The sequence below is a fragment of the Gymnoscopelus microlampas genome, assembly GCF_963454915.1.
Source record: "Gymnoscopelus microlampas genome assembly, chromosome: 23".
Lineage (NCBI taxonomy): Eukaryota > Metazoa > Chordata > Actinopteri > Myctophiformes > Myctophidae > Gymnoscopelus > Gymnoscopelus microlampas.
The window spans coordinates 35,944,679-36,016,767 of NC_139960.1; the positions used below are offsets into that span (position 1 = coordinate 35,944,679).

Here is a 72,089-nt window from a genome sequence, read left to right on the forward strand (position 1 = left end):
TCAGTATATTTTGATGCCAACACTGTTGTACTTTTACTCAAGTAAATTTTTATTTCCAGACTTTTACTTGTACAGAGCATTTCTGCATTGCAATATTGATACTTTTACTTAAGTAAAAAATGAGATAACATTTTCTACCCCTGGTTACCCTGACCACTGACCAGCAATCTCCAACTGCTGCTGAACTGCCAAGTCGGTTTGGGATCATGCTGTCTCTCGATTTGATGATGGCAGTGGCAGGACATTGCAACTCCTTGTCTTATTGTTAGGTGTTGTTTTGTGTGTCCATATACTTTGTAGAGCTATTGTTGTCCAACAGGCTGAAGGGTGTGTGGCAAGAAAAACTATAATCAGTGTTTTGTTTGTTTGTTTTATTTTACAGTGTGAATCTGAACAGTGTGTGAAACAAGTCCATTCCGCACTCTTTACTGTGCAATATCGCCATCTAGTGGATACAATGTTTTCTTGTTCTCTTCCCCTTTCACAAGTTTCAGGATAGGGACAGTGGTGGAAGTACATTTACTTAAGTACTGTATTTAAGTACAATTTTGAGGAACTTTTACTTTACTGGAGTATTTCCAATGTTCAATACTTTTACTTCTACTCCACTACATCTCAGAGGTAAATATTGTACTTTTACTCCATGGAAGACATCAGGTTGCTCCAGTCTGTCTTGCAGGTGCCTTTGATGACCTTTAGGAGTCACTGTGGAGCTGGTGGTGAGTCCATTTGGACAGGGTAAAACATATTGGGAGTTTATGGCTGTCAAGGACCCCCAAATTGATATTTATTTGACCGAGGACCCCCATCTGATTTTTTTTTTGTGCCAGGGACCCCCAGCAGAGAGTATTTATGTAAAAAAAAAAGAAAAAAACTAAATGGTTGAAAATCCTTTTATTAAATATATTTTTCAAAAATAGCAGATATACAAGCTTGCAGTGCGGCACAAAGTGACGCGCTGTGAGCTTGTAGATCTGCTTTTTTTTAATAACCAACATATTAATGGATAAAGTGGTTGAAATGGTTGTGATGATCTAACCAAAGGTTGAGGGTTGTGCAAGTTGGTGGTAAAAAATGGAGCTAACAGCTCTGTGTGCGGGGGTGTAGAAACAGCACTTGAGGAGAGGATGTGGTCACAGAGTAGGCTGTAGATCACTGGTTCCGAAACAGTGGGTCAGGTGTGTGGGTCGCGGACCAATTTATATGGGTCGCTGGTAAACATGTTTCATAAGTTAAAAACTAATTCCAACGTTTTTCAAAAGAATTCCATGAAAAAAAAAATCCATTAATTAGAGGGGGGAAATACTTCAGAGAAGTAGTGAAAATAACAGATCTACAAGCTCACAACATGTCGCATCGAGATCATGTGTGTAGCACCAATACTGTACATGGCAGATGTGCTAATTTCAACATATACTACAAGCTTATATGCCTTGCAAAGAACACCTGCCTCTCTGCAGCCACCATCTCTGTAGGTCTCTGTAAAAGAAAACACAGAATGAACAGAGAAAAGGTTGTGTTTCAGTGGCGTGCACAGACATTTTGAGGGGCAGGTGCTCAAGTAAATTATACTTTTTTTTGTTTACTTGGTCTGCTCTTTTTTCCCTCTACACCTATACCTCTTTACAAGCCCACAACGCCTCGCAGCGCTTGTAGATCTGCTATTTTTGGCTAAAGTTCTCCTCAGAAAAGGGATGCTAGGTTTCGAGTGGTTATGGTAAAAAGAAAAATCCTATCACATAAAGATTTGGCGGACCCCCTGTAGTAACTCTGAGGACCCCCTAGGGGTCCCGGACCCCCTGTTGAAGACCCCTGCTGTGCCCTTTTTTCAAAAGGGCACTTCTGGTCAAGAGGGCAAAGGGCAGGTGCTCTAGCACCACCTAGAGTCTATCTGTGCACGTCCCTGTTGTGTTTTATGTCAAATGTATCACAGTACGATGAGCATATATGTAAGGTGTCATATTATATTATCACCATCTCATTATAATCTGGTGAATACATTATGTGTTTTAGTTAGTCCACTGGCTGCAATGCAAGAAACGGATGCAAAACACACCACAACATCTGGTTGTGAGATGGGTTTTTTGATCAGTGAGATACAGCGGTTGCTTTGTGCACACGCATCACATTGCAGCCAGGCTCTACTACAGCAGTGGTTCCCCAAAGAGAAATGAGTTGTTTGCCCGGGACTAGAACTAGTGAAAATAGCAGATCTACAAGCTCACAACGTGTCGCTTCGCGCCACGTTATGAGCTCCTAGATTTGCTATCTTCACGATTTTTTTCAAATGTATTTATGGAAATTATTAGATTTTTTTGTTTTATTTATGTTAGAATTGTTTTTAATTGATGATAAGTTGTGTTTTTTTGTTTAAACTTTTTTTAAATCTTTTGAAATAATATATGTTTTTTAAATGTAGGTTATAAACAGAAAAAAAGGAGATATTTACTCGCGACCCGTAAAAAAACGGTCGGCACCCCAAAGATTGCCAAAGATGGGTCTCGACCCACTGTTTGGGAAACAATGGATTACTCTATTACATTCTCTACAAATAAAGAGTAACTTGATTTGATCAGTTCAGACCTCACCTCCGTGATCCTATTCTTCTGCCTACACATACGTCATGTCCTAGTATGAGCGAATAGGGGAAGGGGATCAACGTCACGTGGTTCTCTTGTTTGGCCCGGCAAGAACCTGGATGTGTGTGTCAAAGAAAATGATTATTTGCAGAATCGCTGAAAGTTTAGAATAGATAAACATACACAATACTTTACCATATGTTGCGCTATGACGAAATAAACCCACTAAATGTAAAAAAGTGTGCGTTCCTTAATGCAATTCCACTGGTGAAAGCTGTGTTGTTTCACCCGATGAAAGAATGGCGGATTCGGCCACGCCCCGAAATATGTGTGTCTCAAAGAATAGGATTCTGACAAAAGGGCTTATTGTACATAGATACTAGACTCACATGAGATGACGCAGTGGCTCAAGGGTAGAGTGGCCGGGTAGAGTGAACTGGAAAACCGCAAGGTTCCCAGTTTGATCCCGGGCTGGGGCGCTCCCCTAGAGATAGTGTCGAAGTGTCCTTGAGCAAGACGCTGAACCCCTAATTGCTCCCGATGAGCAGGTTGGTGCCTTGCATGGTTTCCTCCGCCATGTGTGTGTGAATGGGTTAATGGCACAATCAATGTAAAGCGCTTTGGATAAAAGTGCTATATAAATGCACCATTTACACTGGGAGCTTTTCTTATGTATTGTTTTTGTTAATGTTCATATTTGAGTGTTTTCAAAGTCATAACATGCATCAGTGAATTGATAGATGTTGATTTTAAAGTGATTCTGCTCTACTATACCCTCAAAGTAGAACATCTGTCATATATTTAGGCTTATTTTGTTGTCTGTCATGTCTCTGTCTAGTTACATGACAGCTACATGTACCTGACAGGAACAGATTCCAGGTCAGCAAACATATGAGCAGATCTTAAAATCACTCTGTAGAAACTAACCTCTCTCTAAATTCCTGTTAGACTGCAGTTGCACGTAAACCACGGAAAGCCCCCTGAACAGGGTATGAGGGGGCTTGATCACCTGCCCCTTTTCTCCTGATGCCCAAAGTAGTGTTGATTTTGACAGCAAACTTTTATTCAGTTTTAGTCATATTTTAGTCATCTGAAATGTTTTACTGTTAGTATAGTTTTTGTCGTCTAAATATCATAAGATTATTAGTCGACTAAATCTACAGTTGATTTAGTCGACTAAAATGGATTTCGGCAGGCCTTGATGGCCTCGTAATGGCTGATTTTATACTTGGTTGCATGCTGAACATAGCCGATCTACAAGCTCACAACGCGTCGAGCGCAACTACTTGTGAGCTTTTCTTGCAGATGCAAAATCACCACAATAGCTTGGAGTGTCTCCCACGGTGACCAATAAACATGCGCACGCACCCCCATACATTACTGTACATTAATACCTTAAAGCATACGTCCACACGCCGGCTACATACATGTTTACATGCGTGCATACGTACCGTACATGCATACATATAGTACACTGTTTCCTAAACACTGGGTCGGGACCCATTTGTGGGTCGTGGACACATTTATGTGGGTTGCGAGAAAATGTCCCTTTGTTTGGTCATTAGCTTGGGTCCTGGGGAAACTTCTCTTTTGGGTCTCAAGCTAGGCAGTTTGGGAACCACTAGAGTAATACCCAGGGCCCACAAACTTTTGAAGGCAGTCAAAGGCCAAATGGAATGGAATCTGAAGTGTGATACAGTACATCTACGGTTCAGGAGTTATAGGCCAAAACGTGAAGCGGCCTGTTATTGCACCATCATGAGGCCCAGTGGTGGAAAAAGTACTCAAATGTTTTACTTAAGTAAAAGTATCAATAATGTAATGTAGAAGTACTCTGTTACAAGTAAAAGTCCGGAATAAAACATTTACTTGAGTTAAAGTACAAAAGTATTGGTATCAAAATGTACTTAAAGTACCAAAAGTAAAAGTACAAACATTTTGAAAATAGCAGATCTACAAGCTCACAACGCGCCACGTTGTGATCTCGTAGAATAGCTATTTTCACATGTGAGTAAAACTACTAGTACAAGTAGAAGTCCGGAATTCAAAATGTACTTGAGTAAAAGGGTTACGCTTTTTTTCAAAAGATTCTGCACGTCATGTATATAGTGTAACACGGTAGAACAAACCACTGAAACTAACACTCTCTCTAATTTCCTGTTAGACTGCAGTTGCACGTAAACCATGGAAAGCCCCCTGAGCAGGGTTTGAGGGGGCTTGAGCACCTGTCCCTTTTCCCCTGATGCCTAAAGTGCCCTTATTTATTTGTATTTATTTATCAGGGAGGGACAGTGCACATTAATCAACATGTCAGTTTTTCACATCCACGTAAATGAGCCAGAGTTCCCCAGAAGTACTGCAAATTGGAAATACTCCAGTAAAGTAAAAAATACCTCAAAATTGTACTTAAGTACAGTACTTGAGTAAATGTACTTGGTTACTTTACACCACTGATGGTTAGTAGACGGCTATGTTTTTTTTTCAAAAGATTCTGCACGTCATACTATGTAGAACACACCACTCACACCACCACACCACACACCTCTCTCTAATTTCCTGTTAGACTGCAGTTGCACGTAAACCATGGAAAGCCCCCTGAGCAGGGTTTGAGGGGGCTTGAGCACCTGTCCCTTTTCTCCTGATGCCTAAAGGGCCCTTATTTATTTGTATGTATTTATCAGGGACAGTGCACATTAATCAACATGTCAGTTTTTCACATCCACGTAAATGAGCCAGAGTAGGCTACTTTTCTTCTGTAGTCTTTAATGTGGACCTGCTTAATCCACATGGAAAGAGAAAAATAACTGATTTTGTCGATTCAATGTTCAGCAACAGTCTATACCCTGTCATCACAAAACCTACCAGAATCACAACAGACACAGCCATGTTAATTGATAATATTTTTATAAATACAGTGGAAAGCCAAGTAACAGCTGGACTGTTAATTAATGACACCAGTGACCATCTCCCAGTCTTTGCCATTTTCCACCATCACCTTAAGAAGGAAAATAAATGCAAAAACAACACCTACAGGCTAACCCGACATAGAACACCTGTGCCGTTACTGCCCTCAAGGTGGACCTTAGAAGACAGACCTGGAATGAGGTACATGAAACTGATGACCCAAATAAATCTTATGAAGCATTCTTGTTAAAACTGCTTGAATTATATTTTTTGTTGTGAAACATGTACATTTTGAACTTTTGTTACTCTTTAAACAGTGTACTGTATGTAAAAGCTATGTATTTTGCTCTGATTTGTCCTAGTTTTGTTAAAACCAATGTTTGCTTAGATTCTTCTTTTCTATTCTATCAATTTATCTGATGAAATTAGTTTAGTTAAACCAATGTGTTACTACATTTTCTTTTCTTTTCTAACCAAAGATGTTTCAAAAAGGGTAGGCAAAATAAGCCTCGGCTGCAGCCTATACCTTTTCGGTGCTACTTGTACAAGTGGACTGTAATGTATGTTTGTATTTTTTTTTTCTTTTTAGCGGTGCCAACCGCTCTACACTTGACTTTGTCCGTATGTCCGTCCGTCCGTCCGTCCGGATGAGCACGGGATGAGCACGGCAAAGAAGCAACACATACAAACACACGCACACACACACACACACACACACACACACACACACACACACACACACACACGGACTTGGAGATTGCCTATGCCATCTCTCCTCTCATTGGCCACACGTGCCACTGGTTGTCCGTCCGTCCGTCCGTCCGTCCGTCCGTCCGGATGAGCATGGGATGAGCACGGGATTTTAAACAGCTATAACTCCAGTTCACAGCATGCCACCAAGTCCACATTTGGTATGTGGACTTAGACCACCAATAGGCACGAGCATGAATTGATGAAGTTATCAAAGAGGGGTCCAGGGACCCCCAGCGCCCTTATTAGCACGGGATTTTAAAAAGCTATAACTCCAGTTTGCAGCATGGCACCAAGTCCAGGTATAGTTATCCATACAAAAACTGACATCATCAATACAGTACAAGACAAGTATACATAATACAGAAGACAGAACAAATACAGTAAAATATGAGAAGAGACACCAGTGATTAATGGAGCTGATGATTACCCATAATTAGAAATTTGGTTAGCTTTAAGCCATCTCTTACGGTTGAATTTGAAGGTGAGATAGTTGGTGGTCTCTCTTACTTCGTCATTGACGTCACAGATGTTGTTTTAGTTGAGCTTGAGGAAGTGACACCTTCAGATGAACTCAGACACGCAGGATCGATGAAGCTGTTTTCTATCAGCGTCTTCTCTGCAGATGAAGGTAAAATATCTCTTTGATATAATCTGGATGTGTATTCGCCACAGGATCCTTATAGACATTATTACAAATGTTTCATATAGGCTATGTTAGTGCATTGCACAATATGACTGTATAAATGCATGAAATACTCATACGATATACTTTTACAATTCCTATTTAATACTTACAGACCAGAAGAACAAGTTAGATTAAGCTAGGGATAATGAACAGTGAGCACATCATCGTTGAGAAATAAACCCCTTTAGGGTGATAAAGACCCGACCCAAAGCGGAGAGGTCTTTATCTCAACAATGACCATCTCACCATTCATTATCCTGCTTATTACATAATAAGCAGGATAATCTTCTCTTCTACTCTCGCCTCTTTGTTACATCTCGTATGGCTGTATATTAGTAAAAGTATTTAGTTCTGGTTCCTCAGTCATTTCTATGTTTTTATAGGTGTTTCTGCAGGCTTTTAGCGGTCATCAAATGATTGGCTTAGGAATGCGACAAAAAAAAAATATATATATATATATATATCCATGAATTCAAGTGTCCATGGGGTGACTAACTAAAAAAGGTCATTTTTGGGGGTGAACTATCACCTTTAAGATAATTATCCTGGGGACCCCCCATTTGGGTACGCCCTGGGGGTCTCAACACCCAGTTTGAGATCCACAACTGCTATAGCCTACCTGCGCACGCACGCACGCACACACACACACACACACACACACACACACACACACACACACACACACACACACACACACACACACACAGACAGACAGACAGACAGACACACACACACACACACACACACACACACACACACACACACACACACACACACACACACACACACACACACACACACACACACACACACACACACACACACACACACACACACACACACACACACCTCTTCCCTCTACTATAGGGGATGGAGAGGGGTGGTGATGGCAGGTTAACCCATTAAAACAGGGAAAGCATCCTGGTCATTTTAGATGTTAGTGTTGGCAATTCAATATTCGTGCCGTGCTGCGTGCTTGTACATCTGCTATTTCTGATTTCTTTTTAAAAACATCTTGAAAGTGTTTAATATTTTTGATTTTTTAAAACACAAACCTTCTCTTCTAGGGGTCCCTGGCACAAAACATTTTCAGATAGGGGTCCACGGCCAAATATATATCAATTTGTCTCTGTGTGTGCTTTGTGGGTCATGTGGAAAACTCACATGTCCAAAACCGTTACTTTTCAAGATTCAAAAAATAGCAAAAGTAGCAGATCTACAAGCTCGAAACGTGTCGCTTTGCGGCACGTTTCGAGCTTGTGGATCTGCTACTTTTGATGCTTTTGTGTGACGCTGTATTATGATCAAGTAGGGCGTTAATTAATGAAAAAACACAAAAAGTAAAAATATGGAGGATGTAAGAGGTTTCTGCCCGACAGCTACGATGTGTACGTGGGTTGTTATGTGTGTGGGAAATAAACGATTATCAAGACCAAAAAGGGCAAGACTGCATAGATGCTATTCCAATCAGGTATAATTATCCTGCTTATTACATAGTAATAAGCAGGATAATGAATGGTGAGATGGTCATTGTTGAGATAAAGACCTCTCCGCTTTGGGTCGGGTCTTTATCACCCTAAAGGGGTTTATTTCTCAACGATGATGTACTTACATTTATCGTGACTTTAAACTGTATAATTTGATTTTCTATATAGTTTACGTTACACTGTTGTTTGTCCAGATGTTTGACTAGTGCTGAATGTTTAATGGAACAAGCCTCTGACTTTTTGTGTCATCCATTTGGCATGTTTTTAACCCGTTGTACTGCCTGTATTTTTGATTGATTGCTTGAACCATTTTGTCTATTGGAGTGAACGGAGAGGTCGTCACTCTCTATTCAAACCGCTTTGTCTGGTTTTTGTCTTGTTTTTACCACCCACTCCCAGTCGCTGTGAAGTTAAAACAGTTTTGCTCCTTTAAGATTTGTCAGGGAGGTCAGAGGCACACAGGAACACAAGCAGCATCACCAGCCCTGCAAATTTGTCAGTGGTTGAAAAAGTACTCTTTTGTACTTTTTCTGTTACAAGTACAAGTCTGGAATTCAAAATGTACTTGAGTAAAAGTACAAAAGTATTGCCATCAAAATGTACTTAAAGTACCAAAAGTAAAAGTATGCATTATGCAGAATGTTCCATTTACATTATTTTATTATAATATTTTGAAAATAGCAGATCTACAAGCTCACAATGCATCGCAACACATTGTGAGCTTATAGATCGGCTATTTTCAAATGGCAGAAATGTATAGGGTTGAAGTGGTATGTTTTGTATCTACAAAGTCACCAGTAACTAAAGTTTACAAATACATTTAGTGGAGTAAAAGTATAATATTTGCCTGAGATGTAGTGGAGATGAAGTAAAAGCATTGGAAATTGGAAATACTCAAGTAAAGTACAAATACCTCAAAACTATACTTAAGTAACAGTACATAAGTACATGTACTTAGTTACTTTCCACCACTGGAGTGTGTGGCCATAAGAACACAATAAAGAAAAGCAGGGCAGATTGGGGGGGGGGGGGCATTGGCCCAAACCACCCTGTTAACCCAGTCAATCCAGGAAAGCATCAGTGTCATTTTAGATATAGCACATTGGTTCTCAAAGTGGGGTCCACGGGGCCTTTGGGGGGGGGGGGGGGTCCTTAAATTGTCACTGTGTGCCGCGCTCTGAGCTCGTAGATGTGCTATTTTTGACTAATCGTGAAAATGTGTGCAAATCTTTAAATTTAAAGCGAACATTTTTTACTCAGATCTTTGCTTCTGGCGGTGCCTGGAACAAAATATTTTGAGATGGGGATCCGCAGACAAATACATATTTTGGGCGTCCTTGACATAAAAAAGTTTGAGCACGCAACATATATGTTTTTCAGAAAACTGTTAGGATTTAGAAGGCATTTGTAGAATCAGCCAGTAATTCAAAAATCACTGTATGCTCATAAAAAAAACTTTAAATATGTATATATATTTTAATGGCTATACTTCATTCAATATCCAAATAATAATTATAATAATTACTATTATTATTATTATTATTATTATTATTATGTTTTTTTTGTACAGTACCTGTCGTACTTTACTCTGTTACCACCATTCTTACTTTTTTGTTATTTTTTGTTATATAATTGCTTGATTTTTTTTCTTATTTGCATGAGTTCACTAATCTATTCTACTCCCCCCGGGGCAGGGGTGGGAGGGTGGGTGAGGGTGGGAGGGTTTGTATTTTAAAATGAAAAAGGCTAATAAAAAAAAAATATATATATATATATATATATATATATATATATATTTTACTGTTCAGTGAGAAAACAATGTTGCACATTAAGCTAATCATCTGGGGACCCCCCAAAATAATTTGGGGACCCCCTCTGGGAACCCCCAGTTTGGGAACCACTGCTAAAATGAAGCATCTATGATAATTCCAAAAATCTTTATTTATCCAGAAGGTGGCAGTAACACCATGCAGTTTAATTTACAATCATTGGTAAATTAAGGTGTAAGAATAAAAGCACTGATAACAGAAGTGTGAATTAACATAAAGTGTAATAAAGTCTATAATTGTTGCTGTCGGGTGGAAACCTCATACTGCACATGTCCAAAAGTGTTCACAATTCAAATTCAAAAATAGCAAAAATAGCAGCTCTAGCTCAAAACGAGTTGTGATGCAGTTTTGAGCTTGTAGAGCTGCTATTTTTGTGTATGAAGAAGTAGGGCATTAATTTACAAGAATCCAATACAAATTTGGAGATAAGAGGTTTCTGTCTAACAGCAAAGATATATACTATCATCACTGCTGTTGGGTGGAAACCTCACATGTCCAAAATTGTTACTTTTCAGCAATCAAATTCAAGAGGTAGAGGTAGATCTGCTATGTTTGATACTTTTGTGTGACACTGTGTGAGGATGAGCCCTTCTCACACACCTAAAAAAAGGTGTGTTTATTCACCGACATCAAACAAGACAATACAGGCGCTCCAACACAGGTGACAGACATGGTTTGCCTGGCTCTCATTCTACCTCTAACTGATTACTGGCAGCCTTTTTATACTCAGCTGGAGCAGCTCAGCTGGAGCAGCTGAGGCAATTAGGACTCCACCATGTCAAGGGGTAAATCAACAGATATACAAATACAGACATATATAAATACAAAAATACATATAACATTAACTCATAAAATATCTTAAAACTCCATGAACTACACCACTAATGATTCTCATACTACAACTTTACACAAGGTCCCTCACAATTCCAAATACACATTACAACCCCCCTCTGCCCTTCTGACTTGGTCCAGCCCAATTACACTGGCAAACAGAACCATAGATATATATAAAGGCTAGATGACTCATCCGCGCTGCTGGCCAATGGAGTACGACGTTGCCACATGGCGGCCATCTTGGGACGGTCATTCATAACATTATGTCTAGTGCATGTACTTTGAAATAACCATAGCGTGCTCAATTTTCATCCGATTTTCAAACAGTTTGGTGTGTTGTAAACACCAAAGATGTAGTTATGATACTGCATACTTAATTTTATTTAAAAAAAAAACATGATTATAATTATAAGTATGCAGTATCATAACTACATCTTTGGTGTTTACAAAACACCAAACCGTTTGAAAATCGGATGAAAATTGAGCACGCTATGGTTATTTCAATCATATATGGCCATAGACATAATGTTATCAATGACTGTTGCAAGATGGCCGCGGTTGAGCTGCGCTTGCAACGCCCCCTTGAGCCTTCTAGCCTTTATATATATATCTATGAACAGAACAGCCCACTTTGGTACATTCAATCATCACTCAGCATTACCCATATTGCACCTCTCACACATTCCACTTAGTCTCTATTGCGCTCATATTACACCAATTGCACTTGCCAGATATCACCAAACATGTTGTCGCCATAGGTGGACTAATTAGCTGATTGGCCAGCTCAGCTGGACAGGACACAACTCAAATGTTCAGTTAAATGTAATCAACAATAAAATGACTGCCTTTCTGTGCAAACTACAATGTGCAAATTATGCCGTGCAAATACTAAAGTGATAGTAACAGAGAGGTCCTCTCTGTTACACACTGTATGATCGAGTAGCATTAATTTACGGAGAAAAAAAACATAAAAACACAAAGGATAGACACTTGTCAGGTGACACCATAGCGATTGGTCAAAATGTTAGTAATAAAAGTTTTTTTCAGTACCACCACCGATGGATCATTTTCAGACACGTTTGTCCTCTGTGTCTTATTGTGACGTACAGTAATTACAGGAACACAAGTAAATGATCATTGAACACTGAAGCTTTCTTGGAACTGGAGTGTGCCAATGCCTCGAGGCACACTGGCACACCCAGTGTGATAGCATTTTATCTAGACAGATGCCAGGTTCATTTGGTGACCTGGCATCCTATAGTTTGTATAGTTTCAATGTACATATTATGTATTTGTTGATACTATTATAATATTTAGATTACTGGCACTATGCATTTGATGTATTACCTTGTGTTTACCTTGCTTTATTGTAAAACGCTCTGGATTAAGCGATTTACTAAATTCCTACGTTGTCAATTGTAGTGTTGTGTATGACACATGTAGTCAAACTTCGTTTGAGCCGTTTTGTTGTGAAAGCTAAAACAATATCAAATGTAAGCATTTAGCAGACACTCTTATCCAGAGTGACTTACAATACACCCATACAAGCAAGCAAATCCACAATTCAAATGCTGAGAGACAGTGTGGTGTCTCAGTAAACTACAGTAGGATCACAGGTAAACCAAGAACCTAGCATCAGTCTAAACAATATACTATAAAACAATAATGTGTACATTGAAAATAAAGGATGTAGGTAAACAATGAACCTAGCATTATGTCTAAATAACATGCTATCTAAATTCAATTTGTAACATTGTGGTCAAGAAAAACAAGCATAAGTAACAAAAAACATGCAAACAAAAAGTGGTGGAAAGTACCTACTGTAAGTACATGTACTCAAGTACTGTACTTAAGTACAATGTTGAGGTATTTTTACTTTACTGGAGTACTTCCAATTTTCAGTACATCTACTTACTCCACTACATCTAAGAGGCAAATATTGTACTTTTACTCCACTACAATTATTTGAGAACTTTACTAGTTACTTTGTAGATTTTGATTATTATTACAAAATATACATTACCCACTTCAGCCCTATATACATTTTGGCCATTTGAAAATAGCCGATGTGTCACGATGCAACACATTGTGAGCTTGTAGATCTGCTATTTTCAAAAGAGTTTTATACATCTACAGTATAAATTAGAAAATGTGTTAAATGGGACATTCTGCATGATGAGTACTTTCTACTTTTGGTACTTTAAGTACATTTTGATACCAATACTTTTGTACTTTTAGTACATTTTGAATTCCGGACTCTTACTTGTAACAGAGTATTAATATAATGTATTTCTACATTGCAGTATTGATACTTAAAAAATGTGATAACTTTTTCCACCACTGCAAACAAATGATCAAGGTGTGTCTGTGGTCGTCATACAGTATAGTGCCTGCAGGGCTGAGGTGGAGTCTGATGAGCTGAGAACTCAAGATTACGGGATAAGATTAGGAGTGAGTCTGCAGTTAAATTAAACCTGCTTCCTCTATCAAGATGTTGTGATGTCAATTCCAGGAACATGGGATGAACAGTGGTGTAAAGTGACTAAGTACATTTGCTCAAGTACTGTACTTAAGTACAATTTGAGGTACCTTTACTTTACTGGAGTATTTCCAATTGTCTATACTTTTACTACTCCACTACATCTCAGAGGCAAATATTGTACTTTTACTCCACTACAATTATTTGAAAACTTTAGTTACTACTAGTTATAACTTTGCAGATATACATTATTACGTTATAAAACATACATGAACCACTTTAGCCCTAGTTTATACCACTATTTGCAAATAGCAGATCTATAAGCTCACAACGCATCGCATCGTGACGCGTTGTGAGCTTGTAGATCTGCTATTTTCAAACATTTTTGTACTTTTACTAAGTACATTTTAATACCAATACTTTTGTATTTTTATTCAAGTAAGTTTTGAATTCCGGACTTTTACTTGTAACAGAGCACTTCTACATTGCAGTATTGATACTTTTACTTAAGTAAAACATTTGAGTGCGTTTTCCACCGCTGGTGACGCACCACCAGACACAAACCCTTCAAGACTCACAAGCTCACTGGCTTAAGTAATCTCTCCTGCAGTAATCAGTGTGTTGTCTTGTACAGTACTACGTACAGTAGGTCACTGCCGCCTGGTTCTCAAAGTGGGACCTGGAGACCCCCAGGGGTCCTTCAGGGGGTCTAACATTTAAACCTTTATTTTCCGGTAATTTAAAAATAGCAGATTAAATATAGTGCTGGTATCTGTGGTGTCTGTGGTCTGTTTGGATTTGGCATTGTCGAATTCACATAAATTCATATATTTTCTTTCTTTCTTTCTTTTAAAGCCATAAAAGTATCAATACTGCAATGTAGAAGTACTCTAAGCAAAAGTCCGGAATTAAAATTTTACTTGAGTAAAAGTACAAAGGTATTGGTATCAAAATGTACTTAAAGTATCAAAAGTAGAAAGTACTCATTATCCAGAATGTTCCGTTTCACAAGTTTTCAAATGTATAAAATGTATACAAATCTTTTGAAAACAGCAGATCTACAAGCTCACAATGCGTCGCATCGCGACGCATTGTGAGCTTGTAGATCGGATATTTTCAAATGGCCAACATGTATAGGGCTGAAGTGTTTTGTAATAATAATCAAAATCTACAAAGTAACTAGTAACTAAAGATTTCAAATAATTGTAGTGGAGTAAAAGTACATTATATGCCTCTGAGGTGTAGTGGAGTAGAAGTGAAAGTATTGAAAATTGGAAATACTCCAGTAAAGTAAAAGTACCTCAAAATTTTACTTAAGTACTTGAGTAAATGTACTTAGTTACTTTACACCACTGGTCATCATGACAGTGTGTGTGTGTGTGTGTGTGTGTGTGTGTGTGTGTGTGTGTGTGTGTGTGTGTGTGTGTGTGTGTGTGTGTGTGTGTGTGTGTGTGTGAGAGTGAGTGTGAGTGTGTGTGTGTGTGTGTGTGTGTGTGTGTGTGTGTGTGTGTGTGTGTGTGTGTGTGTGTGTGTGTGTGTGTGTGTGTGTGTGAGTGTGTGTGTGTGTGTGTGTGTGTGTGTGTGTGTGTGTGTGTGTGTGTGTGTGTGAGAGGATGATTGATTTATCCTGTGTGCATTCATTGATAAGATTAATGCACAACTGGTATGCATTCACACCCAGCTCCACCCAAGTCCACTTGGTTTGGAATCAGGCCAGTTGTGACTGATAAAATCATAGCCATCATCACCCACACCCCAGTCACCATTGTCAGAATGTGAGTTATGTGCCAACTTTTCATCTTTATTTGTTTTGTTTGTCACTTACTATATACAAGTACAAGCAGCGTAATGTTGGTGGAACTTGTTCTGCAGAATTGTGCTAACTTGATAATACAAGAAAAAAGAAATAAATCAGAGGCCGTTTGAAGCTAAAGAGACCAGGTGCTGGTTGAGGGAAACAAATATGCTTAAAGTAACTAAGGCCAGAACAAATATAAAAAAACAATGTGTATCTGCAAACGCGATACAAATATGGAATAGTTGTGAAAATTACTTAAAAATTTGTAATTCTATCTGCAAATTTAAGAACATTTATAAAATGTATATGGTAATGCAATTTATTAATAATATATGATATGATAATTATATACGTTGCTATAGCAAATACAATGATGTGTCATTATTAATTATGTAATTATTTAAAGTGTAGAAATATCGTCTTTGTTTCAATGATTGATTATTATGCAATCATTTCTCTGTTTTATATAGCTTATTTAAAGCAGGGAAGAAGGGTAGGCACTATAAGCTAAAGCTTCAGCCTAAATCTTTTCGGTCCAGCAGTCTTGTGCTGCTTTGTTTTTGTTTTTAATTGTTTTGTTTTTATTGTACAAAATGTCATATGTGTGTATGGCTTATGACCGAAATGAACTTAAACTATAACTAACGAGACAGATACAATAGCTTACAATAGCTTTCAAAGTGCGCATGTGTTGTTGATAATATCTGGAATTTGTAATAATAATATCTGATATATATATATATATGTATATATATATATATATATATATATATATATATATATATATATATATATATATATATATATATATATATATATATATATATAGTACTCAAAGATGCTTTACATGTGTGTGGGGGGGCCAGGGGAGAGGACAAAAAAAGATAACTAAAACTTTATTGATGTATGGCTTTTATGTTCTGTGGAACTTCTGTGGAACACCTTCTGTGAAGTCCAGAACAAATGGACATTAAAATCTAGGCAGGGTATATGTTAGCTATCTTACCTATGTTGGTGTGTGTGTGTGTGTGTGTGTGTGTGTGTGTGTGTGTGTGTGTGTGTGTGTGTGTGTGTGCGTGTGCGTGTGCGTGTGCGTGTGTGTGTGTGTGTGTGTGTGTGTGTGTGTGTGTGAAGGTTTGCAGTGGTTTAAAGGAGCTACACCATGAATTTAAAAAATAATAATAATATTTAATATTGTTTATGTCCCTCAAACGTTTTTCAAAAGGTTTGAACCTAAATCAAGCCTCAGATATACTCATTCCAACTAACTTCTCTCTGGCTTATAAAGCACTTTCACCTGCAATACCACATTGTCCTGTTTGGCACGGGGCGCTATTGAGCCAGTTTGTATGCATGTTAAGTCCTGGTTCTGTGTGGAAAAAGTAAAAAAAAGAAGAAAAATTAAAAAAAAAAAAAAAAAAAAAAAAAAAAAAAAAAACTTTTTTTTTTCTTTTTTGATTTTTTTTTTTTTGTTAGAACTGAAAAACGGGAGGAATTGATCCCAGACGTGACGTAGGCAGGGGGAACAAATCTGACGGACTATTTTCAGACCAATTTACATAAAAAACACAGATAGCCTATGAAAGCCTGCATGCTCGAAGTCGGGTATTTGTTGGAACAGAAGAGAGGTGGGGAAGACCAAAAACACACAAAAATGAAGAAAAAGTAAAAATTCATGGTGTAGCCCCTTTAAAGTAACTAAGTACATTTACTCAAGTACTGTAGGGGAGAGCCGCTTTGATTGTAACGCGTCATGGTTGCAACAAGCATGTTTTCTCTTGAACGGTAACTTTTCTCATAACGTCATCACATCAGTATGTGCCCAGTGACGTAATGAACGTGCCCAGGAAGTAGGAAGTATTTTCATCCAGACTAGAGAAAGTTATCGCAGAAAAACTGATTTATCTTAAAGTTAGTAAAAAAAATCACCTTGAGTATCTTTGGTCTACAAATCTTTCCTTTAATGTTGTCGAGCTAAAATCCACATGGTTGTCTACATGTATCTGTTCTTCAACAGTTTACATCGTTTTATTACTCTTTGCACGTTAGTTCTGTTCTGTAAACAAAGCCAAAGCAGTGGAGCACAGAGCGACCCGATTGTAACACCCATCTGTTTAGGTGTAATCAATGGATTTTCCCATGGAATTTGAATTTGGAGTTTGATACATTATCTTATCACATCCTTGGTATGAAAACAATGTAAAACAGTTGCTTGAAATGAATATAATTGATTTAAGCTGAAAACGATTTGTTTAATGCCGTTTTTAGCCGTGTTACTTTTGTAACTATGGCTGTTACAATTAGTCTGATAAGCGCTTAAAATGTAACGTCGGAACAGCGTCCACTTTCGGTTTAATCACTCACGATCTGTTTTATCAATTGAAAAACTTTAAGTGGTTTATGATAGCAGACATGGGTAGGTTAATTGCTTGAAAATATTACATATGTAGGTAAAACGATCGCCGAGTAAAAGACCGAAAAGTGAAAAATGTTACAATCAAAGCGGCTCTCCCCTACTTAAATACAATTTTGAGGTATATTTTACTTTACTGGAGTATTTCCAATTTTCAGTACCTTGTTACAACTTGTTACACATTGTGTGTAATGAGTTCTTTCTACTTTTGGTACTCTAAGTACATTTTGATACCAATACTTTTGTACTTTTACTTGTAACAGTGCATTTCTACATTGCAGTATTGATACTTTTACCTAAGTAAAAATGTTTAAAACTTTTTCCACCACTGAAGGTTTGCCCAACCATGTGTAGTAGTGTAGTGTGTTTCATTGACTTTTTGATCATATAAAGGAACTACAGGGAAATGAATAAGTTACAATACTGACTTAGTTAGTCACCAGAAAACTCTGGGATTTCCATTTAGCAGTGTATGTACACATTCTGGACTTTCACTCTGTGTGCGAGTCCAGATATAATGGTCTCACTTCCTCTTCAAGGACGTGACACATCAGTTCATCTGTCCAAAGGGTTCAATTTGTAAAAAACAAACAAAACAAGAAATGACAAAGTCATTATATACCAGCTTGCGGCAGGCTTTTTTTTGCCCCAATCTGCAGCACAAAATGTAAAAGTTGTCTTTAAAATAAAATCTCAGCCATTCCGAGGCGCAGAGAGAGAGAGAGAGAGAGAGAGAGAGAGAGATGCGCAAGTTGCCTCCTTAACATTCCATTCAATCTCGCTGCGGGGGGGGGGGGGGGGGGGGGGCGTTCAGAGTATGGGAAAGGGGAAAGTATCCCCATTGGCTTAAAGGACAGCCAATCACGCAAATGTGTCGCAAATCTGTCGAATGCAAATCTGTAATGTGTTGAAAGTAGGTCTGTCTCTTCTTAGACCAGCTTTGCAAGCTGGTAAAAAAAGTCCAGTTGGGTGTGGGGGGATAGCAGAAACAACTCATCTACAGTACTGTGAATAGAGCCTACAATTGAACCAATTGACAGTTTTAGGTAGGTCCAGCTGCAATTCTGCCAGCTCTTTATGGAGGTCTTGAGGTTTCTAGGCTAATCGTTATACAGATTATACAAAACATAACTATTTGTTGATTAAATACAGATGTGGAAATGGATGAGTAATCTCTTAAGTGTTTCGAGCAGATGTTTCATTTCCCTCATGCAGACCAAAGTGTGGGATACTATTACTTCAGCGTTTAGTTTACTCCTCCAAACAGCCCAAAGCATGTAGAAAACAGGATAAATACATTACAGTGGCCCAACAGTAGAGCCTGGCTCAGCCAGCCAACACTTTCGTGTTGGTTCCTCTTTAAGAGGAAAGGGGAATGCATCCCTATTACTGGAACTAGAAAAAAAGCCCCCTTTTTGTGGTTTGGTCACTTCCTACGTGAAAGTCCCCTGTACTCCCAGCAGTGGTGGAAATGTTCCAGGGACCCCCAATATAAAAATACTCTGTTACAAGTAAAGGTTTGGAAATTCTAAATTTACTTGAGTAAAAGTACTAAAGTATTGGTATTAAAATGTACTTAAAGTACCAAAAGTAAAAGTATTCATTATGCAGAATGTCCCGTTTCAGAAGTTTTCAAATGTATACAAATCTTTTGAAAATAGCAGATCTACAAGCTCACAATGTGTCGCATTGTGACGCATTGTAAGCTTGTAGATCTGCTATTTTCAAATGGCCGAAATGTATATAAGGCTGAAGTGGTTAATGTTTTGTTTTGTCATAATAATACAAATCTACAAAGTAACTAGTAACTAAAGTTGTGAAATAATTGTAGTGGAGTAAAAGTACAATATTTGCCCCTGAAATGAGTAGCAAAATTACTGAAAATTGGAAGTACTCCAGTAAAGTAAAATTACCTCTAAATTGGACTTAAGTACAGTACTTGAGTAAATGTACTTAGTTACTTTCCACCACTGCCCCCCAGATGTCCCAACAACATGGGACGTTCAGAGTCATAAAAATACATAGCAGATATACAAGCTCATAGCGCGGCATTCATTCGTATTCTTCTCCGTCCTAAGAAGTATTCGGCATCAGTAGCCATTTCTTTTAGAGAAAGCCCCCCCCCCCCCCCCCCCCCACACCAGCAAAAAAAAAAAAAAAACATCATTCGTTTGCCCAGTGAGCAGCTAAACATTGTGGGCAGCTCAACGTTAAATGGGCAGTTTTTCCCCGAAATGTAAAAACAATGAAGTATGATAAGGAAAATAGTGTGAAATAATATAAAAGTATACATGATTTTAACATGCTTGGTACATCATTATCAGACCTAAATGTATCCTTCAAGTTCTAGTTTAGGCCCAAAATGCCGTACAGGCTTTGCAGCAATTTGTAGCACTGTAAAACATACGCGCCTTATGTACTGTAATTAATAAATAAAAAGCATGTATTTTCAAAAAGGTTATATAAAAAAGCAGATCTACAAGCTTACAATGCTTCTGTTTTGAAAGCATGAAATTATTAAATATGTCAATAATTTCTTTGTACAGTATATTTATATTTAAGGTATTTGTCATATCTGCCCTGCACAACGTTTTATAACGAACCCTAAAAGGCAAACAGAAATAGAATTTTTATTCATGTTTCAATGCCAAAAACACAATTAAACTAGAAAATGTGCTCCTCGGAGCACAGGTCTCCGCCAGTACTGTTCCTGATTAATCCTGTCTTACCTATTTATATTACATATTGTCACGTGTCACTTGACCAATGTTTAGCTTGGCTGAGACGGACACACACACGGAGGGTAAAACTCTCCTGGCGGAGACAAAAAATCACATCCCATTCATATTTAGAAACAACAGTGGTCATCACAGTGTATGGAGTCAGAACAGTCTCATAATGAGTGAATGCACAAGTCTTGGTTTGTATTCACACACTCTTGGTTTGTATTCACACACTAGATTTTTGAATGAACAAGTTCTGGTTTGCATGTGTTTTTTTGGTTCAGCACTACAAATGCGATGCTTTGCGTTCGTGTTTCAAGTCCACAGGTTCGTGTTTCAAGTCCACATGCTTTAAATCCACAGTCTGTGTATTAAAGTCACGTTTGTGTTTTGTGTTTGAAAAACACAGTTTAAAATTCACAGTTTGTATTTTGTGTTTCTAATCCACAGCTCTAAATCCACAGTTTGTATATTAAAGTCACATTTATATTTTGTGTTTGAATTCCACAGTTTAAAATTCACAGTTTGTATTTTAAAGTCACATTCCAGATGCTCTGCTTCACAAATATAATTCTCCATTTATCTCCAAAACACTCAATTTACAAATGCACATTGAATTAACTACAACACAAATCGGTTGGTGTGCATTTGCACACTGCTTCTCTGTGGTGGATCTCCTCTGTGCACGCACAAATCTTTTTGAGACTGACCTGACGGTGGGCGTAGACGAACGTCGCCATTGGCTGATAAATCTGATTGACAGGGTCATCAGCCAATCAGATGGGTTCACTTTCAGCCAATCTAACGTCTCCTTCCCTTTCAACCCGGAAGTACATGCTCTCTCTCTCTGTTGCCATGTCTGCTTATTATAAGCGACTTTGTGCTTGTTTTTCTATGGTGTCTTTCTATGAAGACACATTGTGAGCTTGTAGATTTCAAGTTGGATGCAGCTCAAAGTGAACATTCCTCAGGTATCTAGTTTGTTGCCATACAACCTTCCTACAGTAGCCCGTGTTATTAAAAAAAAACGGGCTACAATGTTTTGGCCATTATCTCTGGAACAGAAGGTCCAATCTGCCCAGTTCAAAGCTTGTTGGGTGCGTGAAATGTTTTGGCCATTATCTCTGGAACAGAAGGTCCAATCTGCCCAGTTCAAAGCTTGTTGGGTGCGTGACTTTGAGGACATTAAGCACACAATGTTACATTTTTGGATTTTTTGTATTTCTTATAATTTTAGGCTATATTTCAGTATGGTTTATGGTATTGTGTTTGTCATTATAGCCATATTTGTAATGTTTGTCCTGTTTTCCCATCTTCTTGGATTAAATATTCTAAAATCATCAGTTTGAGAGACCATCCTTAATCAGCCGGGGTTGCTTACAGGACAGGTACAGCGGCAACACTATATAGAAAGTTATGATCAACCCATGGTCACTCTTTGTATGTATTCTACATGGTTTCAGTGCAGGTACGTTTGTTTTCATCCCCTTTTTTCATTTAACTTTGTCATGACTTTTCAGACAGAGCTAAAGTTACCTTAATACTATTCAATGCATTGCACAGCAACACAACAATGCTAAGCCTTCAGTCTTCAGAGCAGCTAATCATAATGGACATGAACTGACCTAATATTTAACTAATATAAATCATTGTTCATGGCTATTTAGCCTAATTGTTGGTCCATATTTGAGGTCTTTAAAGGATACATGACAAAGCATTATTAACCAAAAGGTGATTTAGTAGGTGGTGGTAATATATAATAAATATATGGTAATATATTTGGTTACATATATCTAACAATATTAAACATATTTAATATTACATTAATTATTATAATTATTATAATACATATAATAATTATTACAATACATATTATATTATATTATTATAAACACAATTATTACCATAATATATGGTAATATATTAATATGGTAATATAAATAATTTAAACATTTTTTTAAAGTTAAAAAATGAAAACAAGTATTTTTTTATTTTTTTTTAAGTGTGTTCTAATTATTATTCTTAATTATTCTATTATAGCTAGATAACATCATTATCCATTGCCTTCATTATAGGAAATTTAAAGAGTGAATTTTAACATTTTTATAATAGAAAACGAGATATATTGAAAGATGAAACTCTAGCCCTAACCCAACATAATATTAAAAGGTGTTTACATGGATATGAATGCATTACAAGTCAGCTATGAGGTGGGAGGAAAAAAATAATGAAAATACTTATTTTTGAGTATTTTGGGCTGATTTAAATCACGGGTCAAATTTGACCCGCTAACACCACAAGTGGATGCAGTGCAAGGGTTAAGGGCCTCATAAATTATAATTTGAGGTCCATATCATAATGACCCACAGACTGTATTCTGCAGCTCCTTGTAGGCTTCTAGGCTTCTTTATAATAGAAAAAAACAAAAAGAAGCATTGGCTGGCAAACTTTTCATCTTTTGTCTCACCCCATTCCCTGCATTCTGAACCTGTGTACATTCCTGTGTAAAAGAGGCTATCTCCAGGATCTAGGATACTATTGTCAGAGCATACATTTGACAAATGCCATTACTTCACACTCTTTTGCTGTATATTGAAAATAACCCTGAAGTTAGATATGTTTGTGTTGTTGCCTCCAAAGAAATGCATTCATTCAATAGTATGAAATGGTTATCAACTCTTTATGCTATAAAGAGTTGATAATCGCCTCACAGCTAGAAGGTCCTGGGTTCGATTCCCGCCGGGGACGCTGTGGGCGCTGGGGGCGCGTCATCAGCGCCCATACCCTTGGTGGGGTTGGCGAAAGGGCCTACTCTGTGTGGAGTTTGCATGTTCTCCCCGTGTCTCCTAGGGTAGTTAATACCCTCACAAAAACATGTAGTAATCCTGGTCACTATACTGCCTCCCCCTGGTCAGCCAGGGCGCCTGATGGAGGGGAAGGGAACTGGTTGGAATAATGTGTTCCTTCCACGCGCTACGTCCAACCAGGGAAACTCCCCCCTGTCAGGTGAAAAGAAGGTCAGTTGGCTCTCATGCATTGAAGGATGAGCATGAGCTCGGCCCTGGCCTCCCTAGGCTGGTGGGGGGAGTGTAGTGCCCAGGATCACTTAGCAAATTGGCACCGGGTGAAAAAAAAAGGGTTACAAAAATCGAGGGATAAAAAATATAAAAAAAGAGTTGATAATTAATAAAGGACATTAAAGTTAATGTCCTTTATGATTAAAATATGATTAGCTGCTCTGAAGACTGGCTTAGCATTGCTGTGTTACTGTGCGGTGCATTGATTAGCATTAAGGTAACTTTAAGTCATGACAAAGTTAAATTAAAAAAGGGAATTAAAACAAACGTACCTGTACTGAAACCATGTAGAATACATAAAGATGTGACCATGGGTTGATCATAATTTTCTATATTCTTTTTCAATAAGTGTTGCCGCTGTACCTGTCCTGTAAGAAACCCTGGCTGATTAAGGATGGTCTCTCAAACTGATGATTTTAGAATATCTTATCACTCAAACAGAGAGCGTCTCCTTTCAAACCCCAATGGTTCTAATCAGCCCCCCGCCCACAGGAGTGGCCCAATTCTCTCACAACTTGCTACAAAAATCCCTCATGAAAAACTATATAATCTCCTACCTTTCATTTTCAACCTTCACATGTGTCTCCTTCTCTAATAATCAAAAAGTGCTATATATTTCATCTCGCAATTTACTTCCGGATGGTTCGTCTTGCACTTTTTTTGCCACATCGGTCACGGGAAAGAAATAAGCGCTGCCGTGGTCTATGGAAACGAGCCCAAAAGTGCACCCAAATAAGCCCAAAATCGCTTATACAAACAGTCAGACCTGGCAACGCAGCCTACGCCAATCATGCGTGAGAGATCTACAAGCTATGGGGCAGAGACGCCACCGTATCTTAGCAACAACTACAGCGCTCACTCTCATTGGTCGTGTCACGCTAAGAGCAGTCTCCAGACAATGGCATCGCAGACAGCTTGCTGTTACTGCTGTAGCCATCACAGTTAGTCCCAGCGACGACGGACCAAGCCCCCAGAGCCGCTGAGAAATCTTGAAGCTGCCACCCCAGTGGGCAAAGCTGGAACTGCAGGCGGGGAGAAATACATGCGCGAGCAAAACATACTGATATATATTTATATATAGAGATATAAATATGTAAACATATTATACATAAATACATATGCATTTACATATACATAGGCATCTCCAGTGAATTTCATAAATATCTCGCGTTCAATCCTTGACACACGGGCTGCCGTAGAACGCAAAAATGACACTAGTGCGCATGCTCATAACTTTACGCCAACCCAAAACCGTCTCAATAATTCTACTTCCGGCAGGCTTCCGGGTGCTTCAAAACGCCAGTGAGCACATTCATTGAAATGATAGCTGGGGGCGGGGCAATCCTCCCTCTAGTTATATTATACCTCTATGCGACGGACAGGGCGCTGTGATAGCTGCCATGTCGCTAACGCTAACGTGGTTGTCATGCCTGCAGCGGCTGTGCAATCACTTTGTAAACAATGCACGTTCGTGTGGTGAATGTCAATATTGCTGCTCAGTTAGTACATTGTAGATGGTGTATGTTTGTGTGTGTCTTCTGGAGAACTATGTAGCTCCACAGCAACTACAGTAACTAAAGTAATGGCAGGACCGCCCCGTGCAACGCATGTTAGGCTGCATTATGGTCATGTAGTAATTTCAGATAATTTCGCTCCGATTACAGCAGTGCTTATCAACCCTTTCACGCCGCCCCCCCCCCAAATAAACGTACTTGATCTGGGGACCCCCCCATTCTGTTTGACTCCGTTCCACAAGTACATATTGTGAAAATAGCCGATCTACAAGCTCAAAACGCCTCACGTTGAGAGGCTTTGTAAGCTTGTAGATCGGCTATTTTCTACATGACTGCCTCTTTCTTACATTCTTTGACAATGTGGCCCATGTTTTCATAGTATAGTTTGTTGACTACTTTTGTTGCAGAAATGCTCATTTCCTTTACTTTCCTTTTTTTATTGTCTCCGCCAGGCCGAAAGGCATGGCGCAAGACTATGTTTCACCCCCTGTCCGTCCGTCTGTGATAGATAATCTCTCACATCGTTGACTTGATCGCAGCAAAATAACAGCCCGATGAGTCAGTGAGAGCTGGATAAACGAGGTAAAATGTGTCAAAAGGAGTCTGTACGGCTGTCGATAAATGAACACATGACGTCGGTGGGAGAGGAGATATTGTGTCTTTTGGACAAACAGCAGCGTCGTGCTGATGTTTGTTGTGTGAAGCAGCTTAATGTCAGAGTGTTTGTGTTGGAGCGCCTCAGTGCGGCTGCAGAGTTCATGTGCAACCTCTTCCAGAGAGAGACACAGACACTAGAAACTCTGCTGGGGAAAAAAAACACTGCTGGGCATTGACTTTCATATGGACATTGATCTACACACTGCAGGTATATCTGCTACACACACAACATCAAACTACACACTGCAGGTATGATGCAGCGTTTGCATTACAGCCAGCATGCCAGCGTAGTTCCCATATGGTTTCAAGGTGGGCTAAACCATATGGACCCCATGTCAGCAATGTCAGCGGCATCCACTTCAGTCCCAACTGCGATGCCCATGCAGGCTATAAGTAGCTTCTACCTGGCCCTTAGGTGGGCCCCAACTACCCATGTTTATGTGGGACCAAGGCGGGTCCTACCTGGGTTTGCCCATGCAGGCTTTAACTGGGTTCTACCTGGGCCCTAGGTGTACCCTAACCAACCACAGTGCAGTGCCCATCGCTCCAATTGTTGTGACGTCAGGGCTCTCAATACTGCACATTGGTGGAGGAGGAGGGGCCGCAGGGCGACCGCACACATCGCTGAACCAATGGTAGCCCACGGATGTTTCCTCTGGGGATTTACAATCTGCCCCTCTATGCCACATATCATCCGCACTACAGGGTCTTCACTGACCGAGCCACGGCCCCACTGACCCTCATGACGCTACGCCACTTATATGAGTTGCCAAGTGGCCGCGGGCGCTACGTGGGCGTGGCCGCGGGCTAGACGCGAGCCCCCGCGTAGCGGGGGCGAGCTTCTAGTTTAATACAAGAACCACCGTAAGAACTATAGGTGGGAAATCAGAAAAAAAGGACAAACATTACAAATGTAACTGCCCCTCAGCTTGGTAAGTATGATAATGATGAGACAGTGGAGTTTCAAACAGATGCTGGTTTATTCCTGAAGCACCGTGAAAACTATAGGAAAATAAGACTGCATGATATGTCAAGTCTACAGTATCACAAAATACAATAAAGTAATTCAACAAACAGTTGACCAAAAATAAGCTTGAACGTGACAATAAACAAATAACGTACTTCTTAACGGTACAAAAAAGCCATCTTGGGACACTAAACAACATTAGACATAAACCCTTGTAAACAAAGGCTATGTCTTAGGAAGACATAATACATCTGTTGCATTCATCATGAGCTACATTAGAGCAGTAAAAAAACGGTATTTTTAACTGAAAGTATAAACTATAGCTTACAAACCTAATTCCGGGGGTGTTAAAACATGAATTAAAACGTATACACTATTTATCTCCCCTGTGGATGTACATTTTTCAGAACTCTCGCGATATTCCCACAATGTGACTATGTATTGACTGAATGTACAGAAAAAAATGGGGAAACACTGCCACCCAGTGGACCTTTTTGTAAACCACACATAGGCCTACACAACTCAAAACGTAGCAATAAAACACAACAATAAAACAACTATCAATCAATAAAGATGAACAACTATAACTGTATAGCCAGTATCAAAAACCCTTTGGTTGGTGGTCATTTACAACAAATATGACAACAAACACAATTTATCATAAACCATACTGAAATATAGCCTAAAGCTATAAAAAAAATACAAAACCCTGAAAAATCCGAAAATGTAACATTGTGTGCTTAATGTCCTCAAAGTCACGCACCCAACACGCTTTGAACTGAGCAGATTGGACCTTCTGTTCCAGAGATAATGGCCAAAACAGTTTTGGCCATTGTCGTTTTGTCGTTTTTCTTTAATAACACAGGCTAGGAAGGCCGTATGGCAACAAACTAGATACCTGAGGAATGTGCACTTTGAGCTGCATCCAACTTGAAATCTACAAGCTCACAATGTGTCTTCATAGAAAGACATCATAGAAAAACAAGCACAAAGTCGCTTATAATAAGCAGACATGGCAACACAGAGAGAGAGCATGTACTTCCGGGTTGAAAGGGAAGGAGACGTTAGATTGGCTGAAAGTGAACCCATCTGATTGGCTGATGACCCTGTCAATCAGATTCATCAGCCAATGATTACGTTCGTCTACGCCCCCAGTCTCAATAAGCGTCAGATCAGTCTCAAAAAGATTCGTGCGTGCACAGAGGAGATCCACCACAGAGAAGCAGTGTGTAAATGCACACCAATCGATTTGTGTTGTAGTTAATTTAATGTGCATTTGTAAATTGAGTGTTTTGGAGATAAATAGAGAATTATATTTGTGAAGCAGAGCATCTGGAATGTGACTTTAAAATACAAACTGTGAATTTTAAACTGTGGATTTCAAACACAAAATATAAATGTGACTTTAATACACAAACTGTGGATTTAAAGCTGTGGATTTGAAACACAAAATACAAACTGTGAATTTTAAACTGTGGATTTCAAACACAAAACACAAACGTGACTTTAATACACAGACTGTGGATTTAAAGCTGTGGACTTGAAACACGAACACGAACTTGAAACACGAACGCACGAAACACGAAAGCTGTGGACTTGAAACACGAACGTGGACTTGAAACACGAACACAAACACGAAACACATGCAAACCAGAACTTGTTCATTCAAAAATCAAATGTGTGAATACAAACCAAGACTTGTGCATTTACTCATTATGAGACTGTTCTGACTCCATAACAGTGATGGAAGCTCACTTCAAAAAATATAAAAGATTTTTGTGGTGATATTTATAGGTTTTTATTTCAGCATGCGTCTCGCTAGCCAATCAAAGCATTGGTGACAACATATTGTCACGTGTCACGTGAAGCTTGACCAATGTTAGCTTGGCTGAGACGGACACACACACGGACGGACGGAGACGAAAACATACTCTCCACCATACTGGCGGAGACAATCATTAATCGCAATTATTTGTGCGACAATTAATCGTCAATTTACATTAACAAAAATTACATTTCTTAGTGAGTGATGAAACAACAGGCGATACGACGAAGTCTGAACACAAAAGGAAGAAGGGGAAAAGGAAAACGGACGACAGAAAACAAGCCGGCGTAAGAGGAGAAGAGCGAAGAGCAACCAAAGAAGAAGAAGAGGAAAAAGAAAACCGCAGAAGGAAACCGCAGAACAAAGTGTGCTTATGGATCCCACCGCTTTTCTGGGAGACCTGCTGTGATCGGCCAGTAGTCGCTGTGATTGACAGTTCTTCCTTCCTAGCGTTTTTGCAACTATGCCTGAACCTAACCTTAACCCTAACCCTAACCCTAACATCAGTAAAACTATGCCTAAACCTAACCTTAACCCTAACCCTAACACTAACATCAGTAAAACTATGCCTAAACCTAACCTTAACTCTAACCCTAACATCAGTAAAACTATGCCTATACCTAACCTTAACCCTAACCCTAACCCTAACCCTAACATCAGTAAAACTATGCCTATACCTAACCTTAACCCTAACCCTAACTAACATCAGTAAAACTATGCCTGAACCTAACCTTAACCCTAACCCTAACATCAGTAAAACTATGCCTATACCTAACCTTAACCCTAACCCTAACATCAGTAAAACTATGCCTGAACCTAACCTTAACCCTAACATCAGTAAAACTATGCCTGAACCTAACCTTAACCCTAACCCTATAACATCAGTAAAACTATGCCTGAACCTAACTCTAACCCTAACCCTAACATCAGTAAAACTATGCCTGAACCTAACCTTAACCCTAACCCTAACATCAGTAAAACTATGCCTGAACCTAACCTTAACCCTAATCCTATCATCAGTAAAACTATGCCTGAACCTAACTCTAACCCTAAACCTGACCTCAGTAAAACTATGCCTGCCAAGAAGCCAATCAGACACAGGCAAGGCGGGTCTATCCTATAACGCTGGTGGAATCCATAATAACGCGTCAATGAACCGCTGAAGGAGGAGAAGAAGAAGGTAAAGGAGACGGAGGGGTCGAAGGTCGACGGAGAAAAGACTAACCTGAAGACGAAACGACAAAAGAGAAGAAGAGGAAAGTGGGCCCCTGAGAACCCTCGACTGATGATTTGATTGAATACTCAATTTAGTGACTGCTAGCTACCTCACTCTCTGGAAGAAAAGAAAGAAAACAGAACAAAATTAAAATAAACCCACTTAAACTCATTTCAACTCACGATGAAAGCAGTGGCTCTGCGGCTGGGAAACTCCCACAGAGGCAGAAGCATATTCTCTGCATTACACCCTGAGAAGCTTCATGTGGAGCCTAAACTGGTATCAGATTCATTCTGGGCCTCACTTCCATATTCGCCTCACGTGGTTCTTATTCCTCCACTAATGTGGTACACACACTGTAGCCACTTGAACCCCAGCGTCCCTATTCTGGGGCTAACATTCTGTGAAATAGCCAATCTGCAAGCTCACAATGCGTTGCGCTGTGATGTAATATGGCTTAGATTGGCTGCCTTCTGCAAAGACATTTAGTGTAGAGTGAAAACAGGAGGGGCCTAGTAGTATAGAGAGCCCTCGAGAAACCGTCAACTACAGTAAGTATACGATTTAAGTGCCTAATGCACTTAATTAGCCTCACAAGCACAAACTACTACACTCACTCACACACGTGTACGCATGCACGCACGCACGTACGCACGCGCACACACACACACACACACACACACACACACACACACACACACACACACACACACACACACACACACACACACACACACACACACACACACACACACACACACACACACACACTGCAACCTTGAAATCAGCTCATCTTTTGTTTTCAGTTCTGGCAACAGTTTTGGCGTTCATGAGAAAACATCTCACGTCTCAGGTCCTTTTTAATAAAGGACTTGTACTTTGGCCAGACATCTGGATGTGGGATTGTTCAGATACAAACAGTGCGTATTTATTTTAGGTTGTAGAGGGGTCGTGTTGCATACATTTCTGTGGAACCAACTCCCCCTGCAAATTAGACGGGCCACTTCGGTGACCACTTTTTAAAATCTTTTAAAAACTCATTACTTTAGAATGGCCTTCACTTCAGCTAGATTGAATAGTCACCTAGTTCTCTGGTTTCACTCTTATTTTTGGTCTTATTATTTTTGTATGGTTTCCTTTTGTTTTTAAATTTTCCATTATTGTATTGCCTTTATATTTCCAGTGTATGTATTGTATTTGTATTGTTAAGCACTTTGTAAACCAGTTTTTGAAAAGTGCTATATAAATAAAGTTATTATTATTATATTATTATATTATTATATCTCTACAACACGATAGCATTGTGAAGACTGTACATGAACTGTCCTCTGACAGGACCAGTGGTGTTAAAGTAACTAAGCACACGTTGTGAGCTTGTCTGCTATTTTCAAAAGATTTTGAACACTTTGTGAGATGGGACATTCGGTACAATGATTACTTTTACTTTTGGTACTAAATATATTTTTATGCCGATACTTTTGCACTTTCACTCAAGCACATTTTGAATGCGGAACTTCTACTTGTAACAGCGTATATCTAACTGCTCAAAAAAAGTTCGGAAACTTAACTTCGGTCAATTATATCTCCCCCTTAATAATACCAATTGGTTTTGTGTTTTATATCATTTTTATCGTTGATTAGTCACCTTTACAAAGAGGTACAGCTTGTAAGGATCGGGCATTCGCGGAATGAGCAACACAGCTAAACGTGTAGGTAGCGCCTCCCAAACATTTGCCAAAATCACCCAATATGCTTCTGTTGGTAATCGCTCTCGTTTTGAGCGACCTGCCAGCACACACCTGCTGAGAGGTGTGTGCCAGTAGTCACAGGTGTGTGACTGCATCACAGGTGAGTGACTGGCACCTGAACATGGGTTGTTCAACTTTGTTGAGTTTGTGTATGCTCCAAGCAGTAACACTGCCCTCATGGAAAGATGCCACGTTTGTCCCTTCAGGATAAGGGACAATAGGGCAAGTGAAGCTGGTGTTCCATTACACAGATTACACATTATTTGGTCTTAGCCCTGGTACCATTTCCAAACTTAGGACCAAGTTCTGTGAGACTGATGAAGTCAACAAGAAAGAGAAGACAACAACCCAATACCCCTTGCTTCACTGAGGAACCATAGACTTACAGGCAAGATTTACACAACGGTAGCCTACCAAAGACAGATGTCAAAGTTGCAGGGCCCATGCTCAGGTGCCAGTCAAACACCTGCGACTGGCACACATCTGCCTGCAAATGGTACCAGGGCCGACACCAAATAATGCGTAATCTGTGTAACGGAACACCAGCTTCCACTTGCCCTATTGTCCCTTATCCCGAAGGGACAAACATGGCATCTTTCCATGGGGGCACAAGTTGCACAACCCATGTTCAGGTGCCAGTCACTCACCTGTGAGGCAGTCACACACCAGTCACACAACTGGCACACACCTCTCAGCAGGTGTGTGCTGGCAGGTCGCTCAAAACGAGAGCGATTACCAACAGAAGCATATTGGGTGATTTTGGCAAATCTTTGGGAGGCGCTACCCACACGTTTAGCTGTGTTGCTCATTCCACGAATGCCCGATCCTTACAAGCTGTACCTCGTTGTAAAGGTGACTAATCAACGATATAAAACATAAAACCAATTGGTATTATTAAGGGGGAGATATAATTGACCGAAGTTAAGTTTCCGAACTTTTTTTTAGCAGTTTACATTGCAGTATTGATACTTTTACTTAAGTAAAACATGTCAGTACGTCTTCCATCAGCTCTAGGAGCATCGTGTTGCATAATCTCTGCAACAAAATAGCCCTGTGAAACCTCTCAGACTGACCCACAACTGTCCTCTGACAGGACCCATGCTCTTCTCTGACTGGGCTCAAACCAGTGTTGCCAGATTTTGCGAGATAAACAATCAACTAGCAAGCAACTTCACAGAAAAACAAGCCCAAACCCACCAGGGTTACTATAGCTAACTAAAGCCTATAGTCTCACAAGCCAGCCTCTATTTCAGTCTCACTAAAACTAAGACTTAAACTATCAAATGAAAACATATATGAAACTGAAACAAAAGCAAAAGTTATAAACACCTGAAAACTAAAATAAAACGAACACAGCAAAATTACTGCTGAGTTCAATTAACACTGAGGATTTTTAGTGCAGATTGGGGTCCCAGAGTTAAACATTGTATCAACTGGGGGTCCATGGCCTAATGGTCCTTGAAATGAAAAAAAAAGTTGCGGGCCAGTGGTCTACTGTGGGTCCAGATGACACACCGGAGAAGGAGGGGGACACACTCCACACACAGGGACAGACTGACCCCATACCGAGGGGTTTCTAATCCCCCCTCCATACCGTGGATGGTTTCCATCTCGCCTCCATACTGTGGATGGTTTCCATCTCGCCTCCATACTGTGGATGGTTTCCATCTCGCCTCCATACTGTGGATGGTTTCCATCTCCCCTCAGAGCCCTTCAAGCACCGCTGTCCTCTGCTCAAAGGCCTGAGCTCTGTGCCCTCTCCCCTTCCACAGGACCCCTGTGCCCCAAAGCCCACCTACTATGTCCCCACCATAGACTGTAAAAAATATGGACGAAGGGAGCCCCATTGTTTTACTGTTGAGTGACCCCCCCCAGTCCCGAGGCTCCTGACCCACAGGTTGAGAATACATAGGCCAGTGGTTCTAAACCTGTGGGTCAGGACCCCCAGGGCGGTTGAGGTGTGTCAATGAGGTATGAAAATAGCCGATCTACATGCTTGTAGATCGGCTATTTTTTCACAATGTTTATCTGTGGAACCGAGTCAAACAAAATGCAATGACTCAACTAATTCCAAGTGCTTATTAGGGTGGGGGGCGGGGGGTCCCCAGTTCAAATATGATTATTTTGGGGGGTCACGGCTGTCCAAGGCTACTGCAGCATGATGGTTACAAGCTGGGGACGTATGTTTCGACCACACAGCTGCATTAGTCAGGGGACCTTGAATCCTTGAAGCCTTGAATCGGACACTCCTACCATCATCAAATTATTGGTTTAGGAATGCGACAAAAACAAAAAATCTCCATGAATTCAAGGCTTCATGGGGCGTGTGTAATTGACAGAACATAAGTCATTTGTTGGGTGAAGTACTTTAAATGGTGTTTTCTACAGTAGCCTTGCCTATGTATACTCAGTTCAGAGGAATTTGTTGGGGGAGTCATTATAGGCTACTATTTGAGGGAGAGACACTGACAGTAGCATTTGCTTGCGCTTAAGCTGCAGCAGCATGATTTCCTGTTGTCATGTCATGTCCTGACATGACCCTCGCCAGGAAATCAGATGTTAGCAAAACCAAAATCAATTTGTTGAATTTTTATTTCTGTCTTAATTTACGCAAGTTATTATATTTTGTATTATTAGCCTTACTATTATTGTTATGATTATGATTATGATTATTATGATGATTATTATTATTATTATTATTATTGTGATTATTATGGTTATTATTATTATTATTATTATTATTATTATTATTATTATTATTATTATTATTATTACCCTTATTCATAATAATAATATAAATCGATCAACTCAGTCGCTCACTGGTGTTTCAAAACAATGGTTTTCAAAGTGGGATCCATGGCAGGGACCCTCAGAGTTCCTTGAGGGGGTTCCAAATAGACCTGTGAGGGTGTACAATATGGAACCTAATGGACCCTTTAGTTTATGGGGTCCAATATATTGAAATTAAAAAGTTTGAGAAGCACTGTTCTAAAACATCACCTCAAGGAGGCACACACGACGTTTGATGTCAGAGCCAGCGAGAGGATAAACACCTAAAAGTAAACTGTCTGGGGAAATCCCACGGTTAACCATGGATCCAAGACGGTCATCTGTCACGACCGTCATGGATAAACTTCAACCTGGTGTTTGCACTTTTGCCATTTATGGCCCATGCATCTACATTGACGTTCAAATTTAAAATATAAAGTACTTAATCTATGGCCACAAATGTTACTGTTATGTACGGGCCCTCAGAAATACCTGTATTTTCCGTATTCTTCAATGAAAAGCATTTTAATCCGATTGGTGGCCATTTTCTCATAGAGTTATAATGCATCAGAGTGCAATACACCTCCCAACCGATAGGGTCACGTCACGTGGTTGAAAGCATACGGAGGAAATACGAAAAAAATGGCCACCGATCGTATTAAAATACTTTTTATTGAACAATGCGGAAAATACGGGTACTTCTGAGGGCCCGTACATAATTGTAACATCCGTGGCCATGAGGTAAGCACTTTATATTTGAAACGTAAACGTTTGTGTAAATATACAGGTTGTAAATGGAAAAAGTGCAAACGACAGGTTGAAGTTCATCTAGTTTCAGGACTATCCAACGGTATCATGACTCGAGGTGAGGTGAGGTTACGACACTATTACGCATTGACGCAACCGCGGTGACGCTGGTGTGCGTCTTCGCAGGAAGCGCTGCAGACTGGCTGATGAGGGAGCAGTAGCCTACACTTGCTGCACAGTACACACTCTCACTAGGTCAGGACTGCAGGACAGGACCAGACGTGTGTAGTAACGTTGCGGTGGAACAGAAAGAACAGCAAGAACAGCAACCAACTCATCTGAAAGATTTCTTATTGTTCCTTTTCGTTCGCTCTACAGGACGCGAAAACAATATTTTATATTGTTGCAGTGACCAAAGGTGAAGCTGAATTATACCAGGATTCATATTACAGGTCATTGGAGATAAAGCAGTGTGGATCTGGTATGTTTCCCTCTACTATATCAGTGTGTGCATGGACAGTGTCAGTCCACATATTACGGGTATATTTCGTGCGTAATGCTGTATGCAGATTCAAGTCAGTCAAGCAGTGATCAGGTAGAAGCACTCATGATTTATTTAAAGGGAAAGACCACTTTGGTAGAGGTTTGGGTTGTGTAGTTACCTTGCCATGATGTAACTCCAAAGGTGGGCAAGAAATACAAAATAATTCCTCCATTGATTAGAAATTGATAATTCAAATGCTCCTCATTGACTAGTGTATGGTGAAACAGCTCTAAATGTCACTCTTTTAGCACAAAGTTGATTCTAGTCTCGCGTAGCCAGACCCCACAGAAAATGAAAAACTGTTCTTGAGAGATTAAGTTGATTCAGACAATATAGAGCATCACTAAAATTCGTTTATATGCTAAAAGAGTGACTTTGAGAGCTGTTTCACTGTACAATGTAAGTCAATGAGGAGCATATTTTGAATGATCAATTTCTAATCAATGGAGCCAATGTATGTTTTGTAATAATAATCAAAATCTACAGAGTATAGTAACTAAAGTTTTCAAATAATTGAAGTGGAGTAAAAGTACAATACTTGCCGCTGAGATGTAGTGGAGTAGAAGTAAAATGATTTAAAATTGGAAATACTCCAGTAAAGTAAAAAAAATACCTTGAAATTGTAGTTAAGTACTTGAGTAAATATACTTAGTTACTTTACACCACTGGTAGTAGAATACTACTACAGTGTCGCTTCAGGCTTGGGGCTCACAGTGTTTACTTTCAGATTGTAGATCAGCTCAGAGTGTCTCTGACTCAGTCTCCACTGATAGATTCATCCCAGATGTAAGCACAAGTTTCCTGATAAAAAGCAGAAGTGAGGCAGTAGTTCTCAAACCTTTTCATGCGAAAGGACCCCCAAATTGATTTCAGACCCCCATCTGAAACTGTTTTGTGCCAGTGACCCAGAAGAGAAGATTTGAGAACCAATGACTTAAAGGACAACTTTAGTTTTTTACAACCAAGGTTTATGTTTTAGATTGTAATTAAAGTAAATAAAATATGAGTGTTAAAAAATTTAAATGTACTGCTTCAGCTTTCTATAGTTTTAGCAATTTTCGCGAGCTTTTTTACAGTGGGCGGGGGCATTCTGTCCGGTGGCTAAATATGTCCTTTTTTACACAATAACCAGGTGTTTTCTTTATTATTATGTACAGTAGCTCTTCTAGCCCCCAATAACTCACATCTGGCCATCAAAGACCACAGGACCTTTTTTATTGTGTAAAAAAGGCATATTTAGCCACCGGACAGAATGCCCCCGCCCACTGTGAAAAATATCGCAAAAATTGCCAAAACTTTAGAAAGCAGTAAATGAAAAAAAATAACACTCATCTTTTATTTACTTAAATTACAAGCTAAAATATAAACCTTGGTTGTAAAAAAACTAAAGTTGTCCTTTAAGGCAGGGGTATTCAACTAGATTAGGCAGGGGGCCACAATTGTAAAAATTACTTGAAGTCGAGGGCCACAAGACATACTGTACAAACAAAAAAGGTTCATGGTTTAACCGGAAACCGTTAAGAAATGTGTAACTGGTTGGTGAAACAGGAAATGTATTATGTTACTATTTTATTTATTTTGTGGTGCAAAGACAGCTATAGGTTATTGACAAGTTCTCGCACAATCAATAGAATCAAATAAACCATTTCAAGTTTGATGATGAAGTTCTCTAAAATGGAAGGAATTGAGTAGCCTACTGAGTAGCCTAAATTAAGAGGTAGGATATTATCAAATAAAATCGAGCTTTATTTACAGTATAGATCACATTTAAAACGTCATCAAGATTGACCAAAGTGCTGTAAGTGTCAACAAAAACATTTTGCATGTACACCCACATAGCATAAAAGAACACAATTAAAATTAAACAAATACAATAACCTCAGGTATGACCGAAGGCCATTGAAAGGAAGTGAGTGTTATTGAAGAGATTTAAAAGCCTCAATAGAGTGGGCACTTCTAATGGTATAGGCAGCAGCAAAGGCACAATCTCTCCTGCATTTTAGCCTTTTAGCCCAGGGGTCTTCAACGTCTTCAACGCCAAGGACCCCTTAGCTGAGAAAGAGATGAAGCACGGACCCCCACTACATATTGTATATAATTGTGTTGCAGATTAAACCTTTTCATAGATTTCATAGATAGCTTCATAGACTTGTGTAGCGTTGTGTTGGATTCATGTATGTATTTTCAGACAGTTAACCACTTAAACCCTCAATACTGGTCTGCTCTTTTTTCCCCCCTACACCAAACCTCTTTGCCGAAAATAGTTGATCTACAAGCTCACAACGCCTCACAGCGCGAGGCGTTGTGAGCTTGTAGATCTGCTATTTTCAGCTAATGTTACCCTCAGAATAGGGATGCTATTGTTCTAGTGGTTAATGGGGGAAAAAAGTTCCTATAACACAAAGATTTGGCGGACCCCCTGTAGTAACTGAGGACCCCCTAGGAAGACCCCTGTTTTAGCCTATTGAGCACAATGGACATGTCTGTGTTTCTAAACCTGACCTCACACTAAACAATGATCATTGTTTCCTTCACAGGAGACGGTCCTGTCATCTGTTGGAGCGATGTTCTCCGCTATCCTGAAGTTGTATGTCCTCGGGACGGCGGTCACCGTCTTCGCGGTCATTCTGCGAGCGCTGGACTCCTTTGGTGGCCTCATGCATGTCCAAGAAAACCGTGCTGCCGCAGAACTGAGTCAGCAGACGGAGGGACCACGACCTTCGAGCAACCAGAGACGGCCGGCGGTGATCAAATGCATCGGCACGTGATGGGAGACACCAGCGATTGTCCCATTGAATCAACAGTATGACAATATGGCATTTGGAGATTAACTAAAGTACATTTACTTGGAGTACTGAAGTACATTTTTATAGTATCTGTACTGTACTGTAGAAACAGTGAAAATAGCCTCAGTCTACAGGTACATAACGTGCCACGATGCAATGCGTTGTGAGCTTATAGATTGATTCATTGATTGAATACTTTATTAGTCAGAAATGTAAACAGCACCAGGTACAGTCAGACATTAAGGCTAAAAGGATACCACAAAAAAGTCCTGGGGACTTCTTTGCATTGTGGTAATGTAATTCAATTTATCAACATAGCATAAAAAAATAACAACAATATATGATCATCAACAAATACAAAGCCCTATACATTATGTACAAAGGAGCTGTTTCACTATTCTTGAAGACGTGGGGATATTTGTCCAGGAGCGAGTGTCTATACTTTGTCTCGGTTACATGGCGCCTTTCCGACATGTCGCCTTTCCGACGTTAACGAACCCTATACCTAACCCTCACCCTAACCCTAACCGCACGCGGAAGCCACTAGTCGGAGTGGCGAGATGTCGGGATGGAAGACGGTTACCCTTTGTCTCAAGCACTGGGGGTTGTTGAGTATACTTTGTCCACCACTGGATGCAGTTCAATGTCTACCGTGGGAATGGATTATAAGCATTGTTCTCCAGTAACTGTAGCCTCTGTGCCGGTTCTGCAGCTGAAGAAGTATTTGTTGAACTTGTCTCGCCTCATTCAGTAAACAAAGCAATGGAATGTTTAATTTACCCACAGTGGCTTCTCACACTGATGGCCAAGTGTAGTCTGCAAATGTTGGGATACAAACAAATAACTACTTTGTGCACTTTGGAATAGGTATTGCACTTCTTTCTTTTTTTTTCTTACTTTTGTCAAACACAGGGTTCTGAATATGCATTATTGCAAGTGATGTTTTTTCTACATTTATATTTGTAAATAACTGACACATTTTGTTTTGATAATACATTCGTTTTGAATATATATATTTTCTTGATGATTTATTTTGCTTGTAAAAAAAAAAAAGGTTATGACTATGACAGTGGTTCTCAACCTGTGGGAAAATATTTTGGGAGGTCAGATGATTAGCTTAATGTGAAACATTGTTTTCTCACTCAACAGTAAACAAACCAACATACATTATACAATAAGTGTATACAGGGTTATCTGCACATTTCTTAAGTGACATTTTAAGGACCTTTAAATACTTTAATACCTCTAAAATGAAACCAAAAAGATAAATAAGGCCATTACTGCATCAAAGGTTAACAACAACTATACTATAAAAAAGTCTAAATTGTCAAATATTACTTGAGAAAAGTAATCTGTGGAACTGAGTCAAACTAAATGTAATGCCTCAACTCCTACAATTCCAAGTGCTTGTCAGGGTGGGGGGTCCCCAATTGTCTATATGAGATGAATCAGTCTCTTTGTTTCCAGGCATGGTTAGTCAGATCAGCAGTTAATACAGTAATTGCCAAAATAGACTACTTAGGAACAGGGTTCATGTCCCTGAGGAGTCTGACATCTTTGTCTCTGAGATTCTGAGAATGACTCATAGGGATTTACACAGTAAAGGCTAACTGTGCATGATTTGCGTCCACAAGCTTACTGAGGGCTTCTTGGCAGATAGCCAAAGTTGTTAAAGTACACTCATGGGCACATGCAGTGCAAATAGTATGTCTAATAACCAAAGGAAATTCAAAGGGGGTTTTCTGAAACTATGCTTTTGGACCAAGTTTCAAAGAACACCCAAATCTCTGACCAGCCTTGTCCAAAACCTTTGACCAAAAGCCCAGAATTATCAAACAGTCCCAGTCCCAGAGGTGTACTTTCTGTATTTTCACAGTGCAGAAATCTTGTTGAGTCAAGCCCAATTGATATACTCTGTCATATGACAGAGCATAAATCACCTCTGACTTGCCAGAACATGAGAAGGTTGTTTTTATTCAAAAAATAGCAGATATACAAGTTTGCGAGCTTGTACATCTGCTATTTTTGAACATTTTTGAAAAATCTTTGTAAGTGTGCAAACTATTGATTTAGAAGGCATTTGTAAAATCGGCCCCAGGTCTTAACTTTAGGCTTAACTTCAAATGTCCTTTTATAATGTGTTTATTGTGCATGTCTTAGTTAATGCTTTGTTTCTTAATGTCTTAATGCTGAATGTTATGTGCAAAGCACTTTGAATGGCATCGATGTTGAAATGTGCTAATAAGATAAACAAACGTGCTGTGCCTTGCACTGAATGCTTGTGCATGTGTGGGTGGGTGTTATGGGATGTTGGGCAAAAAGCCCAACTCCCGTTGGAAAACGGCAGATTAAGACCCATTGTTTGTATAATCCAAATATGTGCATCACAGGACGTTACTCTCTCTTTTTGAAGGAAGGGAGAGACCTTGCTTACTCCCACAGGGGGAAATAGTTTCAGCTTCCCCCAGCTTACATGGTCATTGTAACTGCCCCTTGGCCTTGTAAGTATGGGTAATGATGAGACAGTAGTTTCATACTGATGCTCTTTTATTCTCTCCGTAGCACCGTGAAAACTATAGAAAAAATATGACAAAAATATACATGGATGTCAAGTCACAAAATACAATAGTCATTCAACAAACAGTAGACCAAAATAAGCTTAAACTTGACAACAAACAAATAATATACATCTTAAATGGGGCAAATAGGTAGTCTTAGGACAATAACACATCAGTAGGCATGAAAATAACCTTTGTATACAAAACCTATGCCTTAGGTAGACTTAAGACTTAAGACACAAGACTGTTACATTCATTATGCAAGGCATTAAAGTTGTTACAGGAAAGCAACAAAAAACGATCGTTTTACCAGGAAATAGTGCACCTTCTGTGTGACTGGAAATGACAAGCACAACATATATTTCAATATGAATGTGTTACTGATGAACTTAAACATGTGGGGGAAATGTGTCCACAAGAGACTGCTCTGACAGTGAGAACACATAGCAGAGGAGAACTTTTTTTTAACCATCATCCCACTGAGATACATCAAGTGTCAAGACATGACAGAATCCAGAGCTTGCAGATATTAACCACTTGACCGGAGTCACTCAGGGCTCTGTACTAGTCGTGTATTTTCACTTTTCTGTTATTCCCCACAGTCTTCCCCACAATAAGGATGCTGCGGGGTGTAAGTGGTTAAAACCAGCCTAAGAGTAATTTGAGCACCTATTCATCTTTATCGATTCATCCAGTGTTCATTGCAAATATTAGAAGTGTGCAGTGGAATTTCCACAACAATTTTAAAACATATTTTAAAAGCAGTAACACGGTTCACTTATCCTGACACATTGTTGCTTTTTATTTCTGAGGCATCAAGCTGCATCATGTCTTTTACTGAGTTGAGAAACTAAAACCAAAGAATATGCCCTTGTGTACAGGAATATGGGGCCTTGGATCGATTACAAGTGGAACACCCTCTACAAGCCACTACTGTCAAAACCTGTCAAGTCACTGTTAAAGAATGTGTGTAGTTCACTCCTCTATGACGATGCTGCTGCAGGTTACAATCCTTTGGTCTAGGGGAAATGAAGGATTGTCACATACGGGTTGGAAAGTGAAGTCTGTTTTTATTTGACCATTTCTTTTCTTATTTCTTGTGAGAATTGCATGATTTGACAATGAATGAATTATTTTACGACATGATTTTCAACACTTGATTTTAGACATGATTTTAGACATCAAGTAGAAAAATGGTACCTGGCGCAAAACAATAAACAAATAAACCAACTTAAACCTAACATTGCTTTTAAACCTCTCAATTGTCCTAATATGAAATAAAAAATGACATGAGAAATCTAATCTAACTACTCTAGTTTAATCTGAATCAAAAGTTGTCATTTACAAAAAGCTGGCGCCACAGTACCATCTCCACAACAGTGTTAAGGTGTTAACATCAAAGTTAAGGTGTCTCAAGCATCTTTAGCAGCTGCAGTAGCAAGCCCAAACTGTCAGTCAGGCTGCTCTGACTACTATTTAGTGGGTTCAAACTCAAAAGGTGGACCCAAACCACCACTAACTAATACATAACTTCAGAAAGACTTGCACTTCAGCAAGCTTAAGGAGTTTTAACTGAGTACACATAGGAACTGGTATATGGCAGGCGAGCAGGGGACAGCACTACTGCAAGTACTGACACAGTCTGCAGGTGTTTGATGTCATTAAATAGCCAACCCCAACCAATCACCGGAAGGGCTGATGATTGGCATCCAGCACTCAGCAGATAGGCAGCACCTGGAAGTAACCACTATGAGGGGCCGTATAGGCCGTAAATAATGAAACACTTTCACACACACTAACGAGACAGTCTTATACTTACTACTGAAATGCTTGTACATTCAATTTTGAGACACTTTCACACACGCTGATGAGACACTCTTACATATACTACTGAAATGATATACGTTCAATATTGAAACACTTGCACACTCACTACTGAAACACTCTCACATACATACATACTTTGTAAATCGATGCACGTTCATATATGAAACTTTATACATACTCATCTGAACACTTACGCATACATATGAGAAACACATACACATACATATATACTTCTGTGTCATATACACATGCATACGAAATGCTTGCACGCATACAAGTTAAACATTTATACATTTATATCTGAAACACTCACACATACACATATGAAAAGGCTGCATGTATATTGCTGAACACTTGTACATTTACAACTGAATTTCTTGTATATTATAACAGACTAAAATGAAAACTTTAGATGCATGTGCAAGCCTTTCACATGTATTCATACAAGTAATTTCAGTAGTATGTATAAATACATTCAATAATATATATACACATAATTTCAGTGATATGTATAAGTGAGTTCAGTATAATGTATAAAAGAGTTTCACATGTGTTCATACAAGTGATTTCAGTAGTATGTATAAATGATTTCAATAGTATATATACATTCTTTCAATAGCATGTATAGATCATTTCACTATTATGTATACAATAATTTCACATGTATGCATACAAGAAATCTCAGTAGCATACGGAAGTGATTTCAGTAACACCGGAAGGCACAGGCAGGTAAAGACGCGCGCGCACACCAGGAAGTCCCAGAGAGAAGAAGAAGCACAAAGGCAACATGGCGGCGAACGGACTTGGAGACAGAGGACTGACTGATACAATGGCCCTTATCAGGGCTATTATACAATCACCCACTTTGATCAATTCGATATCGAATAGTAATACTAATATATCACCCGCGCAGCAGTGTAACAGTGAGGCAGTGAACCGCGAAATAACCTCTCTGTTAACACCAGGTAGCACTAGCAGTATGATGCTAGGTAGCAATAGCAACATGCTACCGGCGTTTGGATCAACAAACCGCAGTATGCAACAGCCTGCGTCCGACATGAGGACCTACGTTCCCCGCTATGAAACGAGGGCAACCTTTAGCTCTTGGAAGTCTAAGCCAAGACAACGGTAAGAATAGTCGTTTTATTTGCTATTTTTTAAACCGAAGTACAGTACTTAAGCTGTTTACTTTTCCAGTTTTTCCTTTGTGGATATAGTCTACATGATTCTCTGGTTTAATGAAACGGGCTCGACTTCTGACGCATTCAAGATCATACTTGAATATTAATGATAAATGAATGATAAACCACGCCTGAACATGTTTAATGCATTCCTCATTTGTATGAAGAGCTTCCGTGAGTTTTCTCGAACGCTCTGCCAGCCGCTCTGCTAGCCCCATAGACCGAAATTCCACTACCATGCGAGGTCTCCAACTTTAGTCAAAATAAACAAAACTATTTCACCATTCAATGAAACAAAGGCAGTTTTGTGTTGTTAAAAGTCTATTCTCCAGGGTGGCAAGGTTCTTCTATTTATTTAATTTTTTTTCGTTAACTAAATTAAATAAAAACTATAATCAAAGAAAAACGATAACTAACTGAGACTGTATTTTGTTTTAACAAAACTAACTTAAACGAACTGAAATTATAGCCATAATGCCCCTTTGTTTTCCTTTTTCTCTATATTTATAAGATTGGATTGAAATTATTCGATTCATTCACCAGTTTAAGGGTGACGGGGTGGGTTCGCCCCAAAACACAGTCACCCCGGGGCAAATCCGTCGGTATTTACATGGTATGGTACGGGGGGAAATGTGGTTGAACGTGTTTAGGGGCGAGTGTTCCGGTCATTTGTTGTTTGCAGCATCACCGTGTTAACCTGGGGATATGGCGACGGTGGAAAAAGTTGGGAGAAAGTATCAGAGTCGATATATCATAACTCTATGATCAGAGTCCTATATGGGATTTATTTGATTTAAACTGCAAGAAAAACAATAACAATATGTGGAGCAATTATCAAGGGGAAAACCCCCACGACGAATCTGTAGCGAGTAGTGGTGTAGAGTAACTGAGTACATTTACTCAAGTACTGTACTTAAGTACAATTTTTAGGTACTTTTACTTTACTGGAGTATTTACAGTTTTCAGTACAAATGTACTTCTACTCACTACATCGCAGAGCCGCTAAATATTGTACTTTTACTCCACTACAATTATTTGAAAAGTTTAGTTACTAGTTTCTTTGTAGCTTTTGATTATTATTATAAAACATTATACCCAATTCAGCCCTATATACATTTCGGCCATTTGAAAATAGCAGATATACAGGCTCACAATGCGTTGCATCCTGAGCTTGTAGATCTGCTTTTTTCAAAAGATTTTTATACATTTTGAAAACTTTCAAAAACTATAATGAAAAATCCAAAACTATTATAACCTTGCAGAGCCTCTCAGCACCCCACCTTCTCTGTATAATACACTTTATGGGCAGAACATTTATTTTATTTACTCCACTGCGCCCTCTACAGATCTGGTCAATATTAATTACCATTGTCCAGATCTGGAGAGCGCAGTGGAGTAAATGAAACTGCTTTTGTTTCGGTGAGTATCTAAATAGTTTTGTTAATGTTATTTAATAGCCCCCCTAGGTAAAAGTATTTACACCAGTGGGATTATTGCTGGATGGTAGATAATGTCGAGCTGGTCATTTTAAAAGTTACATTTAGGGTCTGACACTGATCCTAGATCAGCAATTAATGCAACTTTTGCCTACCTCTGTTGACATGAAGTGCCACGTGTTTTTTTTTTGATAGTTGGTGTGCCTGCTGTCCCATATCAACATTAAGTTTAATTATTACACATCAAAATGTAATATTTCCATCAGATTTTTATTGTCCATAGGCTGTATCAACTTTTCATGTTATTTTCTTTCACATCAGGATGTAATACTCATTAGTCTCAGAGCAATAACCCCACTCTCTCCCCTGTCAATTAGCATATCAGACTGTATAGGATCTGTCTCTCACAAACTCAATGCTGATATGTGTTTACTTTGCACCTAAGACAATGGCATACTCAACCTCTATGCTTGTCTCAAACAATGCCTTAAGGCAGACTGCTTCTCGTGTCATACTGCACCTTTGTATCCTAACAAAGTCACATACAAATGCATCACATTGCAAATAAATATTAAACTACAGTGCAATATCAATAGTCTTGTGTTGGCAGTGTAGCCAAATGTAACTTACTCATCTGTGCTGTGAACAAAACGAAAACTTTTTTTCACGTGCATTGGCCTTGGCTTGTCACAATTATTACATTTTTGCCTTATCGCGATTACTTGAGAGATAATCATTTATCTTGTGTGATCGCCATTCTTGAGCTTGAAGATCAGCTATATCCACTATTTTAACACATTTAGGCTCGGCCTAGTAGAAACTACTGAAATATCCTACTTAGATAATGATAATGTATGTGTTTGACTATTGTTTGACTATTGTATACATGCCTGTCATGATTCCTCATGTTTTTCAGAAAGACACCAAAAACGCCTTTTCACCGCACATTCAACAAAGATATAATTCTGCTTCATGGTCCGACAGACGACGTAGTCGTCAAGCAGGCGACCAAGGAGAAATTATATGAAAGAGGACACATCCTGAACGCCTTTGAGTTCGATAAAAGCTGGGACCATGTGGACGTTCTGTGTCAGATAAGGGATGGCTTTAAGGGGAAGATTCCCGACCTTGTGAGGTAGGTAATGATGTGATGATACAGGGCTCCTACACAAGTATGGAAAAGTATGGAATTTGAATACTTGCCAGGTGTGGATAAGTATTGAAAAAAACTGTACCATTACCTACCCTCAGTAATCAGTGATGTATTCTATGCACAGCTGTGAAATATTGATGGCTTGTGGCAACAAGCTCATAGCACCAGCGTTGAGGGACGGCCAGGAGTTGGATGCGAGTTTGATCCATAAGGTCTTCAAATTCAAGACTCTATATGTGAGGCCCTCCCAGGCACTTTGGGTATGTATAAAGGTGCTATCTGAAACTTAAGAGCTTTAACATTTTCCACTTGGTGATATACAGTTATTATTATTGACAAGTTGCATTTAGGCTATAAGTTTTTTACCAAAACCAATTCTGGGGGGTAGGGGGGTGTTTTAACATCTATTTTACATCCTGATTAGACTGAACATGGATACTTCATTTGTCCTTGCAGAAATTCATTTTGTACCAAGCAGCCATCAGGATACATAAAAACACAATACATAGACAGATCACACAATATTACACAGCTTCTCCCTTAAATAGAGGAAAATAGAATATTTACATTACACATTTTATGCACAGAACTGAGATGGCCTGTTTGTTCAGAAGTCCTATACATCGGTACATCGTACCGTCGTCCTGATGGTAGAAAACGGTATGACGGTGCGCTCTATCCCTAGCAATAGCTTTCCCCTTCCCAGGTTTCCAAGTACCCAGGTCTCATACATTGCTGTCATACTCCAGCTATCTTGCTGAATACATAATGATTTTATGGAGTTTGTTCTTTTGCCCTCTTTTAAATGAGTTCTCTTTTAGTGAACCCAGTAGAAATGACCAACATGGAACACAAAACAAACAATTCAATCTTAAATATATAATTTTTGCAAGTTAGCACAATATTTCATGATGTAAAACACCACAGCACGTTTGTTTATTAACTGCTGTGACTTCTATCCATTTGTCATCCATTTGTCAGCCTGAAGATTCAGACAGAAGTTCCTCCGAAGAGGATGAGGAGGTTACGATGGCGGTGCCATCAGTCACCACCAGAGCAGGTCACAAGCGTACCCACCCTGTCGGCGACCACCCAGATCCCTACAGCCTTGCACCAGCAATGGCCAGCAGCCTGCCATCGTTCAGCACCACACCCCCTAGCCCTAGACTGATGAGCAATATGGCCGGCAGCCTGGCATGGTTCAGCACCACACCCCATAGCCTTGGACCGATGAGCAACATGCCATCGACCAGCACCGCGCCCCCCAGCCCTGTAACGATCAAGACCCCAAGCCCACCATCGACCACCAACCTCTTTGCAGAGAGTAGCGATTACAGGGCTTACTTATCAGTTCTCAACGTGTCCAGTGATGATGATGAAGAGGACGAGGGACTCTATGCTGCCTGTGTCGCCAGCTTGGAGGACCAGATGTAAGTATTATAGAATATTGCCTTTTAATAAAGACTTATTGCTGCACTGATTAAGCAAAAATAAATCTTTTTAGAGTTACTTGGGATCTTGATGATATCTCCAACTTAATTTTGTAGGAATATAATTGTATCTATATCAAAGGTAATGATAGGTAGTAAATTATATTTAATATGTCTATATTTACTAGACCGGATTAAGATATGCCAATATTTTACTGTATGTTTTTATTGTATGTTTGCTTTCAGACAAGGAAGTTCCCCTGGAAGTGTCCCTATTAAACAGATCTTATCTGAGCTCGGTTTAAAGATCAACAACAAATTAATCAGCCGTTTCAACATCAACCGTGCCAGTGTGTTGGATGGTGCCATTCGGGGGTTCAAGAGAATATCCTATGACCCAACACACAGGATGAGTGTTCGATTTTCTGACGACAAAGGTAGAAACGAGGAAGCTGTTGATCTGGGAGGTCCTAGAAGAGAGTTTCTAAGACTAATGACAGAATCGCTTATCCGGTCACCAATGTTTGAGGGGAACTTAACAGAGGGGAACTTGAACCTGGCTCTTGATGCATCAGGTATATCTTTTTGGAAATCAATGACCACTAAATGCTGTCTTATATAGGCTCATTTTGTAAGCTATTTCAAATGGCATCATTTGAAAAGGTAAGCCCACTAACGTAACTTTTTATTTTTATATATAGCTGACAAAGAAGACCGTTATTACATCGCAGGAAGGGCTATTGCAGTCAGTTTGGTGCATGGAGGACCTTCGCCAAATTGCTTTTCCAAAACCTTGTTTAACTGCTTAGTCCGTGGGCCCGGGAATTGCAGACCAATCTTGGAGGATGTTACCAATTCTCGAATCCATGACATCATTGAAAAGGTTTACATTTTCTTTGCATTAGTAAAATTGTTGTTACTGAGTGTCTCACATTGCATCAGTGGAAGGGGACAGTAAGCAAGGATTATGGGGATAACATTTGTCAAAAATAGAGCATCTCCAAGCTCACAACGCGTTGCATACGTGACACGCTGTGAGCATCTATGTGGATGCGCTATTTTCTTATAGATATTTAGTGTAGATTAAAAGGAGGGAACTAAAACAACTGATGAACTAAAACAAGCATTTTTAGATTTCAGAATCGACTACTCAGGACGAACTCACCCAATCAACTGAGCCACACCACGACTTCCTTGAGAATGCAGGCTGTTTGAACAACCGGCTCAAGATTGATGACAAGGACAGACTTGTAGAGGACATACTGAGGTTTCAAGTAATCAATCGAGTGCGCGCTCCGTTTGAAAGGTATTTTAAATTGAAATAATGTTTCATGTCCAAGACACAGAAGAGTGTACTCTTCATTGAGTCGTCTTTGCTCTTATGCTGTGTCATTTAGGTTCAGAGAAGGGTTGAAAACACTTGGAGTCCTTGAAATGATGCAGAATCATCCCGATTCGTTCAGACCAGTGATGTGCTTCAGTCCAAAGCCCCTCACCGCTGACGACGTTGATGCGTTGTTCCAGATCCGTTATTCAGAGGTGGGGAGCAACAAGAGACCAGCAGAGGAAAGAGTGGTTGCTTGGTGGAGGGACTACTTACAAGATGTTGAAGGTATGTGCGTGTGTCATATGTGCAGTTCTAAGAAAAGGTCTAAAATGATCTAACGCGTTTGGTCTGTCTCATTATTTCCGCAGAAGAAGATGGGGCGAAGAAGTTGGGGGACATCTTGGCGTTTGCTACCGGATCTGATGCAGTACCACCGATTGGCTTTTCTCCTCAACCATCATTGGACTTTCACCCCAGTGGTGGAGCACAAAGGTTCCCTGTTGCCAACACCTGCATCAACTGTCTCAAGCTGCCTATCTACAGCACTTATAATGATTTTAAGAGCAACTTCGACTATGCACTAAGAAACACTCAGGGCTTTGGCATGGCATAGAATTCCATTAGTCTTTCATTGCCAGATGATCAGAGATCTCCAGCTACTTATAATTGGTACATTAATATACATCTAACAAACCAACGCCCACTGCTTTAATAGAGGTTTCTGATTTATGATGAACAGTAGAGGTTTGAATAGACTTGGATTGTGATTCAGTTGTCTTCAAATTTCCAAATTATTTTCCACACAATTTTGGTCCCCAAGTTTTCGATGTCGCCAGACGTATCACTAGGCAGAGATTTCTGATCATCCCGCTACTCAATACTATTGTATGAGACTAGCTGAGTTGTTGTTGTTTTGGAATTGTTATGTCTTGTTTTAATCAGTTTGATGTATTAAGAAGAGATCAAGAAAACTTGTCGTCTTCCACTTCCACCTACAGCCAGCAACGGCCTTCCAGGTCAAGGCTGTCCAAGATATGATCTAACAATTGAACAATTTAGTCAGTGCATGAGACTTCAGACATAGGCAATGTCTTGATGTCGGGCCATTGGAATACACGTTAACCAATGAAGAACTAATATCAACAATAAGGGAGATATCCACGAGCACCCCGAATGCTGGTGAGAGATGTTATAGGAAGTCTACGTGCACGCGGAATTCGTATCTGAATGCTGGTGAGAGATCTGAAAAGATATTAAAAACATCAGGACTCAAACTCTTATCAGGTCCTTCCTTAGAGCAAACCAAAGACAAAATGTAATTTTGGCTAATGGTGTGGTCACCAAGCTCTCTAAAATATCCTGGGTTTTGCTGTATGTGTTGAATACTGTGAAGCACCTTAATTTTACTTTATCTTTTACTTACTGTTTACAGCCACAGTTTGATAACGGCAAAGCACAGCCGTTGCCATTGTCTATGTTTTCCATTGTTGAATGAGCAGTTGTTCAAATCAAATTTGTTCAATGAGTTGAAGGGCGGGTATTGTTGCATACTGTATTGGAAGTATTGGAAGAGAAGTGTTGTCATATTGTTGGTTGAAATAAGTGTTCCATAGCTCTAGATTCAAATGATAACCATTAGTCCTGCAGTGTTTGTTCAGTAACATGGGTCTCACCAGCTCTTTGGTAAACAATAAAAATACATTTTCAGATTAGGATACAAGTGAAATTGGAAGTGGTAACATTAGCAGACAAAAGTTGGAACTGGGACACTAAATTTCAAGCTGATGAATATTTTTTGTGCTGTGAGACCGCAGTTACTGAACAAACACTATTGCAATGATGAATGTTGGAATGAAGAGTTTAACATTGAAAGTGTTTTGCACAAAAAAGTTTATTTTATTTTTATTTTTTTTACTTACAGATGATGCTCAAAGCGTTATTTTTCTAACTTTGTTTGAAGACTGTTTTATAACGCCACTGCACAGCAGCTGCCATGTTCTTTGTCTGCCATTTTTGAATAAGCACTTTTGTAAAATCAGTTTTGTTCAATGAGCTGATGGTGGTATGTTACATACTATACTGTATTGTACTGTAGTGCACCGTTGTGTCAAGGGCTCCTTTTGCACTTAACTCTTAAACAACCTTAAGTATTTGAGAATGTTGTTGCACTTTAACTCTTAACGAGCTTAAGTATTTGAGAATGTTGATAGAAAAAGACAAGTGGTGTGATATTTGTTGAAATAAATGTTCAATAACTAGATTCAAATAATGAATAACATAGTTATAACATAGTGTTTTATTTCAGTAACATGGGTCTCACCAGCTCTTTAGTAAACGCAATCAAAAATAAGTGTTCATGTCGGGATACAAGATAAAGAAGTGAAACTGAAAAAAAAATTGGAATTGGGACATTTGAAGCTGATAAATTATCTTTGTGCTCTGAGACCCCAGTTACTGAACAAACACTATTGCAGTGATTACTGTTGTAAAATAGTTTGAACGTTAAGTGTTTTGTTAAAAAAAGAAGAAAAATCAATTGCACTTATTGAATGTTTATATTTTATTTTTCACTTGCAGGTAATACTCAGTGTTTGCAGTCACTCAATTTATTTGTTGAATGAGCTCTTTAGTCAGTTGATCAGCTAGTGCCGGGATATGAAGTAGAAAAGCACCTTGTGTTACTTTATACAGACTCATATCCACACATTACATGTTTATTAAATAATAAGATCTGCCCAATCTCTTCATTCACTCTGTCCTCTTGGATGTCTTGCATGCAAAAATTGTAAAACAGACAGAAATAATTGAATTCCATGGTTTCCATCATCCAATAAGGGGTCAAATAATTGTTGCATTTCGTGCATAGTAGTGTTGCTTACATGAATGCTGTTTTCAGGAACCTCAACATTGTTCCTGCTCTCCACTGCAGGTAGTGGTTCATCATTAATTCCTAAATATTCATCTTCATGAAACACACCACCTATAGCTGTGTTGTTCCTTCCAACGTGCCTGACAACACCTCTATGCCACAATTGCAAAGGAGTTTGACCTCCTTGGGTAGAAAGTCCATGACTATTCCACTGGCTCCTGAATTCTCTGACTGCCCTTTGAACCCGAGGTAAATAAATGTAATGCAAACAAAATAAATGAATATCACAGAGAGAGTCAAGTATGCCTTCGTTTTCCATAAAGGTAAACAAGTCAGAGAAGGTATATGATGGCACGACTGTACCCATCAACACAGCCATGGAACACCATTCTCCACCTCACCAACTTATGGTTCCCATCCATATGCCTGTATAAAAGAAAGGAGAGACAGCTTTTACAATCCTGGAGAAGCAGGCTCTGTAGGGTCAAATGGGGTCAAATGATACCAGTGGTCCATCTTTATGGGACAGTAATATTGTGAGATCATGAACCCTAAGTATAGTAAATGTTATACTTTTATTATTTGTAAATTAGCTTCAGTGTAACTGGCTATTAGCAGTGGTTGAAAGTAACTAAGTACATTTACTTAAGTACGGGTTTGAGGTACTTTTACTTTACTGGAGTATTTCAAAAGTTTACTTTTACTGCACTACATCTCAGAGGAAAATATTGTACTTGTACTCCACTACTTTAACATGAAAACCTAAATTACTACCGGTAGTTACTTTGTAGATTATTATTACAAACCCCCCCCACCCCCACCCACATTAATAAACAGAACGTGTTATTAAATAAGTTTGAAGGCTTAATGGTGATTATTTAGTGAATTATGGTTCATTTGTTTGTTTTGTTTTGTTATTGTTGTGTTATAACATTGTATAATTTAATCTCGCAGTAATATATTTGTTTTAAGTTAAATAGAGAGAAAAACTAAAATCCACTCTATATTAATTATATTCATATTTATACATTTCAGAACAAAAGCTCAGGTCTATCATAATAGACCATTGTTCCATTGTAAAACAAGTAAAATGAAATATTCATATAAAAAAAAATGTCCATTAGCCTATGCATGTTTGTGGATCTTTGGTAATGCCTCATGAATCATTTCAACTGAAAGGGGATAACACTCTCTGATTTAAATAAAGCAAACCTTTATTTTATTTTATTTTACTTTGACTTTAGCTGTCAAGATATGTGTTCTTATAAATATTATCAGTGACCTAGGTTTCAATTTATCAAATTGTTTTACAATGGAACAATATACAATTTAATATATATGTTTAATATATGAATGTATATTTATTGCATAATATTTAATATACCATTTTATGTCATGTTATATAGTATTAGTAAATGCTACACTAGATGCATAAGAATATATAATATACAATGGATATATCGTATTTATATAATATATTCTACTCTAGTTTGGGTTCCCAAACTTTTCAGCCCACGACCACAAAATAATGCGGCCATTGACCCCACTTAACCCTGGAGGTAGTTTATGCACATAATGACCCAGAATAATTTTGCGACCCCAAGTGGGGTCGCGACCCCAGCTTTGGGAACCCCATTGCGGGAGGTATATGACCTAACCCGGAAGTGTGGCATTTCCTAACTAAACAAAAACGTCTGCTGAACAAATTAGAAGTCATAAGGTTGCTACAGAAATTAAATATGAAACTGCAACTTTTGTATATTTTAATCAGTCTGCAGGCCTTGTTAGTAATTGGCGATCGCGATGATGTTATTGCTTTTTTCAATAGGGTGCTGAACTGTATTCAATGCCTACAGCAAGACCCAGGAGAGCAGAGATATTTTAGAGAGCTTGGTGACCACAGCATTACCCTAAATTATTATTTGTCTATGGTTCACTCTAGGGAAGGACCTGGTGGAGAGACTGTTGTTGTTTTGGAATTGTTATCTCGTTTTTTTAATCAGATTATTAATCAGTTTGATGTCTTAAGAAGTAGAAGAGATCAAGAAAATTGTCTTCTTCCACTTCCACCTACAGCCAGCAACGGCCTTCCAAGTCGAGGTCGTCCAAGATATGATCTGACAACTGAACAATTTAGTCAGTGCATGAGACTTGGTTTCAACTGGCAGGGAATTGCTTCTCTTTTTGGAATTAGTCGCAGGACTGTCTTCAGACATAGGCAACGTCTGGGTGTCGGGCCATTGGAATACACGTCGTTGACCAATGAAGAACTAATATCAACTATAAGGGAGATATCCACGAGCACCCCGAATGCTGGTGAGAGATATGTTATAGGAAGTCTACGTGCACGCGGAATCCGTATCCAGCGCTGGAGGATTCGTCTAATTCTGCAGGAGATTGATCCCATCGGACGGGCATTGAGACGTGGTCAAGCCATTCGCCGAAGGGTTTACAGTGTGCAAACTCCAAACGAGTTATGGTATGTGTCTATGACGGGTCAGGGGTGTTGAATTAACTAATAATAATAATAATAAGCCTGTAGGTAACCCATAGAAGACATCATAGACTCTATGATGTCTTCTATGGGCTACCGACAGGTTTATTATTATGTTATGACTTGCCTATACCCAGAGGTGAGCTGTGGATTTCTGAACTAAGGGTACTGTATTTTATGACGTCACGTGCGCGCGCACGTGCACGTGCGCAGGCATGTGCACATAGCCACTTACTAATACTGTATTCAACATGTGATTATTAATGTATTTATATTTCTTATTATTTTGTTGCATTGTTAATTTGTTGTTTTTATTTTTGTTTGAATTAATCAATTATTTTATTTTCCTTTTAGTTTTATATGAAAGCCCTTTACATAGACTCACCCACACATAAGCAGTTAAAATAATCAGACAACTTGTCTTTGTCTTGTCTCAGAGAACTGGGTGCTCTGCTAAGCAATCCCCTTCACACTCTGTAGTGCAGAGACTGTTGTCTCTCATTGTGAGAGGAATTCAATTCAATTCAAGTCCATGGCTTTTCTCCAGTAGTAGCCTAATGTTATGCAAAGCAGCCAGGTAGACGCTATTGAGAATTGTCTCGCCACTGACGGCGCGAACCTTCAGAGGCTATTGTTTAAACTTTAAGGTGTTAACGACCGCCGCTGACGGTGAGTGCATGTGGAGCACGCGCGAGCCCCCAGCCCCCACAGTCTCAGAACTAAGGGTACGCCGTACCCGCCCGTACCCCCTAGAGCTCAACCCTGCCTATACCTGCGGGCGTCCACTCGTGTCCACTACAGAGCGAGTGTGTGGTGGGCATTAGTCAGTTCAACCCTAAACTGGCGTTGACCAGACCAGTGCACTGTTGACAGTATTCTTATGGGCTCACACTAAATATCTTTTCCAACAATAGAAGATCTACAAGCTTACAGAGCTACTAGATCGGCTATTTTCAGGGAATGTTACCCCCGCCCAGAATAGGGATAGAGTGTGACCCCATATTAAGTCAGACGCCTGTTGATCTATTAATGTTTTTTTTTGTGTGAAAAGCAGTCTGCTGCAAGCCAAATAACAAATTCATATAACCAAATGATGAAGCCACTATTGTCATGGAAAACGATCTTAAACTAAACAAATCTGACCTCTTAAGCTTGGTGCTGAGGGTGCAAGATGGAATTAACTCTTAATTAATAATAGCACTAATAGCCAGTGGTGGAAAAAGTACTAACGTGTTTTAATCAAGTAAAAGTATCAATACTGAAATGTAGAAATACACCGTTAAAAGTCCTGTATTCAAAAATGTACTTGAGTAAAAGTACAAAAATAATCGGCATCAAAATATTCTTTAAAGTATCAAAAGTAAAAGTACTCATTGTGCAGAATGTCCCATTTCACAACTTCAAAGTGTATAAAAAATCTTTTGAAAAATGCAAATCTACAAGCTCACAATGTGTAGTGATGCATTGTGAGCTTGTAGATCTGCTATTTTAAAATGGCCGAAATCTATATAGGCTATATATATACTATATATTGGCTGAAGTGGTTATTGTATGTTTTGTAATAATAATATACAAAATAACTACCGGTAGTAACTTAAGTTTTCATGTAAAGTAGTGGAGTACAAGTACAATATTTTCCTCTGAGATGTAGTGCAGTAAAAGTAAACTTTTGAAATACTCCAGTAAAGTAAAAGTATCTCAAACCTGTACTTAAGTGCAGTACTTAAGTAAATGTACTTAGTTACTTTCCACCAGTGCTAATAGCCAGCTACACTGAAGCTAATTTATAAATAACAAAAGTATAACATTTACTATACTTAGGGTTCATGATCTCAAAATATTACTGTCCCATAAAGATGGACCACTGGTATCATTTGCCATAAAGATGGACCACTGGTATCATTTGACCCTACAGAGCCTGCTTCTCCAGGATTGTAAAAGCTGTCTCTCCTTTCTTTTATACAGGCATATGGATGGGAACCATAAGTTGGTGAGGTGGAGAATGGTGTTCCATGGCTGTGTTGATGGGTACAGTCGCGCCATCATATACCTTCAGTGCCTGGACAATAACAGGGCATCAAGTGTTTTGCACCTGTTTCAGCAGGGCGTATCTGATTTTGGTCTACCTTCGAGGGTGCGTAGTGACCATGGTAGAGAAAATATAGAGGTAGCCCGATTTATGTTGAACAGTAGAGGTTTGAATAGAGGAAGCATGATCATGGGGCGCAGTGTACACAACCAAAGAATCGAGAGGCTCTGGGCAGAACTAAATAGAGTCTGTTCATACTACTTCTCTGACTTGTTTACCTTTATGGAAAACGAAGGCATACTTGACTCTCTCTGTGATATTCATTTATTTTGTTTGCATTACATTTATTTACCTCGGGTTCAAAGGGCAGTCAGAGAATTCAGGAGCCAGTGGAATAGTCATGGACTTTCTACCCAAGGAGGTCAAACTCCTTTGCAATTGTGGCATAGAGGTGTTGTCAGGCACGTTGGAAGTAACAACACAGCTATAGGTGGTGTGTTTCATGAAGATGAATATTTAGGAATTAATGATGAACCACTACCTGCAGTGGAGAGCAGGAACAATGTTGAGGTTCCTGAAAACAGCATTCATGTAAGCAACACTACTATGCACGAAATGCAACAATTATTTGACCCCTTATTGGATGATGGAAACCATGGAATTCAATTATTTCTGTCTGTTTTACAATTTGTGCATGCAAGACATCCAAGAGGACAGAGTGAATGAAGAGATTGGGCAGATCTGATTTAATAAACATGTGTGGACATGAGTCTGTACAAAATAAGACAAGGTGCTTTTCTACTTCATATCCCGGCACTAGCTTATCAACCGACCAAAGAGCTCATTCAACAAATAAATTGAGTGACTGTAAACACTGAGTATCATTTGCAAGTGAAAAATAAAATATAAACATTCAAGTGCAATTGTTTTTTTTTTCTTACAGAACACTTAATTTTCTTTTTCACCACTTCGAATTTCACTTGTTCATCTTGTATCCGGACATGAACACTATTTTTGATGTGTTTACGAAAGAGCTGGTGAGACCCATGTTACAGAACAAACACTGCATAGCTATTATTTGAATCTAGAGCTATTTAACATTTCAACAAATATCACACCAGTTGTCTTTTTCTTTCAAAATTCTCAAATACTCTTTGTTACGAGTTAAAGTGCAAAAGAAGGAGCCCTTGACACAACTGTGCACTACAGTATAGTATGTAACAATACCACCCTTCAGCTCATTGAACTAAACTGATTGTACAAAACTGCTCATTCAAAAATCGCAGACAAAGAACATGGCAGCTGCTGTGCAGTGCCGTTATAAAACAGTCTTTAAACAAAGTTTAAAAAAAAAAAAAACACTTTGAGCATCATCTGCAAGTAAAAGGAAAAATAAAATATAAACTTTGTACTTTTTTGTGCAAAACACTTTCAATGTTAAACTCTTCATTCCAACATTAATCATTGCAATAGTGTTTGTTCAGTAACTGCGGTCTCACAGCACAAAGATTATTTATCAGCTACAAATGTAGTGTCCCAGTTCCAACTTCTGTCTGCTAATTGTGTTACCACTTCCAATTTCACTTGTTTATCTTGTATCCTAATCTGAAAATGTATTTTTATTGTGTTTACCAAAGAGCTGGTGAGACCCATGTTACTGAACAAACACTGCAGGACTATGGTTATTATTTGAATCTAGAGCTATGGAACACTTATTTTAACAAACAATATGACAACACTTCTCTTCCAATACTTAAGGTCGTTAAGAGTTGAAGTCCAAAAGAAGGAGCCCTTGACACAAGGGTGCACTACAATACAGTATGCAACAATACCCACCCTTCAACTCATTGAACAAAAATGATTTGAAATGGCAACGGCTGTGCTTTTCCGTTATAAAACTGTGGCTGTAAACAGTAAGTAAGAAATAAAGTAAAATTAAGGTGATTCAACACCTACAGCAAAACCCAGGATATTTTAGAGAGCTTGGTGACCACACCATTAGCCAAAATTACATTTTGTCTTTGGTTTGCTCTAAGGAAGGACCTGATAAGATCTAAGGAAGGACCTGATAAGAGTTTGAGTCCTGATGATGTTTTTAATATATTTTCAGATCTCTCACCAGCATTCAGATACAGATTCCGCGTGCACGTAGACTTCCTAAACATATCTCTCACCAGCATTCGGGGTGCTTGTGGATATCTCCCTTATTGTTGATATTTGTTCTTCGTTGGTCAACGACGTGTATTCCAATGGCCCGACATCAAGACGTTGCCTATGTCTGAAGACAGTCGAAGTCTCATGCACTGACTAAATTGTTCAATTGTTAGATCATATCTTGGACAGCCTTGACCTGGAAGGCCGTTGCTGGCTGTAGGTGGAAGTGGAAGACGACAAGTTTTCTTGATCTTTTCTACTTCTTAAGACATCAAACTGATTAAAACAAGACATAACAATTCCAAATCAACAACTCAGCTACACTAGTCTCATCCTATAGTATTGAGTAGCGGGATGATCAGAAATCTCTGCCTAGTGATACGCCTGGTGACATCAAAATTGTGTGGAAAATAATTTGGAAATTTAAAGACAACTGAATCGCAATCCTAGTCTATTCAAACCTCTACTATTCATCATAAATCAGAAACCTCTATTAAAGCAGTGGGCATTGGTTTGTTAGAGGTATATTAATGTACACATTATAAGTAGCTGGAGATCTCTGATCATCTGGCAATGAAAAACTATCTATGCCATGCCAAAGCCCTGGGTGTTTCTTAGTGCATAGTCGAAGTTGCTCTTAAAATCATTATAAGTGCTGTAGATAGGCAGCTTGAGACAGTTGATGCAGGTGTTGGCAACAGGGAACCTTTGTGCTCCACCACTGGGGTGAAAGTCCAATGATGGTTGAGGAGAAAAGCCAATCGGTGGTACTGCATCAGATCCGGTAGCAAACGCCAAGATGTCCCCCAACTTCTTCGCCCCATCTTCTTCTGCGGAAATAATGAGACAGACCAAACGTGTTAGATCATTTTAGACCTTTTCTTAGAACTGCACATAAGACACACGCACATACCTTCAACATCTTGTAAGTAGTCCCTCCACCAAGCAACTACTCTTTCCTCTGCTGTTCTCTTGTTGCTCCCCACCTCTGAATAACCGATCTGGAACAACGCATCAACGTCGTCAGCGGTGAGGGGCTTTGGACTGAAGCACATCACTGGTCTGAACGAATCGGGATGATTCTGCATCATTTCAAGGACTCCAAGTGTTTTCAACCCTTCTCTGAACCTAAATGACACAGCATAAGAGCAAAGACGACTCAATGAAGAGTACACTCTTCTGTGTCTTGGACATGAAACATTATTTCAATTTAAAATACCTTACAAACGGAGCGCGCACTCGATTGATTACTTGAAACCTCAGTATGTCCTCTACAAGTCTGTCCTTGTCATCAATCTTGAGCTGGTTGTTCAAACAGCCTGCATTCTCAAGGAAGTCGTGGTGTGGCTCAGTTGATTGGGTGAGTTCGTCCTGAGTAGTTGATTCTGAAATCTAAAAATGCTTTTTTTAGTTCATCAGTTGTTTTAGTTCCCTCCTTTTAATTTACACTAGATATCTATAAAAAGAAAATAGCACATCCACATAGATGCTCACAGCGTGTCACGTATGCAACGCGTTGTGAGCTTGGAGATCCTCTATTTTTGACAAATGTTATCCCCATAATCCTTGCTTACTGTCCCCTTCCACTGATGCAATGTGAGACACTCAGTAACAACAGTTTTACTAATGAAAAGAAAATGTAAACCTTTTCAATGATGTCATGGATTCGAGAATTGGTAACATCCTCGAAGATTGGTCTGCAATTCCCGGGCCCACGGACTAAGCAGTTAAACAAGGTTTTGGAAAAGCAATTTGGCGAAGGTCCTCCATGCACCAAACTGACTGCAATAGCCCTTCCTGCGATGTAATAACGGTCTTCTTTGTCAGCTATATATAAAAATAAAAAGTTAAGTTAGTGGGCTTACCTTTTCAAATGATGCCATTTGAAATCTCTTACAAAATGAGCCTATATAAGACAGCATTTAGTGGTCATTGATTTCCAAAAAGATATACCTGATGCATCAAGAGCCAGGTTCAAGTTCCCCTCTGTTAAGTTCCCCTCAAACATTGGTGACCGGATAAGCGATTCTGTCATTAGTCTTAGAAACTCTCTTCTAGGACCTCCCAGATCAACAGCTTCCTCGTTTCTACCTTTGTCGTCAGAAAATCGAACACTCATCCTGTGTGTTGGGTCATAGGATATTCTCTTGAACCCCCGAATGGCACCATCCAACACACTGGCACGGTTGATGTTGAAACGGCTGATTAATTTGTTGTTGATCTTTAAACCGAGCTCAGATAAGATCTGTTTAATAGGGACACTTCCAGGGGAACTTCCTTGTCTGAAATCAAACATACAATAAAAACATACAATAAAATATTGGCATATCTTAATCTGGTCTAGTAAATATCATATTAAATATAATTTACTACCTATAACTACCTTTGTTATAGATACAATTATATTCCTACAAAATTAAGTTAGAGATATCATCAAGATCCCAAGTAACTCTAAAAATATTTATTTTTGCTTAATCAGTGCAGCAATAAGTCTTTATTAACCCATTAAGACCTAGAAAGCATCTGTGTAACATCACAATTTAACCACTTTAACCAGTATTTTATACTTTGGCTATTAAAAAATAGCAGATATAAAAGCTCATAGCCTGGCACTACGAGCACGTAAATCTGCTATTTTTGAAAAATCATGAAAATGTGCAAATCTTTGCATATGTACATTTTTCAAGCAAACATTTGTAACTCAAATCTTTGCTTCTGGGGCTCCCTGGAACTAAATATTTTGACATGGTACAGTCAAATTATTAATTGATCAATGATGATGAAGCCGATCAATACGATTGTTTATTGTGCCTGTTAAGAGTCAAACATGTGCGATGTATACAGTAGGACCATGCACACATTCCAGTTGAAACATACCTCTGTGCTAATTGGAATAAATTGATAGCATAACCCCAAAGTAGTGAACGTAAATTCATTGTGATCTGACAGGCTTCTATCAACTTAAGTTCTCTCCATACTCATCAAATTCCATACTTGTGTAGGAACCCTGATTTAATAACTTTATACATGTCCTACCCCTTTCAATACTTATCCACACCTGGCAATTATTCAAATTCCATACTTTTCCATACTTGTGTAGGAGCCCTGTATCATCACATCATTACCTACCTCACAAGGTCGGGAATCTTCCCCTTAAAGGCATTCCGTATCTGACACAGAACGTCCACATGGTCCCAGCTTTTATCGAACTCAAAGGCGTTCAGGATGTGTCCTCTTTTATATAATTTCTCCTTGGTCGCCTGCTTGACGACTACGTCGTCTGTCGGACCATGAAGCAGAATTACATCTTTGTTGAATGTGCCGTGAAAAGGCGTTTTTGGTGTCTTCTTTCTGAAAAACATGAGGAATCATGACTGGCATGTATACAATAGTCAAACATACATTATCTATGAAGTAGGATATTTCAGTAGTTTCTACTAGGCCGAGCCAAATGACTACTTACTGCAATTGAAAATTGCAAAAAGAAATAGGCTAGATCTTACTGGTTCGCACAATGTTGATTTAACCACTTGAACACCAGCATCCATACAATTAAATTAACCTCAATTCCACAGGGCAAATACGACAAATAACTCTGACTGAAAATGGCTGACAATGACCAATAGCAATAATCAATATAAATGTACTATGGCCAACTAGGCCATATTTAATCATTTTATACTCTAAATGTGTAAAAGTAGTGGATATAGCTGATCTTGAAGCTCAAGCATGGCGATCACACAAGATAAATGATTATCTCAAGTAATCGCAATATGGTGAAAATGTAATAATTGTGACAAGCCTAGGCCATGTACGTGAAAAAAAGTTTTCGTTTTGTTCACAGCACAGATGAGTAAGTTACATTTGGCTACACTGCCAACACAAGACTATTGATATTGCACTGTAGTTTAATATTTATTTGCAATGTGATGCATTTGTATGTGACTTTGTTAGGATCCAAAGGTGCAGTATGACACGAGAAGCAGTCTGCCTTAAGGCATTGTTTGAGACAAGCACAGAGGTTGAGTATGCCATTGTCTTAGGTGCAAAGTAAACACATATCAGCATTGAGTTTGTGAGAGACAGATCCTATACAGTCTGATATGCTAATTGACAGGGGAGAGAGTGGGGTTATTGCTCTGAGACTAATGAGTATTACATCCTGATGTGAAAGAAAATATGTCTAAAGAAGAAGAAAAACATGAAAAGTTGTTATAGCCTATGGACAATAAAAATCAGATGGGAATATTACATTTTGATGTGGTGTAATAATTAAACTTAATGTTGATATGGCACAGCAGGCACACCAACTACCAAAAATAAAAACGTGGCACTTCATGTCAACAGAGGTAGGCAAAAGTTGCATTAATTGCTGATCTAGGATCAGTGTCAGACCCTAAATGTAACTTTTAAAATGACCAGCTCGACATTATCTACCATCCAGCAATAATCCCACTGGTGTAAATACTTTTACCTAGGGGGGCTATTAAATAACATTAACTATTAACAAAACTATTTAGATACTCACCGAAACAAAAGCAGTTTTATTTTCTCCACTGCGCTCTCCAGATCTGGACAATGGTAATTAATATTGACCAGATCTGTAGAGGGCGCAGTGGAGTAAATAAAATAAATGGTCTGCCCATAAAGTGTATTATACAGAGAAGGTGGGGTGCTGAGAGGCTCTGCAAGGTTATAATAGTTTTGGATTTTTCCTTATAGTTTTTGAAAAGTTTTCAAAATGTATAAAAATCTTTTGAAAAAAGCAGATCTACAAGCTCAGGATGCAACGCATTGTGAGCCTGTATATCTGCTATTTTCAAGTGGCCGAAATGTATATAGGGCTGAATTGGGTATAATGTTTTGTAATAATTATCAAAACCTACAAAGTAACTAGTAACTAAAGTTTTCAAATAATTGTAGTAGAGTAAAAGTACAATATTTAGCGGCTCTGCGATGTAGTGAGCACAAGTAAAAGTACTGAAAATTGGAAATACTCCAGTAAAGTAAAAGTACCTAAAAATTGTACTTAAGTACAGTACTTGAGTAAATGTACTCAGTTACTTTGCACCACTAATCGCTTCAGATTCGTCGTGGGGGTTTTCCCCTTGATAATTACTCCACATATTGTTATTGTCTTTCTTGCAGTTTAATTCAAATAAATCCCATATAGGACTCTGATCATAGAGTTATGAAATATCGACTCTGATACTTTCTCCCGACTTTTTCCACCGTCGCCATATCCCCAGGGTAACACGGTGATGCAAACAACAAATGACCGGAACACTCGCCCCTAAACACGTTCAACCACATTTCCCCCCGTACCATACCATGTAAATACCGACGGATTTGCCCCGGGGTGACTGTGTTTTGGGGCGAACCCACCCCGTCACCCTTAAACTGGTGAATGAATCGAATAATTTCAATCCAATCTTATAAATATAGAGAAAAAGGAAAACAAAGGGGCATTATGGCTATAATTTCAGTTCGTTTAAGTTAGTTTTGTTAAAACAAAATACAGTCTCAGTTAGTTATCGTTTTTCTTTGATTATAGTTTTTATTTAATTTAGTTAACGAAAAAAAATTAAATAAATAGAAGAACCTTGCCACCCTGGAGAATAGACTTTTAACAACACAAAACTGCCTTTGTTTCATTGAATGGTGAAATAGTTTTGTTTATTTTGACTAAAGTTGGAGACCTCGCATGGTAGTGGAATTTCGGTCTATGGGGCTAGCAGAGCGGCTGGCAGAGCGTTCGAGAAAACTCACGGAAGCTCTTCATACAAATGAGGAATGCATTAAACATGTTCAGGCGTGGTTTATCATTCGTTTATCATTAATATTCAAGTATGATCTTGAATGCGTCAGAAGTCGAGCCTGTTTCATTAAACCAGAGAATCATGTAGACTATATCCACGAAGGAAAAACTGGAAAAGTAAACAGCTTAAGTACTGTACTTCGGTTTAAAAAATAGCAAATAAAACGACTATTCTTACCGTTGTCTTGGCTTAGACTTCCAAGAGCTAAAGGTTGCCCTCGTTTCATAGCGGGGAACGTAGGTCCTCATGTCGGACGCAGGCTGTTGCATACTGCGGTTTGTTGATCCAAACGCCGGTAGCATGTTGCTATTGCTACCTAGCATCATACTGCTAGTGCTACCTGGTGTTAACAGAGAGGTTATTTCGCGGTTCACTGCCTCACTGTTACACTGCTGCGCGGGTGATATATTAGTATTACTATTCGATATAGAATTGATCAAAGTGGGTGATTGTACAATAGCCCTGATAAGGGCCATTGTATCAGTCAGTCCTCTGTCTCCAAGTCCGTTCGCCGCCATGCTGCCTTTGTCCTTCTTCTTCTCTCTGGGACTTCCTGGTGTGCGCGCGCATCTTTACCTGCCTGTGCCTTCCGGTGTTACTGAAATCACTTCCGTATGCTACTGAGATTTCTTGTATGCATACATGTGAAATTATTGTATACATAATAGTGAAATGATCTATACATGCTATTGAAATAATGTATATATACTATTGAAATCATTTATACATACTACTGAAATCACTTGTATGAATACATGTAAAACTCTTGTATACATTATAATGAAATTATGTGTATGTATGTTATTGAAATCATTTATACATACTACTGAAATCACTTGTATGAATACATGTAAAACTCTTGTATACATTATAATGAAATTATGTGTATGTATGTTATTGAAATCATTTATACATACTACTGAAATCACTTGTATGAACACATGTGAAACTCTTTTATACATTATACTGAACTCACTTATACATATCACTGAAATTATGTGTATATATATTATTGAATTTATTTATACATACTACTGAAATTACTTGTATGAATACATGTGAAAGGCTTGCACATGCATCTAAAGTTTTCATTTTAGTTTGTTATAATATACAAGAAATTCAGTTGTAAATGTACAAGTGTTCAGCAATATACATGCAGCCTTTTCATATGTGTATGTGTGAGTGTTTCAGATATAAATGTATAAATGTTTAACTTGTATGCGTGCAAGCATTTCGTATGCATGTGTATATGACACAGAAGTATATATGTATGTGTATGTGTTTCTCATATGTATGCGTAAGTGTTCAGATGAGTATGTATAAAGTTTCATATATGAACGTGCATCGATTTACAAAGTATGTATGTATGTGAGAGTGTTTCAGTAGTGAGTGTGCAAGTGTTTCAATATTGAACGTATATCATTTCAGTAGTATATGTAAGAGTGTCTCATCAGCGTGTGTGAAAGTGTCTCAAAATTGAATGTACAAGCATTTCAGTAGTAAGTATAAGACTGTCTCGTTAGCGTGTGTGAAAGTGTTTCATTATTTACGGCCTATACGGCCCCTCATAAACCACACCCACTCACAGACCAACTCTCTGACATACACACACACTACTGTCACACTCTCCCACAGACACATGTAACAATGATGATGATGATGATGATGATGATGATGATGATTATTGATGAGTGTGGCTATCAGATCTTCCCCTCTCCATTGAATCTTTTCAGTCCAGGTTCAAGACTCTAGACCAGGGGTCTTCAACAGGGGGTCCGGGACCCATAGGGGGTCCTCAGAGTTACTACAGGGGGGCCGCCACATCCTTATGCGATAGCCTATCGTCAGTCGAAAATAGCAGATCGGCTGTTTTCATCAAAGAGGGAAGTGTATAAGAGGGGATAAAAGAGGGGACCAAGTACAGAGTCAAAGGTCAAGTTTGCTAAGTATTGAGGGTTTAAGTGGTTAAATGTCTGAAATAAACAAAACGATAACATACGTTTACATAACACTGATGATAGTCAATGAAGCTATCTATTAAATCTGTGAAAAAGTTGAATCTAAAACACAATTTTATACAATATGTATCTCTCTCTCATTCTCACCTAAGGGGTCCATGGCCTGCAAAACATTGAAGACCCCTGGCTATAGACTATTGTGGTCTAGACTATAGAGTCTAGATAGATTTTTATTGTTTTTAATGATGGTTGTTTCATTGTGTTTTATTATCTCATTGTAGCACTTTAGTTTTTTTTAATGGTCTTTACATTACAGTCATTTAGCAGACGCTTAATCCAAAGCTTTACACATTCATTTGATTTGGTGTTATTGATGATGATGATGATGATGATCATACTTATAGCCTATGCACCCTTTCCACATGCATGACCACGTCTGTGAAAGAGATCTCAGACATATTAATATAAAACCAATTGTACCGCAGACTGAAATAAATGACTCTTTGGCCCTGGGACGTCCCAACCACACCGGGTGTTCTGTTTCAGATGATCCTTAGTCTGCCTCTTAGGACACCATAACTTGATGCATTGTCCTTCAGCTCAGTGGTTCTCAACCTTTTCAGGCCGTGACTCCCCAAATGATCATATTTGACCTGGGGACCCCCAAAATAATCATATTTGAACTGGGGACCCCCCAACCTGACAAGGACTTGGAATTGTAGGCATTACATTAAGTTTGACACAGTTCCACATAAAAATTGTGAAAATAGCTGATCACAACGCGTTGCGAGGAGTTGTGAGCTTGACTTTCTTAGATTATTATTTCACAATGTGGCCAATGTCGACCAGTTTAATAGTATAGTTTATTGATGTAGCGAACCCAGGCTGAAATAATGGTTTAGTCCAACTGATGAATTTATAGGATCTTTAATAAATCAACTTGAAAACTGAAACGAAGGGGGGGAGGGACAAAAGAAAGCATCAGGGTAAATAATCATAAAATAAAGACATTATACAAACGGCAACACAAGTCTAAACATCAGTAGGTCTACACAAATAACATGATATACACAAGTACATGATACATCCAATAAATCATTACTGTGCATAGCTCAAACCTAATCAAAATGCAATAGGCCTACAGTGACAACGGTATCAACCATGAAAAATAAAACCCCAACAATAAGACCATATCAAACTCCAGTAACCATCAATACAACAATATAGTTTTCATAACACTTAAAGACATTCATTCATCTACCTTGTTCCCCTTCCAGCTGGGTGCTAAAAGGCGCAGCAGTTTCTTTGGCAACATAACTGAAACAACACATTGCAAGTGTAGCCCAGATTCCATACAGATGTCATGTTGATATATTGTTTGGAAAGATCAAACGTCACTCACAATCAGTCATTGAAGAGCTTTCCCGTCCGTCGATGCTTATAGTCCAGCTGTTTAGCTATAAAATGTATAAGAATCGTTCAGTTTGTGATACAAGCATGAAATTTGGTACACATATAGCCAAAGGCATTACAAAAATAATTGGAGATGGAGCCATCGAGAATTTTCAACATGGCGCCCATGGCAGCCATTTTTCAAAATGGACGCCAGAAACAACTGTTTTCTAATGAGTGATGGATATAATATGACACTGTAGACAAAATGTGTTGAATTAATTGACCACATGTGCTTGGTAATGTATTTTTGGGATAATTCATCAACAATTCAAAATGGCTGCCATTTTTTCCAGCCTGGTTAGATATGGATGATCTCTGTGTCAAATTATATTTTTTTTCTGCAGAATTTGAATAACTGTAGAATTTCTAAGCTGATTTGTTATATCTTACAATAAGTGAGTCCAAACCTTGGGTCTAACCATTCACAAGGAAGACTATTCACACTCGCCTTCACAGAAACAGAGGGCAGTGCACTCTAACTGAGCTTTTTTGCACTTGCACTTCCCAACACAACCCTTCTTACATTGACAAGAGACAAGTACATGACTTGACTTGCCTGCATCTGGTAGGCATGTCCAGAAGGGCTCATAGTCTCCCTCTGATGTCTTTGACCAACCCCATTTGCACGGTGAAGGTAGTTCTGGTGTTGACACCAGCACCTGACCCCACACGTGGCTTCCTTGGAGTACAGCTCTTTTGACATGCTCTTCCAGGGCAGCCTTGGTCGGTGGGATTGATTCTGGGTTGTGCTTCTTTGCAAACAACTTCCTCCTTGCCTTATTTATTTCTGTACATGTGCTGGTTCGGTCATAGAGAAGAATAACAAACCTCTCAATTGTGGCCATTACCTCTTGAGGTATCTCAGTTGGGGCTGAGGAAACTTTCAATCGGGGTTTGGCAAGGAGGCACCGGTCGAGAACTCCAGTTGAGCGGCGACATGGCCCTCCAGGGGATACTCTCTATCGGGGACCGGTACCCATCATACCGGTGTTCGCCTATCCGGATTCTAGAGGATTTGCAAGATTAAAGGGAGCATTGGATGATGCATTCCCTCCCAACACCTCAGAACGATTCAGGTTCCGCATTTTATGCGACCATCTGAAGCTGGAAGAAGCCCTCCTGGTGGCAGAGACCTACGTAGACTCATCGCGGCCCTACTCGAAGACCATGGTAGCCCTATCGGAGCAATTCGGGCAGCCTCATCAAGTGGCGATGCAGGGTATGGTGGAGCTCATTCAGGGACCCAGAATTAGGAATGAAGACACCAAGGCATTCCGAACCTTTGCTCTGAAGGTCCGAGGGTTGGTTGCTTTACTATCAAAATCCGGGAGAGCAGGGAGAGCGGAGCTGAAATGTAGAACCTATGTCATTCAGCTCTTAGCCAGGCTGCCGTCGGATTTAAGGGTAACATTCGAAAAGTCCGCCCATACAAAACAGATTCGGAACCCGTCATTACCGGACTTGGCAGAATGGCTCTTGTTTGAAACAAAGATGCGACGTAGGGGAGAGCAGATGGGTTATCAAGAACAGAGCCCGACGCGCGACCTGGACAGGACGACGAGCGTCCCTGGGCCCCGATGGGCCGTTCGGCAGCCGGAGAGACATAGGATACGAAGTCCACAGAGAGCTGCCCAGCTGTATAAGAGACCTGTGAACATAATGATGAATACCACAACTACGAACTTTGCACAGTCTAGAAGGAAGAACAGAGACAAGAGGTTCCAAGGGTATTGCCCGTACTGTAAACAGGATTATCACACATTGAACTCCTGTGCGGGGTTCAAGCAGCTAACTACAGTTCAGAAACGGCGCTGGATCATGAAGGAAGGGATGTGCTGGAGGTGTGGTAGATCTCACCGGGCCAGGGATTGCGACCTACTCAAGAAATGCTCACAATGCAACCTAACCCATCTGGACATTCTCCATGACGTACAATCTCGAGAATGGACGGAAGAAGGACAGGGGCCTGGAGAGGATGAACACCCGCAGGTCTAGAGACAACCGCAGGTCGAGAGCCGTGACAATCAACCAACGACGGATCACGACCTGTCACCAAGATCATGCATACCACAGATGGGTTCCTGTACGTGGACCACTCTCCCAGAGGATGGGTTTTTGTCTGGACAGCCTGAGGTATGAAATCTCAGAACTGTGAGGGAGCTCCAAGTTCTGCACGGGGCGGCAAAATATCCTCCTCATGGGGCGGCGGGACGCATCTCTACTGCAAGTACTGTATGATGAGTCAGAAATGATGAGCAGACGAAGATAGAGACACAGCCAAATCCTCGCCGACCAGTTCTGGAAACATTTCTGGAGGTATTACCGATCAAACCTCCAAGTACGGCCGAAATGGCAGACCGAGATGGCAGACCGAAAGGAGGAAAGGAAGAGAGAGAAAGAAAAAAAAAGAAAAAGAAAAAAAAAGAGGGGGAGGAATAGGAGAAAGAAGCGGATGCTAGGGAACATCCTGGAATGTTTACGTATTTCCACCAGAAATCCGTGGGGCGGCGTATGCCAGGAATGTTCTTGAAATGTTTACGTTTTTCCATGGTAAAACCGTGGGGCGGCTGTTACGAACATTCAGGGCATACTTAGGAAACATTCAGGGCATAGTTGCCAGCAATAGCCTATATATGGAGATCCCCATAGATGGAAATAATAGACCTGCAAAGTCGTCATAGAGACCCAAACGTGCCATATGTACGGAGTCTGACATCAGCGAACCCTTCCCCGAAACTCCATGTATAGACATAGCCATAACGTCCAGGGCTGAAGTCTTGATCCCATATTTGGCTATAACTAACATCGGCAGCTCCATATATGGAGACGTCTGACACTATCTGACATCATCATAGTGATGTCAGGACCTCAAGCCGGCATTAGAAGAAGAGGCTCGAAACCTCTCAGATAGACACATTCCAGAGCGATTCCGAGAGACATCTTAACTCTCTCCCGAGTACCAGGAGATTGGCTGGCCTTACAACCCAGTTAATCACAGATTGCATATTCAGGACGACTAGCTGGCCTTACAACCCAGCTAGGCCTTCAAAGTGGCTCTTGAGTCCGGTTCTAAAGAACCAGTCGATTATCCAACGATTTTTTTTTAATGTATAATAGATCTATTTTCACGCAATTATACATTTTATTTTGGCCAATGTGGCTGCTATCATGAAAGAAACAGTTGTCCATCCAGTTTTGAGGTAGAAGGAAGCTTCTGGCCAATTCCAATGTTTCAAATTTGATTTCTGCATCATAAATAATGACTCATTAGACACCAAGATCATCCATATCAGACAGTCACACAAATGATGGCTACCATCTTAAAAAATGGCGGCCATCTTGAATATTAAATGACAACTTTTCAATTATCCAACAGACATTTACCAAGTACTAATATATGGTAAATATGTCTAAAATATCATAGTATGTCCCTAAGTCATATGAAAAGAGTTGTTTCTGGCGTCCATTTTGAAAAATGGCTGCCATGGGCGCCATGTTGAAAATTCTCGATGGCTCCATCTCCAATTATTTTTGTAATGCCTTTGGCTATATGTGTACCAAATTTCATGCTTGTATCACAAACTGAACGATTGTTTTGGTTATCTCCTGCACTATTATGGGTGTCCTTTCAGTGGCCAAACAACTTTCATCTGTCTCGTCCGTCCCAAACAAGGTGCATAGTTAACTCGAAGTTGAGCATTGTTTGACCGGGATGCAATGTTTGAATAAGACGATCTAGTGTCTCTGCTAAGTAGCCCAAATGCTGGCTTCAGCAACACAGGTGAAAACAATACCATCAATCACAGCCCTCTGCAGAGCTGTGTTCTGTGAGCAGCAATAATGGGCTAGTGAGTGTCGTGTAATTGAGGCATTAAGCTGCGGTTAGCAGGCTGGTAGATGTTTAGCTCCAATCGGAACCTCACCCTCCGCTGTATAGGTCCGAGATGAGGTTCCATGTTTATCTCTGCCGTATGGTTGAAAAATGTCCGCACATTTTCCACTTTACATGTTTCTTACCTCTTTCTGGACATCGTATCCAAAAAGTAAAGGTTTTCTGAAATGCTC

The 72,089-nt window shown here is 39.3% G+C and overlaps 1 long non-coding RNA gene across 1 annotated transcript; it reads left to right on the forward strand.

The window, feature by feature from the left end:
• The first annotated feature begins 35,245 nt into the window (after positions 1 to 35,245).
• Positions 35,246 to 39,345, forward strand: LOC311039870. Its single transcript, XR_014600208.1, has 3 exons — positions 35,246 to 35,485; positions 38,086 to 38,766; positions 38,910 to 39,345. It is a non-coding gene; the product is annotated as an uncharacterized lncRNA (long non-coding RNA).
• Positions 39,346 to 72,089: the final 32,744 nt, after the last annotated feature.